Source organism: Denticeps clupeoides, chromosome 6 (assembly GCF_900700375.1).
Source record: "Denticeps clupeoides chromosome 6, fDenClu1.1, whole genome shotgun sequence".
NCBI classification, from domain to species: Eukaryota; Metazoa; Chordata; class Actinopteri; order Clupeiformes; family Denticipitidae; genus Denticeps; species Denticeps clupeoides.
In genome coordinates this window covers 23,731,234-23,792,363 of record NC_041712.1, presented here as the reverse complement: position 1 = coordinate 23,792,363, position 61,130 = coordinate 23,731,234, and the positions used below count along the sequence as shown (strand labels likewise).

The window sequence follows — 61,130 nt, the reverse complement described above, 5'->3', positions numbered from 1 at the left end:
TTCCTTAATTCACCGTTTCTAAAACGAACCTCCTCCAAATATTCTAAAAGTGCCGTGTTTGCACATGCATCACGTGTATGGCAGCTCGCGTGGCTGGTCTGTCCTTAACATTTACAGCATTTACCAGACGCCATATCCAGAGTGACTTACAGTCAGTAGTGACGGGGACAGCCCCCCTGGAGACACTCAGGGTTACGTGTCTTGCTCAGGGACATGATGGTGGTAAGTGGGGTTTGAACCTGGCTCTTCTGGTTCATAGACAAGTGTGTTACCTGCCAGGCTACTACCACCCTGTCGTGTTTCAGTCTCCACCACTGCTACCTTCTACAGGGAGCAGAACCATAAATAGTCCTGAAAGCTCCAGCATGTCGGAGCCCGTATCCAGGGCGCCTTACAGTCAGTAGTGATGGGGACAGTCCCCCCCTGGGCACACTCACGGTACAGTGTCTTGCTCAGGGACCCGATGGTAGTAAGTGTCACCGGTCGCTCTGCGCCACAGGGTTCTGATTGGGCCCCGCGAGGACAATCAAGACCCCGTTTTCCCCAGTCAGAGAACGGAGCGAAAGGAGCTAACGACCTCGCCGAGCCCTAACAAGGCCCCCCCTTCCGCTCATTTCCCAGCAGGCATCACGCCACCACGCTCGAGGGAGACCCTGAGGCTCCCGCATGTGAGCACACACGCAAACGTGCAACGTGATGCGCTATTTCCATGTGAAAACGGCAACACACAAGCTGGTGGGTTGTGACCACAACACACACGCATACACACACACACACACACACACACACAGAGCTTTCAGGTGGCTTGAACTCATCACAGTAATGCTAATAAGGCCATGCACAGAGGAGGAAGTAACGTTGCCATGGGAAGGGATGAGGCCGGCACACTGACACGACCACAACGAAGAAAAGAAAAAGGAAATGGAGAGAAGTGGCTGACACGGGGGGTCACACTCATCGCCAGCTCCCATCTCATCAGGCCCACCTCCACCAGCTGGCTTACGGCCATACCAAGGACGAAGGACGCCCGATCTCGTCTGATCTCGGAAGCTAAGGAGGGCTGGGCCTGCTTAGTACTTGGATGGGAGACTGCCTGGGAGCGCCAGGCGCTGTGAGCTTTAACTATTGGGGCAGTGGTGGCCAAGCGGTTAAGGAAGCGGCCCCGTAATCAGAAGGTTGCCGGTTCGAATCCCGACCCACCAAGGTGCCACTGAGGTGCCACTGAGCAAAGCACCGTCCCCGCACCTGTCACGGTGCTCACTTCTCACCAAAGGCGATGGGTTAAAGGCAGAGGACACATTTCGTTGTGTCACCGTGTGCTGTGCTGCAGTGTTTCACAATGGCCGTCACTTTCACTCGCATCAACATCTCCAGCTCGTCCACAGAAAAACTGCACTCGCCCAGGGTCGAGTGAACCGAGTCGGTGTGCGGAGAAAAGCGGCGCGGTGCCGCCATCTGCCGGTACAATCAGGCATCGCCAGTAGGCGGCCACAAAATGGACGCTTCTAAAACCAAATCCCCATCTTGCATTTTTTTCAGAGAGATTATCTATCTATCTATTTTTTTTTTATTATTATTTTTTTTTAATCCAGAGTTTTTTACTCTTAGATGTCATCAATACTCTGGTAACGCATTTTGCACCCTCTGTACATGCTCAAAATCTGGCATAAAATCCACATACGTAGTTTTTCATAAATCACTTAATCAGCTTGAGCCCTTTACAAAACGTTCAATATTTTTCAGAATTCAAACCGCCAGTTTGTTAAATGCCTGTTTAAACGTTTGCGTCATTGATTATTTATTTTTAAAATCCATTAAAAAAATGAATTATTGTCGATATAATAAATGGTAGGGGGTGAGGCAGTGGTCGTAAGTAATCTCGGACATGTCAAAGATCAACAACAAAACTGATTTGATGGCATTAATATTTGTGTGTAGCGTCAGATAATCCCTCTCGACATCCCTTGTGGTCAAATGTTCATGCACCAAAATCTGCCATACATAAATACCGTAGTCAACTTGAGTCCTTTTCAAAATGATCAAATATTCAATTATTTTCAGGATTTTAAGTTCTCTAATAGACAAAATATAACAGCAGTTTACCCCTTTAAAACAAGACATAAAAAAGTGAAGAAAGAACTCTGAATATTAACAAGATAAATAGTCTTTATTTCAATGTCTCTTTCATGTATCACTCTCTACATTATATATATATATATATGAACTTGTAATATATATATAGAATTAATTATTATATATATACAATTACATGTCCATAATTTCTATTAAAAAGGCAATGCAGAGATTCCATTCGTTTCCTCAGTAGTGAGTTTTCAGGCTCCAGACTGTCTGAGATGAGCGGCTGGTGTTGGGAAGAAGGTGCTGCTGACACAGACCGCACTCCTCCTCACCTCTGAGGTGTTTTCTAAAGCAACATCTCCGAAAAGGCGTCTCAGAGCCTTAAACCACACAGAGCCCTTCAATGAGCACACATTAAAATAATAAAAAAAAAACTTCATTACCCAGAATGCATCCCCGGGTGAATCACTCTGTTAACCGGACTTAACGCTTTTCTCAAACCAAATCACTGTCTCTGAAAAAAGATGAATATTATAATTATATAGCATGATTACATTTATTAATTTATTTGACATTTTTTAATTCCTCCTGCTTAAAATAAAGACAAACAATCCCCAGCGACCATAAAAACAAACAGTAACAATGAAAACCTCTATTCTTGAAAAAAACCAACAAAACTAAATAAAAATAAAAGTTTCACTCAGTTCTTTCGCTGTTGGTAAATAGGTTATAGTTAAGTTCTTTTTTTATTATTTAAATATCATATACTGTATAGGTTATTCATTACAGTAACACGGTTCCATGCAATCTTTTAGTTTTCTGTACAGAGTTCAGTAGTTCAGTAATTAACAAGGCTGTACAGTCCCTCACTTCAAGGTGCCACCTTTGCCAGGATGCTAGGTCACGAGGACAGGAAGGGGCCTTCGGGTCACCGGCTATTTACTGGCCTCGATCAAACAGAACACCGCTCATGGTTACAGCAGTGATGTAGTGAGGTTTGGGCGCTTTCTGGTCAGATGGATCATTGAGCAGCGACGCCTCAGAAGTAGCTGTGTGGCGGAGGGCTGAGTTTAAGGTCAAAGTTCAAGGGCGTGTTGTGAGAAAAAAACGTCAGACGGAAATTCTGATGTAGTTTTGTGCGCGCTTCGAAAATGCGAACAAACCCGGAAAAAACACGAATAAATAAGCGGTGTCATAAATAAGTCAACGCCACCGGTGCTCTACTACCTTTGTGGCCATTTGATTAACTCCGGACGCGTAAAAGGTTTACAGTAATAAGAACGTAACTCGGTGCACCATTAAGCACCAGCAAGCGAAGCTCCACGTGTCCCCGTTTCTCACGGAATGGGACGTCTGGCTGCAACTTGGTGACCGCATGGCGCGAGAACGGTGGCCCCTTCACCTCTAACATGCTGGCAAAGAGCGGGAAGCGCGAGGGGGGCGCAGTCTAACCCATATCAACGACAGCAAAACCGCCCGCGTTCATTTACTCAAATACATTAGTACTTATTTAAAAAAAAATAAACAGAACACCCAAAAGGTCATTTGTATCGCAAAAACAAAGCACTGTTTAGTGGCAAGGCTACCCCTGAGACGGGGTCCGAAACATAAAAAAGCTTTTACGTTACGCTCAGTCTTTAAGAGTCCTACATTAACATTCACTACCTGAAAACCAGAGGCGCTCTGAAACGACCACATGAAATGAAGATGGGTTTTTATATATGTATATAAAATGGATTCGGGAGACGGGGTGGCAATTAAAAAAAAAAGAGATATGGAAATACATTCAGGTGAGATTACAGGGTAGCCGATTGGCCGTTTTGCGATTGTGGGTGGAGCCGGTAAAGACTCCTCTTTTCACCTCGTACATTCTCCCTCTCTCTCATGTCATGGACCGAGGTCTGAAGGCTCTACAGGACTCCACCCTGGTGTCCGGGCGTGGGGCTTTAAAGCAGCCAGGTCTCGTCCGTCTGAAGGGACGCGATGCAACTGCGATTTCCTCAGAGCCTCCAGGGGGCGCTGTGTACGTGTAACGCTTCAACAGGGGACCGTCGCAGGGGATGTGGATGGAAGCACTGGCCACCTGACTACTTTAAAAATGGCCGCCTCCGATCTCTACACTCAATGGAAGCAGGAAGGCGTCTCTGATGGACAGGAGAGGACAGAAAAAAAGGAGGAGAGAAATCACGAGGCAAAGCGGTTTTGGTGTAGCGGTCGTAAACTGTAACACACACACACACGGACACACACACACACAGAGCTGTCCAGGTAACACCGGCTATCAGTGTGGATGAGAGCAGTGGTGCAGTCTCCGCCCCCTCCGTCACCCACTGCCACACCCCCCATGGTCCAGTTCTTCCACTACTATATACAGCGAGTGACCCAAAGCCGGAGAGCAAATTAAAACAAAACATACAAATAAAGCAACAAGTTACTGCATAAAACACGGGACAGGCTCTCTCACACACACACACACACACACACACACACGCCCTGGTCATTTCTAGTGGTGGTACAACATGCAGTTGGGTGACGTGTCAGATGGGGCAGGGACGGAGGGGACCAGATGTCTCAGAATTTCAGCTGCCGGCTCTTCATGTAGCGCTCCTCCTCCTCGCCTGCGCAGAGAACAACAAGAAGGCAGGAGCATCAGTCGCAGCAGACGCCCGGCAGACGGCGAGGGACGAGTCGGGAAAAATAAAATACCTTTTCACAGAGGCGAGAGGAGAGATTTAGGCTGCAGGAGAAGACATGGACAGAGAGAGAGAGAGAAAAGAAAAAGTTTGTAAGGCTGCAAAGCATTATGAGACGCAAAGCACTGTGAAATAAAACCGACATTTAAACCCTCTGCTGAAATCACAGGTGAGTACGGAACAGATGGCCGGGTTAAATAAAGTCAGCGGTCTGGTGCGGCGACCCCTGGTGGACCTCCAAATTACCTTCCAGATGGTGTCGGGAGACGTACTTCAGCGCCTCGTCCAGGAGGATGACGGGGAAGGAGATCTTCAGCACCACAATCCACTGGGACCAGCGCAGAGGAGTCACCTGGAAAATGAGCTGGAGAGGGACAGAGATTTAGATTATTGTTTCAATACACTATAATTACGCTGCATTACTTTTAAAAAAAAAGATAATTACATTTAATAAATGTAAAAAATATTTTTTTTTATGTTAAATTGAATAAGTTTCAACTCTTGAGGGGGTCTGTTGTGCAGGAAGCACTAGGGTGGCAGCTGAGTGGCTCAGCTCACAACGAACCCGACTGATTGGCCAACGCTTTCGACAAAATTGAATAAAAGGATTTGATTGGTTGGTGCTCGCGCGGAGTGGATGAGATCCATCACCCTCCACTAGATCACACATACAGAGAACGTGACACCAGAACGGGACAGAAGTGGGGAACGGTGAGGTTGGACAGAGCGTGGTTGGGGGGGTGGTGGGGGGGGGGGGTGACACAGTCAGAGTTGTGACGAACAAAGCGGAGCTCAGGCGCTAAAAGGACGCGCTGGACATTTCTGCACACAAAGTAAGACCAAGACATTTCATTTGATGCAGTTTGATCATCTAAGCGCTCTGATATCAAATTCCAAAAAGTGGACCAAGTCTCTTTTTGACAGCTGCATTTAAAAGCATAAATTCATTAATTAACATGTGTATTTTCTAATAAGGTGGGATTTAAAGCAACTGATTTTACGTGATTAATATTTATACAACAACTGAACGAAGGAGGACAGGGACTGTAGGATGGGCGGGGCTACTTACAGGGAGGGGCTCCACATACAGGATGAGGAAGTGCAGGGAGAGAGAGAGAATTATTGCTCCCAGCAGCCAGATGTTCACCCAGGGGGGCATCCTGATCAACGACTGGTTCTCAGACAGGCTGGAGGAAGGGAGCAGTGTGCGTGAGAGCGATTTGAGACCGAGAGAGGGGAGTGTGACAACCCAAACGTCACCACAACAGAGACACCGGCTGTAACTTTAACCCATTGGGTGACCCACCTGTTGAGAGCGTTGAACATCTCTATGGTGACCAGCACAGAGAGAGCCATGGTGGTGGGGTATCGAGATTCGAACACCTCACAGTCGACGCCCTGGAACATTGGGTTTTCCTCTGTGCACTGCATGAAGTGCCTCTGTAGAGCAAATTAAATTATATTTTTAATAAAGAGTGTTAATCAGGGACACAGTGGTAGCAGTGACATTCATAAAAGTGATGGTGTGGGTCAGATGGAGCCGGATCTAAAAGCCCTAGGGGGTAAGGAAATGTCCCAGTAGGTCCCAAGTAATTTTAATTGTGAAGTGACTGTCACATGTGATACACAGCACACAATGCACACATTGAAATGTGTCCTCTGCATTTAACCCATCACCCTGACAGGCAACCTTCTGATTACGGGGCCGCTTCCTTAAGTGCTAGGCCACCACTGCCCCACCACTGCAGAGCACAATGGATTAGCAGTCCATCGCCTTAACCACTCGGCCACCTCATCAGTAGGTGCCTGTCATGGCTGCCCACTGCTCACTAAGGGTGATGGTTAAATGTAAAGGACACATTTCACCATGTCACTGTGTCACTGAGTTGTGCTGCAATGTTTCACAATGACAATCACTTCACTCAGGGGCAATTGCTGGAAACAACCCCTACGATGAGATAATATAATATCACTCAGATGGAGCTCAGGAGTCAGAGGGAGCAGTGGACAGGAAATGAGCCAAACTCAATCTGACCAAGTACATCTGTGCAGCTGCATGGGAAACCAGCTGCGAGTCTCAGCAGCGCACCCACCAGCTGGTAGAAGGACACCTGAGGACCCTCCTCGTCAAACAGGTACCACCATGTGGCCGCGCCCACTGTCCCCAGGCCCACGTAACCTATGGACACAATTTACAATTACACACCTGTTACTGGGTCCGCAAACAGGAACTATTTTAATGCAGCACATCAAGTGGACAAACATATGGGCGTAAAAGACTTTTGGCCAATTATTCAGCTCAGAATAAACAAACAAGAAAAAAAGAACAAAATTTGATTAAGTTTTGTGTGTTGATTTTTTTAAACAAATGTAAAATATTTCAGATTTTAGAAAAAAAAAAAGATTTTTAAATGTCAATAATAGCAACTGGCATCTTTTTTGGCACCAATGTTTTCTGTGTCGTTTTGTTTTTGGTTAATAACTAGTAATTGCTAAAGAATATATTAGTATCATGTACTCGTATCATCCACTACTACTCTACCACATCGCACCAACAGATCCAAATTAGGGTGGGTGACACAGACTAAAATGTACATGCCAATATTTCAAAAATACCTGCAAGAACTATACGTATGGTAATGTATTATTGATGATAGCAGGCAGCAGCATTTAAAATAAAATGAAACTTTTTATGCTCCCACCTACTCCCATGGAATTTTTTCTTGCCCTGTCTCATGATTAATATCGAGCCAGACACAGGCCTTTGTCCAATTATTTTATATTGTATAAAAAACAGCTCATATCATTTCTAACTGAATCCACCAGTACTACACCATAATGGACTGCATATCTATAAACGTAGATTATAAATATGACCTATAAACCCCAAACCAAAATCTAGTGAATGCACTGTAGATAATAAAAAATAAATATTTTTTGTGATATGATGTAACATGACCATGGCATGAACACACCTCCGATGGCGAGGTATCTGAAGAACAGCCATCCAGAAATCAGAGGCTCTTTGGGGTTACGGGGCGGCTTGTCCATGATGTCCAGGTCAGGGGGGTTGAAGCCCAGCGCCGTAGCCGGAAGGCCGTCGGTCACCAGGTTCACCCACAGTAACTGAACTGGGATCAGGGCCTCGGGCAGGCCAAGGATGGCAGTCAGGAAGATGCTGCAGAGAAGAAGGCGAGGCCATGAGTCTTAAACATCTACCCCGTCCACTTCTCACCCAACAGACCAGCACCCACCAGACCACCTCTCCCACGTTGGAGGAGATCAGGTAGCGGATGAACTGTTTCATGTTGTTGTAGATGGCCCTGCCCTCCTCCACAGCTGCAACGATGGTGGAGAAGTTGTCGTCGGAGAGCACCATCTCAGAGGCAGACTTGGCCACGGCCGTGCCCGAGCCCATGGCGATGCCGATCTCCGCCTTCTTCAGCGCGGGGGCATCGTTCACTCCATCGCCAGTCTAAAGAAACAAGACCAGGTCCTGGGTAACATCACAACTTGAAGGTCACGAGGGCCAGAAGACACTTTTCTGCTCACCATGGCCGTTATCTCGTCAAACGACTGCAGGTAACTGACGATTTTGGATTTGTGCGCCGGCTCCACGCGGGCAAAGCAGCGCGCCCGCTTCACGGCCTCGCGCTGCGCCTCGGGGCTCAGGTCGTCGAACTCCCGCCCCGTGTAGGCCTTGCCGTCCACGTCCTCGTCCTCGCCGAAGATGCCGATGCGCCGGCATATGGCCACGGCCGTGCCTTTGTTGTCGCCGGTGATCATGATGACGCGGATGCCCGCCTCGCTGCAGAGCCGCACCGAGCCGATCACCTCCTTCCGGGGCGGGTCCAGCATCCCCACGCAGCCAACAAACGTGAGGTCCGACTAGCAACGAGCGTGAAGGCGTAATTACTCGTCTACCCAGCGCTTTAAAACCAGCATTACTAGGAACGGGAGGTCAGAGTATACTTCACTGGTCTCACCATTCCATCACGATTATCGATTAATCAACTTCATTACTTCACATAACGTTTTCAAACACGTCAGTGGAATGAGAGTTAAGGCCTCATTCACACAAATGGAAAAACTACAATAAAATGATAGTATTCATAATTTTAATCCTAGTGAACCAGAACTCATTACTTGATGGTAACATGGAAGCTCGTTGTAAGTCGCTCTTGATAAGGGCGCCTGACAAATGCTGTAAATGGAATGTAACCGGCAGTTTTTCTGGCATTTGTGGGGTCAGGTGAGTGTGCACTGAACGTTGCAAGCAAACGACAGTGAAACGCCAATCAAGCGGAGCTACGAAGCGCAGCAAAAACACAGGTGGTGTTCAGAGGGTGCTCATTTCAAACGTCAGTGTGGACGGGGCCATAGACTCATCAAAAGCTCCTCCCAAGTGACACAAATTTGTCCGTGTTCCATAACTTCATTCTGCTTCTCTCGTAAAGGGTCAATTTTGATAGTTTTTGTGAGTTTGCCCTCAGAATCTTCGTAAAGTTTTGTGACTCGCAAATGAAAGCAAACTTACCTGCTCTTTCTACTTGGGTCACACAGGAATGTATTTTCATAGATTTATTTAAAAAAAATTTTTTTTTACAGCAGCTTCTTTTTGCACCGAATTCTATTAATTTACTCTGCATAATATCTGCTTTGTTCACTGTAACCAACCTTCAAAATTGCATAAGGGCATTAATGTATGCTGCATTTTTCACTATGCCAGCATGGATAATTATATAAAATAATGAATGCTTTACACCCGTCTGATATGGCCAGTGGCGTTTTACAGATTTTGATGCTATTTGGAGGAAAACGGCCATCGCCTGACCTCATAATCCGCAAATTTGGACGAGTTCTCCAGGTCCATGGTGTCCTTGCGTGGAGGGGAGTCTCTGGTGGCAAGAGCCAGGCAGCGCAGAGTGTCCCGGCCGGTGCCCCAGTCCCGGATCAGCTCCATCAGCTGCTCTTTCACGGGTTTGGTCAACTCCACCTGTCCAAGAGACCCAAGGTTCACCAAACTACACACGACCATCAGAGCACCAAAAGAACGCCTACAGCGGGGTTCTCCAACTCTGGACCTCCCAGGCTGGTTCTGATTGGTCACATCTGACTGCCAGGAATGGAAAGGAAGGCTGGATAATCAGCAGTGCCTGGACATCGAGGGTACCGGAGCTGAAGAACCCCGGTCCTATTAAGTACGTTAATAAAGTATACCAAAAACACAAAGTGAACCGACCTTGGCGGTGCCGACTCGCACGTACTTGCAGCGCTCAATCACGCTCTCTGGGGCGCCCTGTGGGAACAAGGAGGGACTTTTTAAGAGTTGGGCAACAAACAAAGAAATATCTAATAATAATAATAATTTACAATAAATATATTTAACATGAATTCACTTATCTGGGTTCTGTACCCACTTATTTTAGCATGACTTTATGCTTTTAAATATATCATTTATTATTTCATTTAATTGGTGGCAACATCTTGATCCTCTTAGAACCTTCCAGATTAAATCCCTGGTACCTTGACAAACATCTTGCTCTGGGACTCGTCTTTCTTGGGGGTGCAGTAGACGGACATGGACTTGCGGTCCCGCGAGAACTCGAGGGTGAACTCCTTCTTCATCAGCTGCCTTATAATCTATGGAAAGACAGGTGTAAGGTGACAGGGCAGGAGACAGGGCGGCCGAGAAGACAATGTGCGTCCCATAATGGACGGAAAGACGCACGCAGCGGGGCGGCCTGGGTTTTCCGGCCGGGCCGTCACTCGCAGGTGCTCTCCGCCGTTCATTTCAGACGGGCTTATCTGTGGCCACCTGTCAGCAGCAGGTGTCTGCTGCCAGCTCTTGCTGCCTCTGAAGACTTCCTGGCTTTCATGTCCGTCTGACGGGATCGTCTGCTGACCGGACCTGATGGCGGCCGGTCAACGGTCCCTGCGTCCTCTAAACACGCTCACAAGATGCACTTCGGATGTGCAACATGCACACAATTCTACAAATATTCCATCAGCCACACGAACGCACGTTTTATGCCACTAGGTGTCACATGTAGGTAACGATCCGTCACTGCAGAACACTTGACAGATACCCAGACAGGGAAGGAGGCGACCACTGATGGACCGAGAATCACAGACAAGTCACTCGACACACGCCTCACCTTCCAAACGGAACCAAATGAAAACTAAACTCAACATTTAAAGAGGCGGAGGAGCAGCGGCTGCCCCGAACCTCAGTGGAAAGTTTAGCCGACCCCGGTGAAAATATTTAGACAAGCTGCAAACTTATCATTTCCTCTGGGGGAACTGCTGTCACGTAAAGTGCTTTTAAGTGAGGGGGGCGTCGCTTTCTGGGGTTCAGTGGGGGGAGAAAAAAAAAAAAAAAAAAAAAGGTCATTCACTCCCTCGAGAGCCCAAGGGTCACCGCCAGAGCCGCAGCCCTCGGAGTTGAACTGTATGAACTGTTAATAATCCCTTCGTTCTTTTCATCCATCACGTCCGTCAAACAGCCATCTCTCCATTAATTTCTCCTGGTCCCACCACCCACTCGTCCCTTCACCATGCATTTACATTGGCAGCATTTATCCTTATCCAGAGCGACTTACAGTCAGTCAGTAGTTACAGGGACTGTCCCGCCCTAGAGCAACTTAGGGTTAAGTGTCTTGAACCTGGGTCTTCTGGTTCATAGGCGAGTGTTTTACCCACTAGGCTACTACCAACCATGCATGTATTTACCCATCTTTCCGTTTAGCCTGTCTGTTCTATTGCGTCCTTCCAGTCCACCATCTCTCCATTCATCCTACATTTTACATCAAAGCACCTTAAAATCAGTAGTGACTGGGACTGTCCTCCTGGGGACAAAATGGTACTAAGTGGGGTTTGAACCTGGGATTTTGTGGTCTTCTGGTTCAGGCTACTACCACCCTAATCCTGCCACACAGACATGCCTTCATGGTCCATCCGTCCACTTCTCCACCCACACTCACCCCGTTGCAGGTTCCAGCTCGTTCCACCTTGCTGCAGCTTGAGAGGTTGGACTTGAAGACGTTCATCTTCTCCACCAGCGTGGTGAGGGCCGTCTCCGTCGCCTCTCCCACCTTCTCGTAGATACCCTTGGCCTGCGAAGACAGTGTGAAGACAGCCTCAGAAGACTCTCGAGCGCTGACACCAGAGGAACGGCAGCTTCGCCGGCCATTGTTCAAAGAGCGCGGGGGCTGGAACAAGTATCTTAAACAGTGCGTGGGCACCAGCGCATCTTCTGGAGCGCCGCAGCTTACATAAAGGACCAGGCGCCCGTGACTGACGCCCTCCTGGTCCAAGTAGACTCAAGTTTGAAGAGTGCAGTAAACCACTGCACAGAAACGGAAAGAACATCTAGCTGTTGACAGAAAGTGTGTGTGTGTGTGTGTGTGTGTGTGTGTGCTTTGTACAAGAATGTTTATTGCAACCCACGCCTAACACACAAATTACCCGAAATCGAGAACCCAGCCGTCTGAGCGGCGCTTTTCCCGCCACTTTCTTTAATCAGCGTTGAAAGGAAAGTGCGAGTCGGGAATGCCACTCCAGAAATGGCTTTCCACTGGAAACTGTTATGGCAACCTGGCAACCAGGGGGGGGTTTTCGGACCCGGCGGGTCTGCGGGGTCTGGGCGGAGGCCCTCCCTCACCATCCGACTGTGGAAAAAGTCGGAGGGAGGACACACACAAGAACTCCCACCATCCTTTTCACCACAGTGTCCAGTGGAAACTGCAGCTCTGCTTTGATCCTTCACGCAGGATCCCAAGTGTTTGCGAATCCAATAATGGACAATATTTCACATTGGTAGAACGTCAAGGACCACAGAGAATAAGCTACATTTTAAAGGACTTGAGGAACATCGCATCGCCACTCTTGGGAACGTTCTTAGATCTGCCGGGAATAACATGCAACACGACTGCACTGAATTCCATAAAACAGCCTTTAAAAGCAAAAATTCCAAAGTTCAAAGTTTTCAGTTTATATTTTCATTCAAAGATGTTACGCTTGTAATGAAACAGATCGTTAGATTAATAAAATGTGATCGATTTGGAACCAGGATTTTACGATTAATGCAAATATAACCAACCCCCATTAACTCTGTGAACCCCAACTGCCTGCAACCTTTCCTCAACTTAGACCACGAAGCCCCGTCTCTTGTGAGTTCCATGGCAGACGGCAGCTGCTGTCACGTTCTGCGTCACATCGGAGCTGTAGTCCATTTTTCACTCCAGCTAGCAAAATGTCAGACACAAATTTAGAGCCTAACGGTAATTCCGTGAATCAAGCAACCGTGTACGTATCACGTACACTTCTTAATCTCACGAGAGAATAGTGGCAATCAAGTTCCATGCAAAAATTCACCTTCTCCCACAAGAATTCACTGCAAAAAATATAGCAATTTTTATAAGTTGCAACAATCACCCCCATAAGCCAGTGAAATCCTGGAGGAACAGTCCCGCGCACGTGCACGCACACACACAGACAGCCAGGGGAAAGTTCAAGAACAGAAAGAACCTTCTGAACTCATTTCCATTCATTAGCGAATCGCACGACTTACTCCATTAATTGGCTGTCCTGTGCTAAGGAGACCGTCCAGGTGTTCGACTGCATCTGTTGAGGAGGAGCCCAACCCTCCCCTTACAGCCTCTGGAGTCTTCTGGACTTTTCCCAGCGTGAGCACCACTGACCATCTAGACCAGTGGTTCCCGATTTGGGGTCCGCAAGCAGACAATTCCTCTGAATTTATGCTTGGTTTGTGCTCTGACATGAACTATCAGCTGTGGGACCTTATATAGACAGGTGGGTGTCTTTCCAAATCACGTCCAGTCAACTGTTTTTCCACAGGTGGACTCCAATTAGGCTGCAGAAACATCTGAATGATGATCAGGTGAAACAGGAGGCACCAGAGCTCAGTTTTGAGCTTCATTATAAACACTTATGTACATTTTAGTTTTTAATACATCTGCCAAAACCTCAAGTAAAATTTTTCATGTTGTCATTATTGGGTGTTGGGTGTTTCAAGATTCGAGAGAGGTTCATTGTCAGTACAACAGTATACCGTGTATTGAAATGCTGTTTCACACAGACCCCCATAGTGCAATCTTTAAAGAAAAATAAAAAATAAATAAATGTGAAAAAGTCATGCGCTCTGAACACTTTCCGGATGCAGTGTATGTAGACTAGAGCTGTAAACCTGGGTCCGGGTCGGGGTTCGTACTCAGTTTCTATCATTTTATTCGCGCTCGGGTTGGTTCGACTTGGTCAGCAAACACAAACGTCCGGTCTATAGTACCTATCCTTTCTGTATTAGTCGCTGCTCGTAAATTTGTTTCAGTGATGGTAAGTGGTTCACATGTTGTAAATTTGTTTTATTAAACATTCGTTTTTTAAATAAAATGTTAATTCTCGGTTGCTGTCATCATTTGATGCATTTTAATTTTCACAAGAGAGATGCTGAGGAGGTGAATCGGAGGCAAACTCATGGGGTCATGGGTGTATGGAAATGGTGGGTTGGGTCTAATGACTGATTACAGCTCTAATATAGACTCTATATACTATAAAACAAGAAGAAAGGAACAAAAACCTACAACTGCCATTTATTTTTTTGGCAAATCGTTTTAATGTGTGTATGTGGGAAGAAATTGTGGTTGGGTGGGGGGGGTGTATGCCCTGGCTTATCTTGGACACTGGCCGGGGGCTTCAGGGGAAAAAAGGGTTTGGCACCACTGATCTACAAAAACGTCAATTGCAAGGATGGGTCAATATTCGATTGTTCAGCATTGATTATTTCAACATACTGATAATGAAAGATCTCTTACATATACCACGCCACTGGTCTGGTCTGTGTGAACCACAGAATTCATGACTGATGTGTTTCCAGCAGCACGTATACTCATATCTCATATAGCTTTTACTGTGATTAGGAGGAGACCATTGATTGCACAACCCTATCTGTAATTGTTTTTAAATGAGGTTCCGGTGATGTGCACGTATATACGTGTCCATGTGGCCTGTAATGTATAAGATGTGAACTGTGTTACAGTTTATTACACGTATACATTCATATATATGGAGCATACACCAAATGCGGCACATTTTCCCAACAGTGAAGTAAAAAAAGTGAAAGTGAAGTGATTGTCATTGTGAAACACTGCATCACAGCACTCGGGGACAAAACAAAATGTGCCCTCTGTATTTAGCCATCAGCCTTGGTGAGCAGTGGGCAGCCATGACAGGCGGCCGGGGAGCGGTGTGTGGGGGCGGTGCTTTGCTCAGTGGCACCGCAGTGGCACCTTGGCGGGTCAGGATTTGAACCAGTAACAGGTTCTTTACCCACTAGGCCACCACTGCCCTAGTAAAGTGCATGTTTCAGCAAACCAACTTTTAAAGGCTGTCAACCTAAAAAACGATTTAAGAGAAGAAGACGGTCACTCCTCTGATGGCGAGGAGGCGGACAGACATGACTTGGTTCCCATCCAGCGCGCCTCTTCATCTCAGATGACGTATCCGCTTTTTATGGGCTCATGAGAAGAGCTCCGAAATACCGAGGGCTGAGGAGACCCATAACTCACACACACACACACACACACACACACACACACACACACACACACACACACACACAACGTACCTCATTGTAGTCCAGAGATGAGTCGTTGCACATGGAGCACACAGTAGCGAGTTCCAACAGACCGTCAAAGTCCCCACACTGGACAGGGTTATTATCCTTCAGCCTGGGAGAGACAGGATTTAAATGAGAACTTCACGACCATCGATGAAACTCAACTTTTTTACCTTCACGCTGCGGAGTTCTCACAGAATGAGCTGTTTCAATGATGACAGAATATGTCACTCAATAACAGTAACATAATAAGAAGCATAAGCTCTTTTTTTTCTTTGTGAAGCACAGCAAGCACAGCACACGGTGACAGAACCAAATGTGTCAGCTGTATTTAACCATCACACTTGGTGAGCAGTGGGCAGCCATGACAGGCGCCCGGGGAGCAGTCTGAGTGGCACCTTGGCGGTTCAGGGTCCGAACCCGCAACCTTCTGATTACAGGTGCACTGCGTTACCCGCTAGGTTACCGCTCCCAGGTTACAGGTTATTACCCCGCCACCTAACCCAGTCACTAAATCCTTCTTTCAAGGTCTAACATCAAATATGCTGAAAATGAGTTTTCAACTGGATCAATTCATCAAGGTGCAGATTGTTTGGCATCTGTGTGTACGCCGAGGTAACATTTACAGTTTCCTTACAAGGCACTTACACAGCTCATTACACAAGCCCTAAAAAAAAAAAGGAGGAGGAGGCGAGCAAAAGCGATTTCAGCGAAGCCGAGTGGAAACTGGACGAGCTTCACGGCTCCGGGGCGCGGCGAGTCCCTCATAAAACGCTCCTGCTGAAGCAGCGCTGCCAGCACGCCGCGAGGGACCAGTTCATCTCTCGCATTCTCCAACCCGGCGCTGACCTGGACACAGACACTCGTACAGCTGAGAACGGAACTCACACTTGTCCCTCTGGGGCGTACGTGGAGCCCGTGATGGTGAACTCATGGAGGGAACATCTGCTGTCTTCCACTTTGCCCACAATAAACATCTGCAGAGGGAGAGAGAAGGAAACTCTTATTAACATGACATGAAAAAAATTAGGTTTAAGGGTTCCAGATTTATGAGAAAATATTCTAATTATATTCTATAATTAAAATAATTCAGAAATGTCCAGCTTCTGAAATGCATCTTCATTTACATAAATCAAAATAAATAAATAAGTACGTAAAAACGAATGACCTTTTTATCGTATTGTTTTTTGGGATACACCAGTTGCACAAGGAATTAAATCCAACAAGCGACTCTACGGAAATGTAAACTGGTTTAAGGGCTGCAGATTATTGTTATTGGGAATTATTACGTATTAACCACACAAGGGACACAAGGGAAGAAAAGCCACCAAGCCATTAACCAAACCCGGGGCTTCCCTGAGCACTCAGCCAATCAGCATCCACATGATTCAGCCCCATATGAGCAAGCAGCTCCCATTACCCAGAATCCATTTCAGACAAAGTTAAAACCACAGGGCGGGGGGGATTGGAATCTGGAAGGAGGCGAGGAGAGGAAGAGGAGGAGAGCACAGGTGGAGGCTCGGGACATGTGGTCCGAGTGACCGGGGTCACCATTGATCCCCGCGCTGCCGAGGACACCGGGCCGCTGAAAATAATTTACTGAGGAGCACCACTGCTGCTGTAGCAAAAGCACTGGCCATTTATTTTACAACAAAATAAGAAGAATAAAATTGATAAGAAGCAATAGCCGAGCCCATAGAACCATGAGAACCGACACCAGGAACACTGGCCTGGTCTCTCTAGTACCTTGTACATTTTAGATGATGTTCTGCAACAAGGGTCTTTGCATGAGATATGATGGTCTAGACCAGCAGCACGCGGACCACGCCCCGCAGGATCACTTTATATAGATCTATTATTATGGCCTGGCAATATGAAGCGCCGATCAGACTACATATCCCATAATGCAGTGCTTCAGTTGCCTTGGTCTTTACACTGCAGCTAAATCGGTACAGGAGCAGTTTGTGAAGCAGATCGGAATTCTTTTTTCATGCTTCAATGTCACCAAAGCAGAATGCGAACAGAGGGCATTATGGGATCAGTTCATCATATCGATGGGACATAATAATAGATCTATACAGAGTGGCCTCGTGGGATGTGGTCCCACGGCCTGCAAGTTTGACACGTGTGGTCCTGCAGGTTAGAGGAACTGGCCCGGCTTAATATACTGCGGCAGCAGGTGTGTGTCCTTGTTCTTCGGAAGACAGGAACACTGGGAATTTTACCAAACCCAGAAGGCATCAAGAGGAACTGGGACTCTGCATTAAGTTGGAGATGTGAGGTGATGGTGAAGTGGTCAATCTGACCCATTTCCACTTTACATAAAACTGCCGTTACCTCGCTTGGTCTTTCCACATTCGTGGACATAAAAGCTGGGAAAACGACATCGTTTTTGACCTACGTTCAAAGAGACATGTCTACTGATGTGTGTTGATGTAATGACATCAACACTGTGTGGTGAAGGAGAAGCAACATGCTCTCGAAACGATAGTCAGAACTTTGCAGTAAAAGAACATATTTCACTTTCTAAGAAGCTAAAACATGCTGTCGTCTTTATTTCATTTCTGTTGGGAAAATTCGCCCTCAACATGAAAGCTTTGATAACGGCCCCACTTTGAATCGATGTGCAGGGTTGAGCAGTGGGCTCAGCTTGTGCACAAATCGGTCGTTGTCTGCACATCTTGTTCAGGCTCCGGCTCCCTGGTGTTGTTCCTCCACAGAAAAAAAAAATCATATATAGTGACACCTTCTCATTCAACGTGTTTTCTTTATTTTCATGACCATTTTCGTTGGTAGATTCTCACTGAAGGCATCAAAACTATGAATGAACACATGTGGAGTTATGTACTTAACAAAAAGTGGAGACCTGAACTCCACAGTCACCGGACCTGAACCCAATCCAGATGGTTTGGGGTGAGCTGGACCCCAACAAGTGCTAAACACCTCTGGGAACTCCTTCAAGACTGTTGGAGAAGCATTTCAGGTGACGACCTCTTGAAGCTCATGGAGAGAATGCCAAGAGTGTGCAAAGCAGTAATCAGAGCAAAGAAACTAGAATATAAAACATGTTTTCACTCCACATGTGTTCATTCATAGTTTTGATGTCTTCAGTGAGAATCTACCAACGTAAATGGTCATGAAAATAAAGAAAACACATTGAATGTGTCCAGACTTTTGGCCTCTACTGTATTAATACACATTACTTGATTTTTGCTTAGTTACTCCACAGAAATGAAGAGACTCACAGGTAGAGAGTTCCGCTAGCCTCATAAAGACTTAGGAACAAGAAATAGATTCCAACAAGGTTGTAGGCACAGCCTACAAAAAGGAACGGCACGGTCCCACTCCTAGACACATTCCTAATGGAAAACCGCTCCTGCTGACCCCGCCTCCCTCTGGATGAAACTCAATTACGGCAGCTAATTACAGTATTAATGAAGCGGCCGTCCAATCCAACGATTATTCACTTTTGTGTCACAGGGCCTCCTGAGAACCAGCACCGTCCCACTGCTGTTTAACAGAGGCCACGCCTTTTTACGGTGGATCTGCTGTTGAGATCGTCAGCAGCGTGAAGTTCCTGGATGTGCACATTACAGACGAGCTCTCCTGGAGCCTCAACACCACCTCCACCGCCAAGAAAGCCCAGCAACGTCTGCAGAACGTCTGAAGGAGGCCAACCTCCCTCCTCCCATCCTCCCATCGTTCTACCGGGGGACCACTGACACTGTTCTCTGCTGCTACATCACTGTCTGGTACGGGAACTGCACTGTCGCTGACCTCATCCGTCGAGCTCGGAACATAATGAAGGACTCTCACCACCCCTCACACGCCCCGTTCTCCCTCTTACTGTCTGTCAGACGGTTCCGCAGCATCAGAACTGTAGCTGCCAGACACGGCAAGAGCTTCTTCCCCCGAGCAGTCCGAGCTCTCAATGCACCGCCATCACCGGAAGGCCGTTAAACTCGACAACAATACACTTCCAGCCTTATGCACATCTCAACTCATCTTGCACATGTTTGTCTCGTCTTGTGTGTCCTGTTTGAAATATCCAACCTATCCACTTACAAGCGTCCTACATGATGTTGTCCAGTTATGTCCCGTTCGACCTGTTCATTGCACAGAAAAGTTCGACTTTTCTCCTGTAGAGAAATCTGTACAGTATTTAAGCTTTATTTTAGTGTGTATATAGATATATATATTTTTCTTTTATAACTGGACTATGCGGGGGTCTGTGTGAAACACTAATTCAATACACGGTACACTGTGTATACTGTTGTACGGACAATAAACCAATCTTCAATCTTCAAACCTCCCAACCCATGTCATTGTCCTCAGCGATCACATAAGCGCTGCCATGATGCGGCATTTGTTTTATCACACACACACACATGCGCCTTTGGTCACCATGGAAACATGGCATCCCGTGCATCTGCAATAGCATGCGGGGTGTGAGATCGTTAGAAGCGTGGCCATGAGAATTCACACACACACACACACACACACACACACACACACACACACACTGACCATTTATAAGGGCCGGACAGTCAGTTAGTAAATGCTCATAACAGTTAATGGAGCGCAACCACAGCTCCCAAATCTCCAACCAAAATCTCAGCAGCAAGCTTCCACTCTGCACTTTACTTTACCGCACGATACGGTAAATACTCCATTCTGTTGCAGACTGCATGGTGAAGAAGACGAAGATGGTTAATGATGTTCGGCCAACTGATCTTTTAATGTGTGTGGAGTAAAATTTAGGTAGAAGACCACTAGGCTTCTTCTGCTGCCATAAGACATTAGTATTCGTTTATTTCTATACATTCCTTCTTTGCTTTTGGCCTCCATGAATTTTTTATGATTATGGTTAGCCTGGTGTCTAACACACGTGCCTATGAACCAGGAGACCACAGTCACAGGTTCGAACCCCACTGTCAACCATCGTGTCCCTGAGCAAGAGTGTCTCCAAGGGGGGACTGTCCCTGCAACTACTGATTGTAAGGCGCACTGGATAAGCAGTAAATGTGAATGTTCATCTTCTCAGAGTACCTACCTTATGCATCTCACCACAATCAACCAAACGGGGGAAGAACTTTGGGAAGAACGGTGTCCATCCCCGCAGGTCAGGAACAGAGAGAGAGCCCATGACCTGATCACTATGCATACGAGTCCTTCTTCAGAAGGTAAAACCAGGTCACCGCAGGGGTCTGGAAAATCTCCATCAGTAAACGGTCCCTGAGCCAAACGAGGGGAGGAAGGTCCCTCTGAACCAGAGCGTGTTTAGAAGAGGGACGTGGAAATGAGCTCGCAGGTAGGAATGGGGCGGAAAGCGACGTAAGACACCGGGTGGTTATCCTGAGCGGGGGCTACGTTCAGGGGACGTCTGGTGCAGGGCTGAGGACACGGAACGGGTAAATATTTAGCCCCGGCAGACGCGCGCCTTTTCCGGCAACCTCGCGGCGGGAGTCGGGGAGACACGAAGCAGATCAGGAGGAAGGAGATCCTGCTGACAGCAGAACGATTTAACCGTGCCCAGGTACGCACACAGCAAGCTGGTCTGGGCCACCATAGCAGCCTGCGAACGTCACACATGCCAGACACCTTCAGAGAAGAGTCAGACACAGGCTAGTCTCTACACGCCACACACACACACACACACACACACAAACAATACATGGAGAACAGACAAATGCACGAGGCGGCTGGTGGAGGTCTGCCGGTGACAGGAGCGTTCATGTCCAGACATGACTGAGGGGAAGGAGTCACACACAGAGATGGTCTCAGTAACACACACACACAGTTAAAGCACCTCCATATACTACTTTAACACATCCTAGAAGAATCTGAATATAAATATTAATCAAAACATGTCCATATCATATATGCAAACTTTTAGCCAATCGAACAACGGGGGTCTCATTACAGCAAGAAAAAAACTATTCTTCCTTTTAAATACCACAGTTCATGACTCCTGTATATAGAATTGAGTTATTTCGGATATTTTGTCATGAATATTTATTACCATTTCTGGTAGGATCATCTTATCTTGTCAAGATAAGATGCTGCAATGGCGGCTTTAGGCCCTCCTGACCGTACTTCTTGCTTTTTAACTGTAAGGCCGTTTGCACCGCAGCGGATGACGAAGGCCCACGCTCTGTGATGAGGCTGCAGGGTTAGGTGGCAGAAGGGTGTGGTGTGGAAACATTGCAAAACCTGCCAAACGTTCCACCATACACAGGTCATCTGAGGGCAAAATGTGCATTTACATACGGGAACCACACAAGCGCGCATGTGTGTGTGTGTGCGTGTGTGTGCGTGTGTGGACTGTGGCCTTCAACACAATGCACCTGGCGGTGGCATTTGCCACACTTGACATTTAAAACTCTTATCCTCCCTCCCGACTTGGAACTTGCTTTGTTCCCCTCTCTCTCTCTGTTTCTTTAATGTTTCTTCCCCCCATGTTTCATTTAAAATGTAAATCTGTTCCACTTTGTTCAGGGCCAGGCGGACGTCGCCGCCTACTCAAGACGGGACAGAATTCCCGGGGATGGTGAGGTGACTCGTTTCATTCCTGTTCAAATTCCGGAAAACTGCTGGTTATGAAACAATGACGATGCTGGACGGGATCTGGTTGTGCGTCATCGTCGGCTGCAGTTACATGGAGGGATTTATATCCCATTCACGTGGATACAAACGGCCAAGTGCTTTCAGACAAAGCTGCATGCTTATTCTGACGGGCAGTGGTGGCCTAGCGGTTAAGGAAGTGGCCCCGTAATCAGAAGGTTGCCGGTTCACACTGCTCCCCGGGCATCTGTCACGGCTGCCCACTGCTCACCAAGGATGATGGGTTAAATGCCGAGGACAAATTTCACTGTGTGCACCGTGTGCTGTGCTGCTGTGTATCACAATGACAATCACTTCACTTTACTTTACTTTGACTAAAAGGGTCACAATGAGTCTCTCTTGGATTTACAGAAATAAACAGATACAACCTACTATTTTCATTGGTGTGAAATTGATCCTGAAGATGAGAAGATGAAGCTAAATTTTAAAAGGGGAGGGGCTTGTAGGCATGATTGACAGCTCTCACACACCCTACTTTCTCCTTCTGGACTATTTAAACTCCCTCCTGTCCATTTGATAGGGCTGTTGACGGCTGTTTTCTGGTGGCGTTATGACTGGCGGGTGCTTCACTGTTTATCATTTGTCTGGAATTCGGCAGAAGTTGCCGGAAAAAAACATTGCATGCAGCATTTATTTGACGGCAACCGAATGCTGGTGCTGAACGCCCGTGTGGACGCTTTCGATTGTTCCTATGAGCAGGAAATTTGGTCGCCTGACGCCAAGGACGGCAGAAAAGCGCCCGGTTCGGACGTCCGCGTGGACGAGGCCATTGATGGGACGCGATAATCGAGTGGTTGAGAATCGCAATCGAATCGGGAGACCAGCGAAGGTTCACGCCTCTACATTTACATACATTACATTTACGGCATTTGGCAGACGCCCTTATCCAGAGCGACTTACAACGTGCTTTCAAGTTACCATCGATGAAGAGATCAATTCCGGTTCACTAGGACCCCAACTATGAATACATCTATTTTATTCACTCTGTTGTAAATTCTGTACACAAAGTTCGACAACAAGAAAATTACAATTTAATCTAAATATTCTTTAAAGAGGAAGGTCTTGAGCTGCCATACAGTACAACGCACGCCCAGGTGTTCTCTACACCCCTTTTACACAGGCGTGACCGCGCCCACTACCAACACAGACACGGTTATCTGATGGGTGAAGACGCACCACACTGCCAAATAGACCCCTACGTGTTAGAATTAGATTATGCAGAAATCTAAACTAAATCGAGAGAGAGCAGTGAAGACTCATGCCTCTACAACCGACATGATGTGGAGGAAGAACTGTACGAAGGGCATTATTTTGGATGTTCAAGGCTATTGACCGCGGGCGCCGCTACTCCAGTTAATACTCGGCTGAGCCAATAAGACCGTTAGTTTACCACAGCAGGGAGGAGGAGGAGAGATGAGGGACAGCCCGGCTTTCTCCAAAAGGCGAAAAAGTAGATCATAAAAACAGCGCAGCAACGTGCAAATGAATGTTCCTTAAAAGTTGCGTGGATTTTGGGCCTTTCAGTGATGGGACAGTTGTGAAGGAATGTTTTTGCTCTTTTCAATTGATTTCATTCTGTTTTTTGTTTCTTTAATCTGAAAGTAAAGTGAAGTGATTGTCACATGTGATACACAGCAGCACAGCACACGGTGCACACAGTGAAATTTGTCCTCTGCATTTAACCATCACCCTGAGTGAGCAGTGGGCAGCCATGACAGGCGCCCAGGGAATTTGACATTTGAAGGTCCCCTATTATGACCTTATTTTTTTGCTTTTATATCGGTCTTAGTGGTCCCCTAATACTGTATCTTTCCGGAATTCAGATTTGGTGCCGATTTCTTGGAGCCAATCACGCAAGGTGACGGAAATAAAATTTATTATTTTTTTTTTACATCCAGTCGCCGAGCAACTGCAATGCTTCACATATTTTTAATATGTGAAGCATTTTATGCTGTGACTGTAAGTGGAATTACATTTTCATAATCGGGCCCCTCTAATTGAATAGCCCTGGTTCATTTACATTTTGCATTTACAGCATTTACCTGACGCCCTTAGCCAGAGCGACTTACAATCAGTAGTTACAGGGACAGTCTCCCTGGAGCAACTTAGGGTTAAGTGTCCTGCTCAGGGACACGATGGTAGTAAGTGGGATTTGAACCTGGGTCTTCTGGTTCACAGGCGAGTGTGTTACCCGCTAGGATACTACCACCCCAAACTGTGCGAATAAAGATACTATTCAGAAGTTGGATATTTCTTTATTGTGGATCCTTTTTTGATTGACCGTATGAAACATTATAAATGAGATTAGTAAAAACGGTAAAACTCACCCTGCACACGGACATCTGGTTGGTGGTCAGGGTTCCCGTCTTGTCGGAGCAGATGACGGAGGTGCAGCCCAGCGTCTCCACGGAGGGCAAAGAGCGGACGATGGCGTTCTTCTTGGCCATGCGGCGCGTGCCCAGCGCCAGGCAGGTGGTGATGACTGCGGGGAGACCCTCGGGGATGGCGGCCACCGCCAGGGCCACGGCGATCTTGAAGTAGTAGATGGCGCCGCGAACCCAGGAGCCGCCGTGGACGGGGTCGGCGAAGTGGCCGATGTTGATGACCCACACCGCCACGCAGACGAGGGAGATGACCTTGGACAGCTGCTGGCCAAACTCGTCCAGTTTCTGCTGCAGCGGCGTCTTCTCCTGCTCCGTGGCCGCCATCTGGTTCCGGATCTTTCCGATCTCCGTGGAGACGCCAGTGGAGACCACCAGGCCGATGGCGCGTCCGGCAGCAATGTTGGTGCCCTGCGGTTAAGGCATATGTCACATGTTTCACAGCAACACCCAGAGGTAAACATACAGTCATCATACGGCGGAGTCTGCGGCGGAACATTCTCCAGCGCTGACTGCTCGCCATATGCCACCTATTCAGAGCCTGGCACTGCCGTGTGTGTGTGTGTGTGTGTGTGTGTGTGTGAGAGAGAGAGACGCCATCAGGTGCTTGTTTAGGAAAATCTTAATCTCCACACCTCCTGCGACTGAGGTCCCCTTGATCGAGGTACCGTCCCCACGCGCTGCTCACCAAGGGTGACGGTTAAAAGCAGAGGACACATTTCCTTGTGTCACCGTGTGCTGTGCTGCAACGTATCACAATGGCGAAAACGGAAACCTTCTTTCACATGGAATAGCTCTCCAGAAAGTGACATGAAGGGGGACTAGCCAGCTTGCTAACAGGCTCGCTACAAACAAGGAAATTTGGACAGAATTCTTAGCGCAAAATGTCTGTTTTTCATGTACGCATACATGAGATTTACTAATATAAAAGACGATAAGTAAAGGGATTTAAATACAAACGTGGGAGAGGATTTAGCTGAACGTCCCAACACGAACCTCAGAAGAAAACGGAGCGGCGCACAGTGATGCACCCAGATGTTGGAGCAGCGCCCATTCACTTTGTACAGTTACGCTGGAATCTGTGAACTTTCCTTTTTGGACACGCGTGAATGCTGCACTCCGAGGCTTTCTGAGGGACAACACTCACCGAAAACAGCATGTTCTTCTTGTCTTGATTGACCGCTCTGGGGTCCGGCACCGGGTCCGTGTGTTTGATTACAGATACGGACTCCCCTGGTGAACAGAAGGAGAGCAGGAGAGTATTAAAAAAAACCCGGAGAGAACATCGCAGAAACCCCAATCACGTCACGCGTGTTGACTTTATCATGACCAAATCATGTTATGAATAAAAATGAACTAAACGGGCAGAACAGAAGTAGCCGCTACCTGTGAGGATGGACTGGTCCACTCGAAGCGTCGTAGACTTAATCGATGTGATCCGGATATCGGCTGGCACCTTGTCGCCCACTGAACACGAACGGTGATAATAAAGATGGAGAAAGGAACAAAGTGGAAGAAACTTAGACGGATTAGGCCCCCCCCCCCCCCAAGCTATAAGTTGGACAAAAAAAAAAATTGTCGCGCCTTCTCCAGCGAGACGTTAAGCACAGTGTTGATCACGGGAACATTGGATCGAAAGGCAGCGTGAAAAAACAAAGCCTGGGGCTGCCCGGCCGAAGCCGCACAGAGACCCCTAACGTCTCTCCAGAGTCAAATAGCACGCACAGTCTACAGCCGGGTCGATACGGCGATGATGGAGTCGCCGTTGCCTCGAAAGCGGTCAATATCTGAGCAGCAAGCAACCTGGGAGATTTTCACAGGGCTTCTGACATCGGTATCATCTGCTCAAATCTGGTTTTAACGTCCTCATGAGGACTCGCATCGTCCTAAACTGCACAGTCAGGAGCCTCTGAACTAATCGACGTGGACCATTCTGCACGGATGCAGCACAGAATTTGTATAATAGGTGGACAGAAGATCCACTTTTATACATTTTTGTTTTTATAAATTTTATATCTTTACCAGTTTGTGAACAACATCAGCATTTCTAACCAATGCATTTCCCTCTACCGGCTGCATATTAAGTAAGGCCGCTGATCTAGGGTCAGCCATTTTTATGCTAATGCTGCAGGAAACCCACCCAAACTGCAACCAGTTAGGAGTGATACGAAGAGAAGACCATTGGACGTTGCTACATGTGGGAGAAATGGAGACCCTGACGGCCTTTCCTGCAGCGTACCGGTCATTTTCCGCCTCGGAGAACAAGTAGGAAAGTATCCCTGGATACGAGAATCACAAATGTGACTCTGAATAAGTGAACGCCCACACTATCTAACGCTCACCGCCCCGCACGGAATTGGCCCACAGAACACAGAGGCTCCTGGAAAGAGGATGTGGAGGGTACGGTACACGGCAGCATCCCAACTTTCCATCTTTCCAAGGCCTGCGCCCGGCCGTTGGCACTTAGCAAGGTCAGAAGCAGCAGAACGTTGATCCCCAATCCACTTCCCAGAGCTGCCTTTTCTCACTGCGTTCTTCCAGTAAAGGAAAGGGGGGTCCTTAAAGATCTCAAAAGGTTCAGGATGATAAATTCAGCGAGCGTCCCCAGAACATTCCATGCATGCCGGGTTTATTGAATCAGGATTGTGGCAAGAAATTCATTCATCAACGCGGTCTGAAACTTCAACTGGCAGCATGCAACACTTTAAAATTCTATTTTTTTTACCTTGTTCTATCTGATGGATGTTACAGTTGGAGGTTGTGATGCCAGGATGGTTTTAGGGTGGTTTTCCTTTTTGAGATTTTGATCATCTGCACTGCAGATGGTGAAGATTAAATTCAACTCACGTTCACGTTCATGATAAAAATGGCAGAAATTTGCATCTTTTGTGTGTGTATTTGCTTTGTTTTAAATGGAGACACGCTGCTGCTGAGACGCAGGAATATCGGAGAAATTTATGCATGCAGCACCACGTGACGTGATTTCACTTCATGAAGCTACCGGAGGAGCGAAATGGTTGACAACGAAGCAGAGAAGGGTAATGACAACCATGGTTTTATATGTCAATAAACTAATAATTAAATAAGGTGTCTTCAGTTTCAGTCTGGCCATATCAGAAAAAAATGTGATAAAAATCCCTAAAAAAATATTATTATTCGCTATGGAAAATTATAACGGGAAAATGGGAAGTTCACTACTGCAGATATTTATCTCACATATTTCCTGATTTATTTAATTTTTTCATTTTTAATAATTTAATTTTTTAACTATTTAGATTATATCTCTTTGGGACGATATAATGCTGTTCTATAAACGAAGTGACTTCTCTTCAGGCCTCTGTTCACTGGACCACTTGCACTGCTCTTGTACTCCACGCTTTCCACCTTCCATCGTGCACAGACCACCAACGGGCTTCCTGTCGCCAGCGCACCAGCTACATCCCGCCTGCCGTGACAGATTTGCAACGAGAACATCCACCCATTTATAGCTGCAAGGACCTTCTCTTCCACGTCCTCATTACTGGATGTGCTGAAAGCCGCCGGAGCAGCGGAGAACCCATTCTGCGATGCCGGGCGAATGACGGTCAGACAGTTAAACAAAGGTTTACGTTTCCTCTCAAATGTCAGCGGGTGGCGTTCAACGCAGAATACAGTCGTGGTTTTCTAACTTTTGGCAATGTGGTGGTGTAGATGTCTGGACACTCGGAGACCGACAAGGTTGTCTTTTCCTCCATTCCCAATTCGTGTGCGTGTGTTTCAAAGGGGAAGACCGAACACCGGCCGCTTCCACTCTTTAATTCTATTGGCCATGCGGAAATGAGGGGCGCAGAGGTCAAAGTTCCACTAATTTCACCTGCGGTACACTCACAAGGCCACCGAGTGGCAGTCGTGCTCACCAATCAGATTTTAAAGCCACGCCCACTTACACACCCACAAACTCGTGGCTTGCTAGTTACAGCGCAGTTCCTATTGCGATGTACAGTTATACTACAGTTTCAATACACATAATGTAGTGAATAATCACAAACTAAATCGCAATCGAGACATCTGACAAAATTTTTTTTATTTTTTTCCTCCTTAAACTTGTTCAGGCCTACCCTACTGCGTTCATTGTATAGCAAGGCCATCCTGAACTCTGCAGGGCATCCAAAAGAAGACAGGAAGTGGACCTGAGAGCCAGACCTGGATAAGGGGCGCACCGTTATACTGCACCTCAGTTTCGGCCACATACCGAGATTGTTCTGTATTCGGGGATGCTCGGAATGTCCTACATTACAAAGCTACTGGAAGCCACTTATTTTGACTCTTTAGATGAGAGCGAGTGAAGACGTCTCCACACCTCCTCTACTACGCTGGTTCCCAGGTAGAAAGCGGGCAGGCACACTACCAGAACAAAGGAGGATTTGTTCCCGGCGCACTGGGTCAGGTAATGAGCTCTTAATGTTATTCCTCTTGCACCTTTTAATTTCATTTCCTGCTCCAGGACCTAGTTTAGAGCATAATGCCATTACAACCCATCGGCAGTTAGTGGAAAACGGAAGATCTTTACTTCTTATTGCCAGTCAGGAGCGAAAGGGCAGAGGCTCGCCGGGGTGTTTGTGGAGGTTCAGCCCAAGTCCCACAACCTGGTGGGGCATAGCTAGTACGCGCCGCGCTCATTTCTCCCGGGCCGCTTCCTCCTCGACGTACGAGACGTTAATCTCGCTGGTGTATACACATCACACGGGTTTCTGTTGGACAGCGGTTCACTTCGCCAAAGTGGCCAGTTTAAAAATAGACTTGGGCTGGTTCACATCACGTGACTGGGAGAGAGTGTGTGTGTGTGTTTTCCAGAGCACGAGTAGCTGCCAGGCTTGGAGCCGTGTCCAGGTGCTCCTGGTGGACCTGACAGCATGGAAAAGCACAAGAAAGCAGCCTGGAAATATAAACAGTTGCTAAAAAACACACGGCGTCCTGCAGAAACGCCACGCGCCCGGCCTGCGAAGCGCCCCCACCCCTCACGTGCACGGATGTTTTCATTTCACTACGGCCGTACGCCGGTCCTGGTCTTAATCTCTCCACGGGTCAAAAGGTCAACGAATCAGGCTGTCGGACACCCATCTTACCGGCCACCTCCACAATGTCCCCAGGAACAATGTCACGGGCCTTGATCCTCTGCACGGCCTTGCGGTTCATTCGATACACTTTCCCCATCTCCGGCTCGTACTCCTTCAGGGCTTCGATGGCGTTCTCCGCGTTCCTCTCCTGCACAAGACAAACAAACGACCTGTCATTTTAATCCAAATGGACCAGTTAACATGGCAGAAAAGAATCATCCATGTCGACAAGATCAACTCAAGCGACAGCTCAGGACCTTCCTCTTAAAAGAATATTTAGATGAACTTGTAACTTTCTTATTGTTGAACTTGTGTACAGAATATACAGCAGAGTGAATAAAAAGGTTGTATTCATAGTTGGGGTCCTAATGAACCGGAATTGATCTCTTCATCGATGGTAACTTGAAAGCACGTTGTAAGTCGCTCTGGATGAGGGCGTCTGCCAAATGTCTTAAATATAAATGTAACCCGATGACAAATAAAAGTCGTGAACGCAGAATAACAGTCAATGTCTTCAGGAAGTAAGACTGGAAGGAAGGAAGGAATGTTCATTATCACATCCATCGACACTGTTTATTATGGATGCTGTTACTACATCGATATTTCCACCTTAAAATCACAGACTTCATCCATGTAAACAGTTAGCAGTATCGTACATTGAATCTTGCCAAAAAACACACACACACACACACACACACACGTTTAAAAGCGCCGGGTTTTACCTGCCATACTCCGATCACGGCGTTGGCCACGAGGATCAGCAGGATGACGACAGGCTCCACAAAGGCGGTGGTGGTCTCCTCGCCCTCCTCAAACAGGGCGAGGACCTGCAGAACGCAAACACACACACACACACGGCCTTCAGGCGGAGGGTCCGGGTTCGAGTTGCTGTACACGGCGTGTGCCGTTGATAAGGTCGGCCTGGCGTGGCGATTCCACCGCCGCCGCGGGTTAAAGTGGCGGGGGCCCTGGGCTGTGGATACAGGTGCTGGGCGCTGGAACAAAAAGCCGTTTCATCCCAGCGCCGCGAAGGCGACGGCGGGTCCGATTCGGCAGCAAATGAGAGGAGCGTAATTTAAATGAGAGAAATAGTTCCAAACCCACAGGACAAACCATAATGACCTAGACATGTGGGGTCCCTTTAAAAGCAGAAAATATGTAGTTATTTCATTCATTCGTTCGTTCCCAATACATTAATACAAATTGTGTATTTTTACATACTGATCATCCAACCCAACGACTCCCACATGAGTGGGCATAAGAAAGCTGATCTGACAATGGAGGATATTGCCAAACGTTTCAACATGGATTCACTAAAACCCTTCTGTTTATTTCATCAGATACGTGTCAAAGTCGAGGGGGTTGCCAGACTGTTGCCAGTTTGGGTGATTTAGAAGGACACTTTGCAGCAACAAAGTGGATTATTCGAGTAGAAACACAAACTTGTTCCATTATAAAACAATGAATCGGGTCAATCTCACACAGTAAACGGTCGGTCTATAGTACCTATCCTTTCCATAAGATTCGCTGCTGGTAAATTTGTTTTGGTGATTGGTCTTTCACATGTTGTGAATTAGTTTTATTAAATGTAAATTTTTAATTTTTAATTTTTAATTTGATTTTATTGTCACTATATGCAGGTACAATGAGATTAAAAGCAGCTACTTCAGTCTACACGTGAATGTAGAAAAAAGTGCTTACTAAGTGACGGCAATATATACGTATTCGCAAGAACGAATAGCTGGGTAAGGTTTTATACAGTGTAAAAATTTCGGTCACTGTAATTACCGTGTAAAAGATGCATTTTAAACCCGCTCATTTCCCCGCAGATTTCGTAGTGTACAAAGAAAGCCGGGCTTTTTAAAGCCTGAACGATTCAATGTCAAACCCCAACTTTTTAGACCTGATTACAGCTCTACTGCTCTTCTTTCATTATGGATTCACTGAAAACCTTTCTGTTAAGATACAGAACAGGCCAAAAGTTTGGACACCTTCTCATTCGATGTGTTTTCTTTATTTTCATGACCATTTACGTTGGTAGATTCTCACTGAAGGCATCAAAACTATGAATGAACACATGAGTTATGTACTTAAAGAGTGGAGACCAGGCGTCCACTTCTGGCCTGTACTGTACATGTGCAAAGTCAAGGAGTTGCCAGACTATTGCCAGATTGGGCGGTTTTGAAAGACACTTTAAAGCTCAAAAGTGAACTGGTCGACAATTTATGTATTTTTTTGCAAACAGGCACACAAACGTGTGCCGTTATTGGGGTGTGTACTGGCAATGATCTCACGATACGACATGCATCATGATACATGGGTCACAATATGATTATATCATGATATTTGTGATACTCACATATTGCAATATTCTATAGTACACTGAAAATGTAAAAACAGAGTTGCTATACAAGAGGCTGCGAATCTAATATATCAATCACATTACATTACATTAATAATTCAACCAAAACAACATAACTCTAACACTCTAAAATGGTCAGCAGATAAACCGAAGATAAAATAAAAAAACAGGGAACAGACAGGCCTTTCACTCTGACCTGGATCAGCATCTCCACTTAATAGTAAGTGTTTACTCCCACCTTAAACCCCTTTAAAGGTTAAAAAATCTCCCAAAAGCTATATTAGCAAGTTAGCTTCCGCCAAAAAAAAAAAAATTAAAATACACTTTTTCAGTAAGAGATCTGGGACACGGGATCAATTACCGGAGAACGTGTCCCCGTGGCAAACATGGATGTGGGTCTGTGAAGGCTTCCATTTTCCTTCTTCTGAAACATGCATTGGACCACGTGTCCCGAATGCAAACGAGGTCAGGGAAAAATAAAAAAGCTCCCAGAAAGCCGCAGTGTAGTGCGAGCAGCAAACTCCGGACGTCATTCAGGTCACTGCAGGCCTTTGTTCCACAGCTGCGACGTTCAAAAGTGAATTCATCAAAAGAAGTCCGCACCAACAGCCTCAGGTCATCGCGAGTGAGCTGAAAACCTTTAAATAGTAATAGTTTTTTTTTTTTTTGACATCCCAGCACCATCGACTGTATAAGCCCACGGGACCTGAAATTCCGCATCGGACACCAAGCGTTTGCAGAAGCAGCCATGGGAACCGGCGTGGCCTGAGAACGTTCCCCATTCCTTCACGCGCTTCCTGTACACGCCTTCCCTGCCCTGAAAATGGCAACCAGGAGCCGCTTTCCATTCGGCGGCCTTCAAACAGAGGAAGGGCATCATTGTTTAATGTGACCTTTTAGCAGATAACTCACGCTCACTCCCTGGACTGGATTCAAAAGGAATAAATAAAAAGTCATGCCACTAAAACATTAGAAATTAAATCTAAAAGTTAACATGCAGATAAAAAAAAATCATGCATCGTTTAAAATACTATCTAAATTATCTGCGTTGTTTTGCCTCCAATGCAGCTTCCCTGTTGCCTGGATACCGGCCTCATTGTTCTCCGAAACACGCAAAAAGTCCGGCGTGCCGACTGCCTCTGTTTTAATGTATTCAAAAAAAGGTCCAGCGTGTGGGCCGCTTTCACCGAACCCTCCTCCTGCGCACTCACACACACGCAGGCGTGCGACCACAAACTGAACGACAAGTTCAAAAATAAACAATAAAAAGTATAATTTGAAATAAACTACATCAGTAAAAATGTTTGGCCATTTTGGCTCCGAAAATGTGAATTAAGCTAAGATTTGGGAGTCTGTCCCCGCCCCTGTCCCCAATGATACCTGTGATTTCACCTCCCAACACGGCAAATGCTGGATTTGGTAGTAGCAGCCTAGTGGATAAGACGCTCGCTTATGAACCAGAAGACCACAAAGTCCCAGGTTCGAACCCTACTTACTACCATCGTGTCCCTGAGCAAGACACTTAACCCTGAGTGTCTCCAGGGGGGGGACTGTCCCTGTAACTGCTGATTGTAAGTCGCTCTGGATAAGGGCGTCTGGTAAATGCTATAAATGTAAGGGTTTCCCCAATACTTACAAAAGACACACAGGCTGCCAGCAGGAGGATCCTCACCAGGAGGTCCTCGAACTGCTCCACGACCAGCTCCCATAGCGACTTTCCTGGGAAAAGACGGAAAGGAGGAGACGTCTGAGCCACAATGGAACTCCGATCCTCACATCGAATATTGTAGATGCATTAAGAAAAGAGGTAGTTAGTTTGAAACTTTACATTTTGTACTGACTGACTGTTTCAAGCAAGTGTTCATTCCAGATTTGACCTGCTGACCTCACACCCAGGTTTTACGAATGGAAGTTCAGAATGAAATGACAGATGCACTGGCAGATATGTTTGTTTTAAAGACGTGGCCGGGACGTTCAGGGATTATGCCTGGGATGGAGGGTATTTGAGAAGCTGAATCCAGGCCGGGAGGGCGGGACACCGCAGGAGTATGTACCCGGACTGGGCCTGAGCTAACAGACAGGCATCATAAAGGATGAGGAGTAAGACGGGCGTGGAAAGGTCAATGTTTACCTTCTTCGGCTGGGAGCTCTGTCCGTGACACACCAAGGCGATCCGTGCAGGAATGAGGAACATGTGGGGGAGAGAGAGAGAAAGAGGGGGGGGGGACATTTCATTTAGAGGAGCGTGACGATCAAGAGGTACATCAAACATTTCCATTGAATTTTAACACATCGTACATTTTAATGCACAACAGACACTCAGACACAACCTTTATCCAGGGAGCATGGGATCAGATTAGGGATTACTGCATCACGTCTGGGACATATTAACCATCCACATGTGCGCTGCACATTCCAGAAGCTTCTAACAGAGATGTTCTTGTGCAGAGGACGAGTTGTAGAAAAAAACAACGAAGAGACGTCACATGACACCGGTGCCAGATCAGCATAGAGTGGGAGAGTCAAACAGATGAAAAATGTACACAAAAGCACTGCAAATATACTTTTCCATGGGAGTTCCCTAAATCAACTCCACCTTGTTGGTTTAGTGTGGTGGAAACCACCGGCCAGGATCCACAGGGGACACTAAGAACCCTGCGCCCCGAAACCTTCATCACCTCCACTGCCTTCCTCAATGTGATGGCCGTCGGGGCAGAAGGGGCTTCGCCGCCTTGGGACCTGTTGGACACGGGGTGTCCCACGGACCTGAGGGCCCAGATTCTCCATGAAGAACACAGACTCCATCCTGATTCCTCTGCTTAGAAGAGCGCTGCCAGGAAAATGACTGCACTCTTGTAATTAAATGCATTTTATACACAAACTTATTCCAAGAATCTCAAGAAATCACGCAATTGAAAAAATAATTTGTACTCCAGCAATTCTTTGAACAACAACTACACATTAACAGCTAAACCTCTCCATGTTCAAACTCAAAAAAGGATTTAATTAACTGCAACATACTGAGAAATAAAATGAATAAAATATGTTGAAAAATATGTTCAACATGCTCGTGGGTAAGAAACTATTTTAAGGAAAAGCAGAGCAGGGACCGTTAGTTGCATCGTTTTAGCAAACAGCAATTATCTGGCAACGTTGCCAGGAGGGCTGCAGAACGTCGGGGACGTTGGGGGACGTGTCCTGGGACAGTTTCAATACGTAGCCTAATATAGGCTGTAAAATTCTCCATAAAACTCCCTGTGGTTCACGCGACAGACGTATTCGGTCCATGTCGTATTCTAAACCAATCAGAGTTGGCGAAGGGCGGGGCCAGCCACTGACCGGCCGTGGTCCAGATGGTGCTGTAGGTTTGAAAGTGCACGTGTTGCAATCAGACCCGAGCTCGACAAGAGCCGAACCAGACCCGAACCAGACATTATTGTGGCGGTGGATGACGGCCAACATGACTGTACCAACATGCTTCTTTTATACATATTTTTTAAAACTTAATTTTTCCACTCTAGCCCGAGTAAAATGATTGAAATGAAATGCTGAAAAAGCACAGTGCACCTACATTACATTCAGCTCATCAGGCCGGGACGATAATAGAGTTAAAACCCTTAAAATACTTGCACTATTAATTAGATGTTCTTTTTATTCCATACATCTTGCTTTAATTTAAGCCCAATGATGCACTTTGGGCACAATCATATTTTCAGTAAGATACCTTTAGAATTGTGCTTTAACCAGATTGTTAGTTAATTGATTACAAATCAATATTGCCTATATGCACAGCGATTTAAAAACAAAAGTGAACCTGTAAAAGTGCAAAAGCGTGATGCCGTTGACAATTTGGTGCACCTAAGAAAAAAACGAAATGTGAAAAACCCTAAGTGATCAATTATTTTAGGTTATCCCTACTACAGAGCCTAGATCTTCAGCTGAACATCTACTGTCATAAGGTGCGACCTGAGGAGAGGATCCTGAGAGCTTGAAAGCAGCTAAGGTCACATTAAAACTGGGATCTGAGGCGTGGGGTCAAACCCGGCCAACTTTGTTCCTGCTGCAGCTCACAGGTTTTGGGGTTGTGATCAGGAGAGAATCTTCCAGAAGCAGTCACTTCGTGCTGGAGCGAGTGGAGAATGCAGAGCATGTGGAGAGTGGGATTGGGCCACAGCAAAGACAACTGAGACATGAGAACACACATTCTTCCATGGCCTCATTTTCATGCTTCCATGCAAGAGCTCTGATGTTCTGATTACACAGAGGCCCGTTCCCACGTCTCCAGCTCTCCTGTTACATCCCCCAATTCCTCAAGGACGTCACATCCCAGCGACGTCCCCAGTGACAGGAACTGGCACAAAAATAGAACCGAAAGGGAGAAAAAAAAAATCTGGTTCACAGAAGAGGCAAGAACTTTATTTCCAGTCCGGTCCTGGACATCATGAATCATTTACGCAGTCGCACAGCCAAAGCTGAAGCTCCAGAGAAACAAATGAGAGCAGCTCCGTGGACACGGAGAAGAACATGAACTCACAGGACAAGCCTCGCCTCGCCACTTAGCTGGTGTCTCCCCCACGTCGTCTGCGGGGAAGCGGGGAAGCCCTCGCCTCTGATTGGCCTCTGCGGAAGGGGCTCCGGGCCCGGTCCCCACCCTGGCACCACTCGTCCGGAGCAACACTCGCTCCGGGTCCGATAAAGAGGCCGGCCTTTCACATGTTTCCACAAGCACGGCCGTTTACCACACGAGGGACAAAGGGGACAGCCACATCCATTTTACATTTACGGCATTTACCAGACGCCCTTATCCAGAGCGACTTACAGTCAGTAGTTACAGGGACAGTCCCCCCCTGGAGACACTCAGGGTTAAGTGTCCTGCTCAGGGACACAATGGTAGTAACTACCACCTTTATACATACACAAATCTGATTGGCCTCTGCGGAAACGGGTACTTTTCACTGTATACTTACACTTCACTCATTTGCACAACTTCACCTGTTACTCGTATTTTCTGTTTTAAGTTAAAGACGTAAAAGTTTAATATTTGTTTATGTTTGCAATATTTGCATATTGGTTCATTGTGTACTTGCAATGTTTGCATTTCACTGCATATCGTACCGTGTATGACTGTGTATGTGACAAATAAAAATAATGGAACGGAATACTTCTGCGCGGACTCGACCGAAACCGTAATCTGTAGATGAAAAAGACGGTTCGGAGCTGGCCGCACCATCGCGTCCTCCGACAGGCCCAGTGCTCCACCGGCGGCTGGTGGAAAATTCTTCCTCGCTCGGAGTGCCTGACACAAGCGGCCCGCCCCCTCCGGCTTGCGTAACGGTTTTACGGCCGCCGCCGCCGCACGGGCCCGGAGGGAGGGAGGGAGGGAGGGAGGAGCGAACGGGGTTCCCCGGCCGCACGGTGCCAAGGATTCCCTCGGAGTCATCTGGCCTGTGTCGGCGGAGCCCTGCCCAGACGCATTCCGGCATTCCTCCTCCCTCCACCCTGCCCCGGCCACGCCGCCCCAGCCGCGGGGAAATCCTTCCTGGCCGCGTTCTTGGGGTTCCCCCGTCCCGCCATCTTTCCAGAACCCTCGGCTCCAGAACGACAGGGACAGAATCGCACCGGCCGTTGGCTGGACTTCCTCTCTCCACCGGCCGACCATAAAAACATGAACTTTTCACGGATGTTGCCATGGCTACTCGGCCCGTGGGCACAGTTGGACAGCGCGTCTTGCCGACCGGCCGAGCGGAGGGGACGAGAGGTGACCAGCAGCCAGCCGCAGGGCCCTTGCACGTCCTCGTCCGCCCACACTTACAGAATCGTGCGCACCAGCCGGAAACTCGTCTCCGTTACGATTACGTGTCCTCCGCGTGTGGAGGACAACGGCTCGCGCCGAAACAGCCGTACGAATGTTAACTCGATATATTTTTACGTTTGTACTATTATTACTGGCCTGGCACATTGACATTCATTTCGTTTATGGGACGATCAAACCCCTGAGCCCTGGTACAGGTGACAGCTCTGTCCCCAACAAAACGAAACACGTACAGGTTTCTTACACGTTTTTACTAAGTCATCTCCATGACTTTTCAATTACAGCACACTGTAAATACTTCATTTAAACGACAAGTCCGAGCATGAGTGAAATGGGCCTGTCATTTCCATGTCTTCTTTTATAAGGAGAAACACGTGGCTGCGGAGGTGTGTAGCACCAGTCTTATACGTTGAAAACACGTAGAAAAAACGTTCCTCAAATCTTCATGTTATTCATTCACGTGTCAATCAGGTTTCAATGACTTTTCAAGAACTTTCTATGTTAATTTCGTGTTCCAAAACGAAAACTCTCTTTTTAATGGCCGTAGGAATCCTGCATATCAAATAAACAAAACGGACAAGAAGCTTGACCAAAAGCCAGAGGTGGACTGTAAGCGAATAAACGTAATTCGCTACTCTATTTGAGTAGTTTTTCAGGTATCTTTATTTTCCTTTGGAGAGTCAAACTTCTTCATTTTTACATTATGCCATGGCTTTTTAAGTTGTGAGTTATTACATTACGTCACTTTACGATTGCGTAACGATTTCTTATCTTATAACTTAATAACGTGTCGTTTTTTTTACTCAGTCCGTGGGCTGCCGTTTTTAAGCAGCAGGTAAATGTGTTCTAGGTGCAGGTAATAAGGCTGTTATATGCTGCGCATGTCTGAAACGAAGATGCCGTTCGCTTCAAAACTACAGAGTATACAAGTTGGGGTCCTGAACACGAAGCCACCAAACGCATGTAGACACCTCCAGGCAGCAGAACCGGGGGGGGCGGTTCTCAGGTGATGAGAAGACCATGTGAGGGTCATGGTGGGGGCAGCGGTCAGCAGTGGGGCTCAGGTGCAGTTACTGTGGGGTTACTGGAGGCATCGTACACAAAGGATCATCCCTGTTATGAAATGTTTATGAGAGTTTTACAGGTAGGAACGGGGATTATGAATATTTAATCGAACAAACAACATTTATCAGCAGTTCTCTAAGTTCATTTGATCATATCTGTGATACAATAAAAAAAAAATCATCAAAGTAATATTCACATTCAAAAACTTGCCGCACAAATTATTATTATGCGGTTGTACATTGTGAAATGAAAGCAGAGAGGGAAAAAAAAAAAAAAAACATGACTGTCAAAGGCAACTGAATAATTAGAGCAAATCGTCCTTTAGAATAAACTTCAGCCAGCTGAGACGGAATATCTGGGTTACGAAATTCTACAGAGATCTCGCCGCGTTCTGGAAGAAACAAGAACAGGAGCAGACTTCACCTCACATCTTATATACCGACCTGGCGGCTTCTCATTAATGTTTTTAAAAAAAGGAAGCGGACCCGTGACCGGAAGGTTGCCGTTTAGAATCTTGAACCGCCGAGGCGCCAACGGGGTCCCCCTTGATCAAGGTACCGTCCCCACACGCGATGGCCGATGGCTAAAAGCAGAGGACACGTTTCGCTGTGCAGCAGACAAAAAAAAAAAATATCCCTTTCACTTCGCTTAACAGCCCAGAATGCTCCGTTTATAAGTGGGTGGTAGTAGCCTAGTGGGTAACACACTCGCCTATGAACCAGAAGACCCAGGTTCAAACCCCACTTACTACCATCGTGTCCCTGAGCAAGACACTTAAGAAAGGAACGCCGGTCTATAACTGTCCTACACACACAGCAAAAAGATTTAAAGGCGTTTGATACAGTGGACCGCGTTCGTTCGAATCAAACCGCCAATGCCCACTCATTTGAAACACCGTTACAAGCTGACGTTCATTCGTGTAATTAACAATATTTGACTAAGTCTCCCGCTGCGGCACCGCTGTACTGCCCTACAGCTTGTGACGAATGCTTCGTTGCTTTATTTGCCCTGTTATATGCACCTGGTATATACGGCATATTTTGCATTGAATTGGGGAAAAAAAAAAAAGAAGATGAAAGGACTCCTGGACACTACCCACTCTATTCACCATGAATGTAGTAAAACTGTGTGTGTGTGTGTGTGTGTGTGTGTCACCAATGATTTGAATGGGACCTGTCTGTAAAACTGGATCACTGGAGGCCATATTAGAATTTCAAATACAGGAGGAGAGAGAGGCGGCGTTGTGAGTGTGAGTGTGTGTGTGCGTGTGTGTGTGTGTGTGCGCTTGTGGTGAGTCAACCGTTTGCCACGGGGAGGCGGTGACTTCAGAAGTGGGAGGTGTGAATGGGAGAGAAGTGGCATGTTGGCACACGACGGGCCGCCGCGGGCCCCGTAAAGCCGCGCAGCGGCGGCGGCGAGGGCCCGGGAACCTGGATGCGAGCGCGTGACCCGTCTAATGGATGATTGGACGACGGGGGACGATCGCTGGCAGGAAACGCGGCGCATGAGGCGGCTGACGGGCAGGCCGGTGATGCCTCGGGCTTGTCTGCCGCATCACCTTGCAAAAACACCCGCGCGCCAGGCCACAAAGGGGCCCTTTGTAACGGGGCGGGTGCAGGGGTGGGGCCTCGGTGGCGCGCACAGGTTGGTCTGGAACGCACAAACATCCTCTACCCCGGCGCTTCCGAGCACGGCTGCAAGACAGAGATGAGGCTACTTCCTTCTCAAGTCAGACAAAACGGAGCGCGGCGCGCGTTAGACACGCCCACCCCATACAAACGACAAAAGGCCGACGTTTTATGGCGAGAAAACGATAGAACTACTTTAAACTTCTTGCTTCTGACTTCACATTAGTTGTCGGCCGATGAACAAGACACTTTGCTGGAAGAGGCGCTGGGTTGGGGGGCACAAGTGAATCCGCTGGGACAAAGACAAGGGGCGGTGAGTTCGACGGTACCCGTCCAGAAAGTTGTTTTTTTTGCAATCGTTTTTTAACATTTACATTTACAGCATTTACCAGACGCCCTTATCCAGAGCGACTTACAACCAGTAGTTACAGGGACAGTCCCCCCCTTGGAGACACTCAGGGTTAAGTGTCTTGCTCAGGGACACAATGGTAGTAAGTGGGATTTGAACCTGGGTCTTCTGGTTCATAGGCGAGTGTGTTACCCACTAGGCTACTACCACCCTGTGGTACAAGAGGGCTCTAAATCAAACAAATGAAATCACAAGCAATCAAAATGAAATCCTTAAACTGAAAGCTCGCTTTAGTATTTGACGCCATTACGGAGCGCGGGAAAGAGGCTCAGGCCGTAACGTCCCATCACCGGGAGAAAAGCGAGCGGCAGCCAATCAGATCCATTTATGCAAATGTATCCCAAACGTGCGGGCTATTCCATGGTGTTTATTGCAGGTTTAAGCAGATGATTGACACGACGACAAATGTTGACATGATGAAAAGAGAGTGAAAACGATATTGGTTACTGGCTGTCGGCGGCGCGGTTGTGTGCCGCGGGCGTGACCCCTGACCTCAGCGTGGAATCCCGCCGTCCCTGGATAAACATCGAGGGCAACAGACAGACAGCTGTGGACGGAGAGCCGCGGGGAGCCAGTGTTTATCCAGGGACACGCTCCCCGCGTGCCGACCAAGGAACGTGGACAGGACGGACAGAGGGGACGAGGACGGTTTCGTTCATTTTTACAGTACAGCAGGCTCACGGTTCGACCACGATTTTCTACGAACCACGACGCGTCCTGTTCGTTTTTCGATTGTACTTCACGTGGTGTTCAGAAATACGACACTGAGATGAGAGCTTAGGCCTCTTTCACACGGACGTCGGGACCAGACGTTTATTGGACTTTTGTGGCGTCAGGTGACCGCGGTCCGAACGTCGACCGTTCTTCTGCTCATCGGTGCAAATCCGAGCGTCCCGACTCACATTACGCCGATCAGAGGGCGCTCATTTCCAACTCGGAGCCGGAGCGGCGCTGTAGGGTGGTAGCAGCCTGGCGGGTGACACACTCGTCTATGAACCAGAAGACCCAGGTTCAAACCCCACTTACTACCATCGTGTCCCTGAGCAGGACACTTAACCCTGAGTGTCTCCAGGGGGGGACTGTCCCTGTAACTACTGACTGTAAGTCGCTCTGGATAAGGACGTCTGGTAAATGCTGTAAATGTAAATTCTCAGATCAGGCACTAGTTTTTACCTATAAAAATCACCAAAACAGCGTCATTATTGTAAAAGCGATTATGTTCTGTCCGCGTCTGCGTCGCGACGCATCGATTGTGAGGTTCATTTCCACACGCAGGAGGATGCAGCTATATAATGCGGTGGCAGGCCGGGGAACCAGAAGGCAAATCATATTTATGTCACCTGCCCACAACACGGCCGCCTGTCCCGGAAATGTGAAGGAACACGGAACCGACCACAACTCAGCAACCGTGCAGACGCCTCCTGCTGCTGCAAAGCGCTAAAAACTCGCCTCGGCGAGCGAAAGTTGCGTCTCCGGCTACTGTGCGGACACAAATGTCAGTCGGGGAGGATCGGGAGTTACTCTGGGAGTACGCCGCGCGTTTAAAACCTTTCTAGACGCACCCGGCCGGCCGCTTTCTTCTTTCGTGGGTTTTCCGTTCTTACTTTTACCTTTACAGCATTTACCAGACGCCCTTATCCACTTACAATCAGTAGTTACAGGGACGGTCCCCACCTGGAGACACTCGGGGTTATGTGTCCTGCTCAGGGACACGATGGTAGTAAGTGGGGTTTGAACCTGGGTCTTCTGGTTCACAGGCGAGTGTGTTACCCCACTAGACTACTAAACAGAAAAATGGGAGGGGCTTGTTTCTAAAGGGCAGATGAGGCCAAATCTGCCTCGGAATTCCATTTCAACAAAAAAAAGAAAAGAAAAGAAGAAGAAATTTGATCTGAGCCGGTACCTGTTTTTCGCCCCACGCCGGCCCTTTAAGAGGGAGGTCTGGTCACAAGAAAGTGGGGTTCTCTCTCTCTCTCTCTCTCTCTCTCTGGAAGGTGCTGACATTTGCGTGCATGTTCGCAGTCTTGAGGCGTAACGTTTCTCATTTTTTAGAATATAAAAGCTTTTCAGAGAGGTGCCATGCGGGGAAATTAATCGTGGGGCGGCAACACAAACACGCCCCACCCACCCCGAGCCATTCACCGCAAGGCGCGCACACACACACACACACTCCACACGTGCGTCGAGAACACTCGAAGAACACTCCACTTTGCACACGAATGGTTGTTTTTTTTCTTTTCTTAAATGCTTGTGATCGCAAGTGCACTCGGATCGGGGTTTCTGGCCGTTCGCTACACCCCATGGTGCACAAAAAAAAGGGAATTCCCTCAGGCACTTATCTCTGTAATAAAACAGGCAGGAAGTCGACCGCTCAAACCGAAAGAGACGATATCGCGAGCGAGATGCCGCGCTCTTTTTTCCATGAGGTCATCAAAGGGCCCCGGGTGGCGACGCACGAGCCGCACAAGGCCCTGTTGAGCAGCCAGGCGGGTAGAACACACGCCTGGGGCCCCGAAGACCCGGCTTCGAACCCCACTTACTACCGTCGTGTCCCCGAGCAGGACACTTAACCCTGAGTGTCTCTGTCGCTCTGGATAAGGGCGTACATGTAAGTGTGGCTCCGGGCCCGACTCTTGAAGCCACTCTCCTTGGGTGTCAGGCCGTGGCGACGGAGCGGCCCAGGCTCGCCGCAGGAGCTCGGGTCCAGGGGAAGGGAGGGTGCCGAGAGAGCGCTTGGCGTGCAATGAAAGCGTAACTGGAGAGCGACGGTTTCACAACAGGCCCAGGTTCCCCCGGCGGGGGAAGCGCAGAACTGGTTGCTCAAGTTTGACCCCAGGAGCACAGTCACCGGCGTCTGGTGCAGATCGGACACTTTTATCAGTTCCAACTTGCTGGCGCTCGGTGGGGGTGGCGCAGACGTCTGGAATTTGAACCTTAAACTATGTTTTGGGGGGGGGGGTTGATTTCGGAAAATCATTTGCTGGGAAGGAATTAAAAATGGCATCATAATTTATAAAAAAGAAAAGCAAGACGTGCGGATCGCTCGGATCTCCTGGCGGGCTGAGAGAACATCACCTGCGCGCATTTCTCTTTCTGAACCGAGAAGAGAGGGAGGGAGAGGGGGTTAAAACTCACCGTTGGGTCCGTATCGCTCCAGGTTGCCTCGGACCTGCTCCAGGGTCAGACCCGTGTTCTCGTTCACCCCGAAGTTGGCCAGAACTTCGGACGCGGATTTGGTGTGTGCGTTCTCCATGCTGGCGCGCCGCACGAACGTCCCCGCCGGGCAGGGCGCGGCGGGACTGGCTGGTGGAGGCGGGTCGCCGCGCAGTGCCACCTGGCCGCTCTGCGAGCCGACGGAAAGAGGCGCAGCTGCGGAGCCGCTTCGCTACGCGCTGCACTCGCGGTCGCCGCTTCGGAGCTCCGGCTGATGGGGAGGTGGAAGGTGCGCTGCTCTCCGGCGCCGGGCCCGCCCCTCCGGCGAGCGGGCGTCCGCTATTGGGCGGCGGCCCAAAGACCCGCCTCTCTGCTTAGACTGGGCGTCGTTTATTGGCCGACGTTACCTGGGCCCGCCTCTCCGCGGGGAGTGCGCGTCTGCTATTGGGTGGCGTTACCTGAGCCACGACGATTCATAAATATGCTGGATCATGCTTTATCGTTATACATGCTATGCACGTCAAACATACAAAACGACATACCTGAATAGTGTATATAGTTTTGTTTTCTTCTTAAATCATCCCACTACTTTTATCCCTACAAACCCATGTATCCTATATCAAATGCACAGATGCAGAAATCTGACCAAACAGAGCCTGACTGCTGTACTTCTGCTCCTCTTTCGCGGAATAGTTTCAGGAAGTGGCGCGCGGGCGTCTGTCTGCGTCGTTCCTCGACGTGACGTCATAATGTTTTCACTGGCCGTCACCGCCTCGTGCCTGGCTTGATAATCGTCATAGCCACCAAATGATCGTAATTAGCCAATACGCGTTACTGGAAACAAGATATCCTTCCTGCCTGAATAAATGTCATCCTGGCTGCTCACAGACTCAGTTTTCAATAGAAAGAGGTTGAACTCTGATGAACTGATGGAGGTTCACCTTGTGCGTCTCGCTGCAGTGTTGCATCCCTGCAGTGGAAGCGGCTCTGGGAATCTGCAGGCCAGCTGAAGGAACAACGTGCTCCACTTCTGTCCTGCCTCTCAGCAAGGTTGCTTCACCTCCAACTGCACGCCTATATTTAACCAGCCCCACATTTTACGCGGCGGTGCGGCAGTTGTTGGAGTTGAGAAGAACCCGCTGAAGTTCTCCAGGCTTTCTCCTCCACCTGGCGCTCCCAGCTCATCCCCCGGTCCGGGTCTTTGCCCAAGAACGCAACCAACAGCAAGTTCTAATTATGATAGCTTGTCATTTCCATTTACTTCACGGCTTCGCGAATAGTTCATTCCCACAGATGCAAATTAGGTGCACAAATATACAAACTGCATCACCAAAACAATTCCCTTTTTTTCCACTCTGGCGAAACATAATGAGTCCATTATGACCCTGGCACCACAATTTATTCAAAAACAGAAACCATAAACCATACAACCGCCCCCCCCCCACCCCCCGGGGGGCGTGAAACTGAGGGGAAGGCCGCAGATGCCGAAGCCCTTACGAAAGGGAAATCCTTCGCTCTCTCTCTCTCCCTCGCTCCCTCGTTCTGTTCCCCTGCACAATGGCCGTCTGTCTCGGCCACTGCGCCAGTCACACCAGATTTTCCATACAGTCCCCCCTGCGCCCCAGCGCCATTTGCCTCCACCTCTGTTTTGCATTATGGAAAGGAGCCGAGCTGAGGAAAGTCAACACGTCCCCTGCTTCACCCGTCCCCCGTCTCGCTCCGTGTCCGTCCCAGCTGTGGGCCGTCCACCTCTCCGGGCCCACGCGTGAGCCGGGATGGCGGCGACTTTGACTCGAGGAGACCGTGGAGTGGAGCTCCGCAGCTGCACCTGACACGCACTCCCCCCTCCCCGTTCTTCTGCACAGCAACAGAATGACATCCCCGCCGAAATCACAGACCGTGGACCCCCAGCTCACACACACGCCGCAACGGTGACGCAGCAGTCGTTTCTCAGCGAGGGATTCCACCTCCCTGCCTCACTTTCATCCTGTGAGAGGGGAGGAGACAGAAAATGTCGACAAAGGGAGGACAATCCGTCCAACACTAGAGTCAGACAATGCCCTCAGCAGGCAGAACAGCCCATCCCATTCGCCGAAGACAGCCGTTTCATCTGCACCCCTGCAGCTGGTACTTTCAGGTCTTGTCGGGTCGATTCACGTAGACCTGAAGACAGTTCATCAGGATCTCGGAATCTCAGCGGCCCTCTGCATCCAAAATCGCCTAAAGCAAAGTCACATGGGCGCGAAACGTTTTCAGATGGTCAAAATCAAATGTTCAAATCAGCCAATAAATCAAATTCAAATTTTACTTGCCATATACATAGTCATACACGGTATGATGTGCAGTGAAATGCTTTAGCGACTGCTACAGACCACAGTATTAATGAATGACCAAGTATACAATGAATCAATATGCAAATATTGGAAACATAACCAAATATTACACTTTTATGTCTTTAACATAACACATAAAATATGTGTAACAGGTTTTATGTAAAGGTTTTGTGACAGAGAAAAGTAAAAATTTGGAATAAATTTGTTCATATACATTCATTACCTGTTCATTACCTGGTTGGGCCTGAAAGTTGCCTAAAGCTACCAAATGGCTTTTTAACCAAATGACCGATTCATTCAGCATTTTACGATATTTGAGTCCAAATGCTGGGATTAATTTCTACAGTGTTCATATGTCTATAGAAAAAGGGGAAGACGAGGCCAGGGTAAGACGCGTTGTAAAATCACCCAAATGTGGGGAAAACTGACGTGATCGCCACACCTTCCCCGGGCTTAACTAAGCGGCCCCGTAATCAGAATGTTTTTGGTTCGAATCCTGATCCGCCAAGGTACCACAGAGGTGCCACTGAGCACCGTCCCCACACACTGCTCCCCGGGCGCCTGTCATGGCTGCCCACTGCTCACCAAGGGTTTAATCATTTGAAGTTACAGCGTGTAGAATGGAGGGAGAAAGGGAGAAGATGGACACTATGCTACACCTGGGCGTGTGACATGTCGACAGGAAGTGTCAATCGTGCCCCTTTTAAAAACGTGTTTAAGAAGAGCTGTTAGTCAAAATGGCAGATACATCAAACCAGCTCTGTTCCAGATATTCTGTTGTGTAAAGAGATGCAATAAGCTTGAATAACGATTTTTTAAAGTGAAAGTGAAGTGATTGTCATTATGAAACACTGCTGCACAGCACAGGGTGACAACAAAATGTGTCCTCTGCTTTTAACCATCACCATTGGTGAGCAGTGGGCAGCCATGACAGGCGCCCGGGGAGCAGTGTGTGGGGACGGTGCTTTGCTCAGTGGCACCTCAGTGGCACCTCGGCGGATCAGGATTCGAACCGGCAACCTTCTGATTATGGGGCTGCTTCCATTTTTTGCATTTTTCATTCATATATTCCAGGGTTCAATGCAAATAAATAGGTTTACTTTATAATGTGTGTTTCTAGAACTAAACTATGAGACAATTTAGGACAATTTAATAAATAATTGCAATTTTTTGCGGGACAGTTAATTGGCAACTTCTTGATCATAACAATGTTTTTGTGTATAATAGTGTATGTTAATGCATTTTAATAAAAAAAGAGGTCCGAAACAACACAAGTTACACAGACTCCCGATAGACAGAGGCAGACGGAGAGGCTCATTAAAAATGGTAAAGCAAGATGCCGCTCATTTCCCAGAAGGCCTCGTGTTAATTATCTCAGAGCACGGCGCTTCACATCAGCCATGGGATGAAAACAGAAAGAGTGCCGGAGCATCGGCTCGGCCCGCCGAAGCTGCTGAAGCACTTTTTCACCGGGGAGGGTGGCGCGAGTGGAGTGGAGGGGCCACACGTGTTGAGGTCACGGCCATGGGAGACATTTCGATGAGAGCATAACACAGAGTGTCACGATGGCTGGACGTGGCGAGGAAGCAGGACGCATACGCACGACGTCACGAAACAGGGGTTTAATACATGGTAGACAACACAAGGGAGACATCGCCACACAACGACCTCAAACAGACTCAAACAGGGCAGCTTTATACACGTATACACAGGTGATAACAATCAGGAAACATAATAACACAGGACTAACGTGAATGGACTGGATCATGACACACAGACACATCACTGGGTATAGAGGCTATGGACACTACTAAAGTGCATCTTGCATTGATTACATTTACATTTAGAGCATTTACGCCCTTATCCAGAGCGACTTACTGTCAGCAGTTACAGGGACAGTCCCCCCCTGGAAATACTCAGGGTTAAGTGTCTTGCTCAGGGACACAATGGTAGTAAGTGGGGTTCGAATCTGGGTCTTCTGGTCCATAGACGAGTGTGTTACCCATCATGCAAAAACGAAAGCTAAATAAGAAAGTAGCGGTCCAGGGGGGGACTGTCCCTGTAAATACTGATATTAAGTGGCTCCGGTTAAGGGCGTCTGATAAAATGCTGTAAATGCTGTAAATGAATGTAGCCACACCTGATTTGTCAAGCTGAAATAAGACCAGACCATGTTTGCTGACAGGGATCTGTTTGCATTTTGGGCGGGATTTTTGCCACACAAGTCATTCGTCCTGCTGAAACGTCCTCATGTTATGAGCAAGTTTATAACAGCTTAAATGGCTCAGATGTTCTTTTCTAGAAATGCCATTTCGCCTTCCTCAGTGGACGTTTCAGACCTTCAGACCTTTTGGAGAGGATGTGAAACCCTGCGTGGAAACTCCGGGTCTGTCTGTAATCCTCTGGCATTTCAGGTTATTTACCTCTTTCTCTGTGTCTCTCCACCGGCCGGCCGTGGCCCGCCCAGACCCTCTGCTGGATGGACAATAATGAGGGACAGATGGCGTCCCTCGGCGCGCCTGCCTCCCACCCCTCGTGGCCTGGTTGGTCGGCATAGTAACAGGCGAGTGCGGCCTGGCGCTTTAATGACGATGCCGAGCTGATTACCGTCGAGTTGCCGCTCGTCTTCGGGGATCGTGATCCAGATTGCGGCACAACGTTATTACACAACGAGGGAAATATGGACAGAATCGGGATCGTGAGATTCTCAACTTCCATGCGCCAGAACCAAAGGTCCAAAACTGAGAAGTTATCACATTAAAAACTCAACTCAGCATGCCGTCAACTCAGTTCGTTTTACGGCATTTCTTTCAAACGGCGTTTAGAACCGCAATATTTTCCTTCATTACCACATGGAAGCAGAAACATAGACAAGATATATAAATAATGCAAGGCAGTATATAGTCACAGTATATGAAGTGAAGTGAAAGTGAAGTGATTGTCACTTGTGATACACAGAAGCACAGCACACAGTGCACACAGTGAAATTTGTCCTCTGCATTTAACCCATCACCCTGAGTGAGCAGTGGGCAGCCCTGACAGGTGCCCGGGGAGCAGTGTGTGGGGACGGTGCTTTACTCGGTGGCCGCTTCCTTAACCGCTAGGTTAACCCTTAACCTGTAATCAGAAGGTTGCTGGTTCGAGTCCCAATCCGCCTAGGTGCCACTGAGCAAAGCACCGTCCCCACACACTGCTCCCCAGGCGCCTGTCATGGCTGCCCACTGCTCACCAAGGGTTAAATGCAGAAGACAAATTTCACTGTGTGCACAGTGTGCTGTGCTGCTGTCTATCACAATGACAATCATACAGAACATCAGAGTGATGGAAATTCAAGAGTCTTCCTAGTCGATATCTGAAGGAATCCAGGGTTTCTGCTACCCCGACATTCTCTTTTTTAAATATGTACATTTATTGGTTTTTAGAACATCAACAACAAAAACAGCAATGAAACGAATAGTATGAAGAACACCAACATCTGGAACTTCTTTCTCAGGGTTGCCCCGCTGGTTCTGATGGTGGCCACGGGTACTAAGCCACCTCCTTCGGGCCAGAAATCATTCTGGAAGTTCTGCATTGTCCTTCTCAGGTCAGGTGACCACACCTGCACGCAGTATTGAAGTCCAGGATCCTACTCTCCATTTGGGAGCTCGGCCCAATCTGTTTTCAGGGGTGAGATGCCCCTTGACCTCTTTAATCCCTGTCCTCTATCCACGTGTGAGAGGGAAGGTTAAGACCACAGCACAGCACATGATGGACACTGTGAAATGTGTCCTCTGCATTTAACCCATCACCCTTGGTGAGCGGTGTGCAGCCATGACAGCAGTGTGTGGGGACGGTACCTTCATCAAGGGGACCTCAGTGGCACCTTGATCCTGCAGCCTTTCGATTACTTCCTTACCCGCTAGGTCACCACTGCGGGTAAGAATGCGGGCAGGCCGGCAGTCTCTCTGATATGATGGCACATCTCAGATCAAGTAATAAAAATGCAGAAATACCAAAGGATCATATTATCATATTATCTTCTATTTTTAGTGTGGGAACAGTGTTGAAACAAAGGAAGAACGTTCTTACGAGCGTCTCAGCGACGGATGTGCACTCCCCTCGGGGACAGGTTCCCCGGGGAAATATGGCCCATCGGAATACTCTGAGCGAAGGCCAGAAAACTCATTCTTCGCCGAGTATCTGAAGATCTGCAGTGTTCACTTCCTCCATGTCCAGGAGGGGGGTGTGGGGATCTCACAGCCCAGAGGGGGAGTATGGGTAATGAGGTGGGGCAGCCCCCAGTCAGACAGGAAATGTCAAATAAACAGCCCTGGACAGGAAGCTGACCGGGGACGGCCATTCCTGCGGGGCTTCTCCACGACAGACTCGCCGCACTTTTATCTCTCTCGGCCAAAACTCTCCATGAAAATCAGACAACACACACACACACACACATACCCGCAGTTCACTCCACAGTGTAATGAAATACTCCCACCACAAACCCCATCCCACACACACTGCACAAGCAGTACAAGCTCAGCATCTTGTCTGTGGGTGGGTCGAGACGCACGGCATTGCCAGTCGGCCAAGAGGGGCACTTCATCTCTTTATACCCGACAGATCGTGACATAAAGTGCACGTGTGCAACGTCGACAAACCGAGCTACATGAAGTGCAAAAACATGGGCGTGATTGTGAAACACTGCAGCGCAGCACCCGGTGACAATGAAATGTGTCCTCTGCTTTTAACCATCACCCTTGGTGAGCAGTGGGCGGCCATGACAGGCGCCCGGGGAGCAGTGTGTGGGGACGGTGCTTTGCTCAGTGGCACCTCAGTGGCTCGGGAGTCGAACCGGCAACCTTCTGATTATGGGTCCACCTCCTTAGCCGCCTGGAAACAACACCCTTCTTACTGTAAAATCCTTTTTTTTGTTTTATACATAATTGTATTCTGTTAGACTTTTTCTACAGTGACAAAACATCCAGCCATTTTGAGTAGCAGTGCTTGAACAATGCCGATGCATTTTGGGGCAGTGGTGGCCTAGCGGTTAAGGAAGCGACCCCATAACCAGAAGGTTTCCGGTTCGAAACCACGGTGCTACCGAGGTGCCACTGAGCAAAGCGCCGTCTCCCACACTCCGCCTGTCATGGCTGCCCACTGCTCACCAAGGGTGATGGTTAAATACAGAGGACACACTTCACCGTGTGCTGTGTTGTGCTGTGTATCACAATGACAATCACTTCACTTTCACTTTGGGGGCACCGACTATGAACCATCCAAGTTACTTTGGCAAAAGCACTAAGCCCAAATGAGCCAATGCAACTGAGAAAGATCTTTGAAATTTTGATGGTACTGACTCTTTATATGGGAAAGGGATCTAGTTTTGAAGCACGTGTGAACAGTTTTGGGAGAGATATGAACTTTTGCTTGTGAGCTCTAACGTTGCACCGAGCTGTAAGACCGTTTCACCGAATGATCTTATAGTTTTAAGGATGTCATTTCTGTTTCATGTGAAATTAAAAACTCTAATACCAACTACTTTGTTGCACTTTTTGTCTTCCTCCGGCCTTACCATTTGCCTATATTGCCTATGCCCTGTACTGTCCTGCTTGCCCCATCGTCGTCACCGCTTTCAGGACCATCAGGCCTGTAACATTTTCTTTTGTCTGCAGTTCTTTCCCCGTTTATTGAATAACCCCGTGTCTGTTCCTTTTTTTTTTCCACGCTGTAAAAACAGTCGTATCTGAAGCAGTGAAGAACAGTTAAGTCGGCACAGGCACTGCCGCCCTGCGCCCCCCCCCCGTGTGTCGCACTGTTGCTAATTTGTCTAATTTGCCGTTCACCGTGTACACACTGCGTCATTAGCGAACGCGCCCCGGGGGGGGGTGGCATTGTCGCAGTGCACCTGGGGCACGTGGCCCTTCCAAAATCCCTCACAGAATGCAGTGCCCATCGGGGCCAAGGTACCACCTGGAGACAGAAGGTTTAGATTATACGCTTTAATATTAACTTTGCAGTATCGTCACACACAAATTATGGTGAAAGAGAAACAGTGAAATAAACTTTTCACAGAGAAGTTTCAGAGATGCACAGTTCTCACTCATTTATAACAGAACATTACAGACTTTATTGTCTTTGCACAATCGTACTTAGTGCAAGAGTACAATGACTTGTACATGTGCGTTGTCCTGCCGGCGAGGGAGACTTGGTGCAACTCTGATCCACTGCGGCACTTCTCGGGAAGAGGATGTCTCCCTCTGCAAACAGGATTCCGTACAGCAAAGCAAACGCAGGTCGGCATGCAAAATAACCTCCGTGGCAACGCGAGGCAGGAGGTCACACGACTCCGGCGCTCAAAAACAAATATCCAGCCTCAGCTGTCCAGGCACACAGGCGAGGGGAAGAACAGGGGTGGGACTGTAAAAATCATCAATCACCAGTACACTAGACTTGGAACTTTCACCAAACAGATGTAATGTCGGCTTTTTAAACGTCAGTAGTGTTCATACCGTAGACCAGTGTCCTGCAATGTGCTGGACATCCATTTTAACACCTAGCACAGGACCTGATTTTCTGTTTGTGTCAATGCTCCTGGCCTTATTGCCACAGGCCTCGAGGGTTATTCTGTGTTCCTTTTATGGTCTTTGTGTTTGTAATAAATCCTTTTCTCCCAGTGTCACTCTTGAGCGCCTGATACGAGACAAAAGCTGGTTAAAAATCAGTACTAGCTGGCTAGATATTTGTAAGATAGATAGAGATAGATTATGCATTTGCAAGCTGGCAAGATACTCGTGAGATAACTAGCTAGCAGGCACCCATGGAAAGGGATGTCACATGTCATGCAGAAAAAAGCATGTGATGCACCAGTGGTGGTAAATTCATAACTTCCACTATGGTCTCAAGAAACAGCTACGATTCATACTTAAGATTTGAAGTGCTTTGTTATCACGGGGTGATCCTGAAACCAAAAATAGACCACAATTTCATTATATGTAAAGTGCATTAAACATCATTTGTGAAGGTTTTAGCTTTTCATTTGAGCTATTTCAAACGCCGATTGATGAATTAAAAGTCAGGTCAATAGCAGGTGTTTCTACAAAATAGGTTTCTACGAGACTTTTGTCAGGGACTGTAGATAATTACAAGAAATAATAATTTATTTCAGAGTAGGGAGGATATTTTGGTGCCTTCAAGCAGGAAGGACTTCAGGAAGTAGTTGTGCCTGATTAACACAGGCCTGTCGACTCGATGATTACTGCGCCATTCTGGTCCTTCTGCCCCTCAACACTTTCCTGCTTAGAAAACAAAGGTGTTTAATGACCCTTTAAATCATTGGATTGGATGTAAGGGCAGGAACCTTATTAAAATTAAACAGTAACAAAATAAGACTACTGGTGGATCAGTAGGTGGATACAGAGAATAACAGAGAGAAATGAAAAAATCTAAGTGCAAAATGAAGGGTTTCTTATGTAATGTGTGTGCAGTTTTATGATCTTTGTCATGTTTTCTTGTCTCGCGGGAGGCCGGCTGTGAGATGGTGTCAGTGTGTCCAGGCGAGGGAATCGAAGTGCCTGTGGCCTGAAGCTACACACAGGCACGCGCAGAGGCGTCGCCGAAGAGGAGGACATTAAAAGCATTTCACTGCATATCATACCGTGTATGACTGTGCATGTGACAAATAAAATTTGAATTGGAAACCAATTTATTTGGAGGAGCGGGCGGGTTTTACTCGTCTGTTCTCTTCCTGAACATCTCTAGCTGCCAGGAAGCACAACAGCAGATATAGAGTCAGAAACCACACAGCAAAACAGAATCACAAGTGTCGCTTTCAGCTGTGACACAGTTCCTGTCCTTCTGTGTGGATCTGCAGGACATGTCCCTGTGCTTATGGTGTAGCGCGTGTGTGTGTGTGTGTGTGTGTGTGGGGGCAGTTCTACGCCTCTGATGGCTGTTGTTGATGGAGAGGCTGTGAGTCATCATTCTGCAACACACACACACGCACACACACACACACTCTGGTAATATGTGCATTATGACCGCTGACGGGTAAAGTGAATATCGTTGGTTATCTGACACCTGGCAGTGGGCGTAGTCTGTTAGGCATCACGTAAACATTTTGTGCACATTTTTTGGACAGTATGACAAAATGTAACCTAACTGCACATATGCTTTTGTACATATTTTATATATAATCACTTTAATAAACCCGTTCGAATTCCGATCTGCCAAGGTTCCACTGAGCAAAGCACCATCCCCACACACTGCTCCCCGGGCGCCTGTCATGGCTGCCCACTGCTCACCAAGGGTGATGGTTAAATACAGAGGACCAATTTCTCTGTGTGCACCGTGTGCTGTAAGGTGTAAGGATGTGTACACAAAGTGTAAGTTCAAAAATCTAAATCCAATTGAGCATCTGTGGGATGTTCTGGAAAAGCTGATCACTTTAAATCTGAGAGAAACACTCGGCGTGACCCTGATATCACACTCCCACAACATCAGACCAATCACAAATAAGCAGCTCCTCCCACACATACACACTCTTAACCATTTAAACCACATCCACACACACACACACACACACAAACAAGCTGAGCCTACACAAAACACACTCTCCATGCATAGAGTATGGTTTTTCACATCCTCTTCTAATAGCAGCCCTCAACCACACACACACACATATTTCCAAACAGACCTGAACTTGTACACCCCCACAAACACAATGCGAACATATACACACACAGAGTCACACACACTCCTGGTCCTGGGCCCTTTTACTGTCCCCCGCTTACCTGCCAGGTCGGTTTGGGGGGGAGTTCGGCCTGAGTGCATCATCGGTGGATGCATGAATTATCTGATTGCATAAATGCCTGGTGATTCACAGCACGCACTTTTAAAAAGCTTCAATAGAAAATAAAAAATACCACAATTCACATTAAAATAACACAAAAACTGTGTGGTAAAATGAGCATTGCGTACACACACACACACACACACACACACACGCTTATTGTTATTACTGCAGCATATGTTTACTTTTTTCCCAGTGAGAGAGAGCACTCCATGCACGATATATATAATAACAGAAAACTCTAAACTCTGTATTTTTATATTGATATATTTTATTAACATATAAACACGTGGGATAAGAATCCATTTTATATACAATCATGACTATTTGTTTAAGGACATTGATTGATTGATATATTTTTTTACATTTACAGCTTTTGGCAGAGCAACTTACATAAGTGCTTTAAATATCCATGATTGAAATCCCTTGTTTGGTTCACTAGGACCTGATCTGTAGGTACCGTTCACATAACAACTCAGAACCAAAACCATTTTTCCCCCTAAATAAATATTGAAAGTCTACACAGGAGCTCTTTTAGTCCTAATATCTTGTAAACATCAAGGTTTTTAGCATGCGCTTGAAGATCTCGCCTGTTCAGACGTCTTTTTGGAAGTTCATTCCAGCACCTAGGAGCCAAGACAGAGAAGTCTAGATAAATGCTTTCCTGGTACCTTGAGTACTTTGAGAGATGATCGGTACCAGTTGATCAGTGCTGGAGTATCTGAGAGATTGAGGTGCAGAGCGAGGAGTGGTGAGGGATCTGAGGTAGGAGGCTTTGTAGGCCAGCATCAGTATTTCGAACCTGATGCGGGCAGCTACAGGAAGCCAGTGGAGTGGCGTCGGAGAATTTGGGAGGCTTGAAAACAAGTCGTGCTGCAATGTTCTGGATCAGATGGAGACGTCAAGTAATGCAAAGAGGAAGACCAGCCAGGAGTTGTCCAGTTTGAAGATGACCAGAGTATTTGAGTAGCCTGAGTTAACAGAAATGGACGAATCCTCCTAATGATTTAGAGAAGAAATCAACATGATCGAGAGAGATTGGTGGGAGAGGGAATTGTCCACAGTTACCCCAAGGTTGCATGCAGTGGCAGAGGGAGAGATTGGAGAATTGTCCAGGGAGATTTTGAACTGAGCAGTTCAGTTTTTCTGGAGTTGAGTTTCAAATGATGTAACTAGGATGAGATGTCAGACAGGCAAAAATATATTTTGGTGGACACCGATTTTGGTTGGATGTCATCTGCATAGCACTGATAGGATAACCCATGCAAAGATATGACCTCACCAAGAGGTTTGGTGTAAAAGGAGAACAGGAGAGGGTCAAGAAGTGAGCCCTGGGGAACCCCAGCCGAGAGATTGTGAGGTACAGATGTGGTCCCCTTCCATGTCACCAGGTAAGATCTATCCTCCAGATAGGAAGCTATCTGCTTCCTAACGATTGGTACTGATGACAATTTTCATTATCTAGCAGCAAGTAGTTTATCTGTAACAGAGAGAAGATTCTCTTTTTTAAAAATGTTATTGGGAGAAAATATTCATATCTAATATTCAGTTCACGGAGGGGTCGGGATGTGGGGTATGTTCTGGTGGATCTTTATGTTTGGGTTTACATGCTCCATATTTCAAAGGCAGAGGAATCAATCAGTTCGCTTAATTTAACACAAATAAATGAACATACTGTTGGTGCGGATCCTCCAATTGGTCCAGGAGCTGAAAGAAAATTTTTTTTAATCTTTTGTGAATTTTTGTGACTTTTACTGATTTTTTTTAGGAGCATTTTAGCTGCTGAAGTTTATGGGCAGTAAAACTGCTTAGACTGAGAATTCTGCCTATGTGCTGTCACCTCTATATGGGCTACACGCTGCCACTGCAGCATCTCTGGAGGCCATGGCGCCATTTTTGAGGCTTTAAATAAAGCGCTGCCCTGATTACGTTACTGTAGGGGCAGCTTCACTAATGCACCAAAGAGCCATGGCCGCTACGTCACTCGCTGTACCGAGAAGTGGTCCGACACTGAATAACGGAGGGGGGCAGCGATCTTTGAGGATCTGGGACCCGAGGTGGGCTCCTTCGCTCTCTCGAATCGATATTCGGGAGAGAGGCGAAACGAGTGACAGCTGGCGAGGTGACGTTTGGACAGGGCTGTGTGGCCTCGGAGGCTGAGGGCTGATAGCACCATGCATTTGCATTGCAAAGGAGCCCAGGGCCCGCCAGCGATGCAAATCTGATGCAGATCTGATGGGAGATGGACGTTGGGACGGCCGAACGCGGCTGAACCTCAGCCAGCAGCCGGCCCCCGAACGATGCTGATACTGCCAGACTAGAACATGGAGGAATGCTGGGAAATGTATTTCATAAAACTAAGTCTCAAAAACGGCAAGATGTGGATGTTGCTGTAGGTCTAGCATCCGATAAACAACAGAGGCTGAGGAATGGCATCCTTCATTTCCGGCCAGATTGTATGCTGATTCTGTGTGTGTGTGTGTGGGTGTGTGACCATGGTTTATGTTATGATTTACCACCATCGGTGGCATGGCCGTGCTTTGGTCGGCGTGGCAGGCTCGTTCTAGGTTCTCCTTTGGGTTGGAACTGGGGGCTTGGCATCACCTCCACGCACAGTGACAAGACACTGACGAGAAAAGGAAAAGAAGTTCCCTTTATAATAACCATGCCTCCGTATTCTAGCGACTTTTACAGGGCGGAGAGGATGCCACAACATTTTCACACACACACACACACACACACACACACACACACACACACACACACCACACACACACACACACACACACACACACACACACACACACACACACAGGGGCTGTTTAACCTCAGCAGTTCAGCCTGTCTTTGGACCATGGGAGAAAAATAGAATCTGTACATATTTTATATTCCTTCCATTTTTAAATAGGCTAATATTTAAAGACTCGTGTGTAAAAAACAACAACACACATCATGTATGAGAATAGTATTGTGTTGCATGGATATTGCAGAATGATACAGAATTTGTGGATGTGTGTAAAAACCGTCTGACTTTTTTCCATTCAAGGACACCGATGCAGAAGGTCAAACCGGACACGCAGCCCCAGTTACTTTAACTGGAATTGTGGTCCCGCCTGGCGTGACTTGGCTCCACGCTGCACCGCTCCATCTCCCCACCTCTGCACTAATACCACGTTTTGCAGGTTCCACTTCTCCGCCCTTCTCTTTCCTATTCGTCCTCGCTCTCCTCCATTCAGCTGCAGTGCATGTCTCTCCACCGCTTCCCATCTCTCTCACACACACACACACACACACACACCCACAGGCACCAACATAAAGCACATATTACACTGCAGTCATCTGTAAAGAGTGATGAAGTGTTCACTCAATTATTTTATAAAATGCAAAAGACACTCTGAAATGAAATGAGGGCCCCTTCAAAGCCATTTTTAAAGCCCAGTTTCCTCCTTCTTCCCCTGGACTCAACCCACCATGCTGGGAAGCTGAGCATACATGGACAGTGCTGGAGGACCGTTGGATGTGGGTGTGGAAGTGCTGGCGCCCCCACCTGAAGATGGTCTATCCTACATCAAGTCTGTTTAGTGTAGCTCTTTGCCTTCCGTCAGAGTTCTGTTGAGCGTAGTTCTGTGTTTCCTGCTGTTCCTTCAGTAAATCTCCTCCTGGATGGCCACTGTCTTCTTTTTTTCCACTTGACTGCCTTTACTTGCACTGGGGGGAGAAGTGCGGTGCCTTACGGGGGTCGTCTATCACACGTTTATGGGATTCTGGCTTTTTTGGTGGCAGGTAATTTTATCCTGCTACGCGTTGTTCCATATTCTGTGCACCCCCCCCCCCCCCCCACACACACACACTCATTCCCTGCTTTATAACCTAGTGCTAAAAGTATCCAAGAAAAGTTCATTTATGACTTTGAAACTTACACTGCAGTGCCATTTGCCCACCAAATACACGTAACTGACAAGTTCAGATAGAACAGTTTCCCCGAGTGACAATTCCAGGCCAAGATCATTCAAGAATGAAACAGAAGGATCCATCTGAGCCCTGGAGACATTTGCTCCTCACCCACCTCGGTCTTCACCCGCCTCGTGGAATGAAGCGTCTCCAGGCCCCATCTGGACTCTCCTTGGAAAACACTAATGAGCCTTTCAGGCCTGCGCCTGAGTTCGGACAACTCCAATTAACATAGAAAGACCAAGAATTGGCATAAACTGGCACAAAGCTCGAGGTGTTGGAATTAAATGCAGCAGCACACCACACGGTGCACACAGTGAAATTTGTCCTCTGCATTTAACCCATCAACCTTGGTGAGCAGTGGGCAGCCATGAATGGCACCTCGGTGGCGCCTTGGTGGATCGGGATTCAACCCGGCAACCTTCTGATTACGGGGCCGCTTCCTTAACCACTAGGCCACCGCTGCCCCATCAACGCATCTCGACGCAGATGTGGACTATTCTGAATTGATTTAGTGCAGACCATAATCAGTTTTGGGTGATTTTCTGGTGGTGATATAAAAATTCTACTTGAAACGTAGTGCGGGTAGTGACTGCGGCCGCCTGGGTAGGAGTTTGGCCTCGTCCACAAAACAAACAGTCTCTGAATGCCACACACGTTTTTGCGGCGCTTTGTAGCTGCGTTCGATTGCCGTTTCACTGTTCAATGGCTGTTTAATGCTTGTTGCTGTTTAACGTTTGCTGGGATTTTCGGAGAAATTAACGCCAATAAATCGTTTCAGGCAGTGTTTCAGTTCTCACTCACCTGATGCTACAAACACCAAAAACTCTGCTGGTTCAGACATCCATGTGAATGAGGCGTTAGCTCTCGTCCCACTGACGTATTTGGAAACATAATGTAATGTAGAAAAATGGATGGGAATTAAGGTTCACATCTCTAACGTCCACCTCCTCGTCAGATAAACGTATTTTAGAGGCAAATAGTTCCACGTTCCGTAGACTGAACCTATCTGACTTGTGCAGACCTGAGCGTTCCTCATCCATTCTGGACTCTTCTCGGAACACGGATCTCTTCGGGGTTTGGGAGGAGCAGCTCTGACTCACTTTCATTCTTCACTCGTCTACCAGCAAGTGCGCAGCCTGGGGCTGCAAATGAGTCGATAAACCTTTTTTTTTTAAACTGCCGAGTGAGAGAGTGACGTGTCTCGCCATTTCTCTTTCATTTGAGCAATTGCTGAATGAAGGGACATTGGAACATTGGTCCTTTGGTGGGACGATGCCCCACTGGTCTTCCACTCAGTAAAGTAAAGTAAAGTGAAGTGATTGTCACATGTGATACACAGCAGCACAGCACACAGTGCACACATTGGAACATTGGTCCTTTGGTGGGACGATGCCCCACTGGTCTTCCACTCAGTAAAGTAAAGTAAAGTGAAGTGATTGTCACATGTGATACACAGCAGCACAGCACACAGTGCACACAGTGTGCGGCCCCGTAATCAGAAGGTTGCCGGTTCGAATCCCGATCCGCCAAGGTGCCACTGAGGTGCCACTGAGCAAAGCACCGTCCCCACACACTGCTCCCCGGGCGCCTGTAATGGCTGCCCACTGCTCACCAAGGGTGAGGGTTAAAAGCAGAGGACACATTTTGTTGTGTCACGGTGTTCTGTGCTGCAGTATTTTTTAAAAATGTACATTTATGCCACAGGTGCTACTGTTACAGTTGGATCTGAATGAATCGGACCAGGACCTACATGCATTTCTCTAAACTGTATTAAAAACTCAGTTTTAACATAGAGATTGTGGCAACAGAAGCTCGGCAGTGTAGCAGAGATCCCTGATGGTGTAGGTAGGGAGGCGAGAAGTTGATGTGAGAACAAATAAAAAAAAAAAAAAAAAAAGGAGCTGAGTAGCTCCGCCTGTTTCCACCAGAGGTCTGTAGGCAACTGTAGGACTTTTTCTCACGCTTCATCCAGCTCACATCTCACAGCCTCCTAACAACAAAGTACCCCCAGCAATAAAAAGCACACAAGAGCCAAGCTCCCGACCAGGGAGAGATGGATCAGAAAGACACATTGA

At 47.5% G+C, this 61,130-nt stretch overlaps 1 protein-coding gene and 1 pseudogene across 2 annotated transcripts; one reads left to right on the top strand and one right to left on the bottom strand.

Moving 5' to 3' along the window:
* Positions 1-997: 997 nt before the first annotated feature.
* Positions 998-1,118, top strand: LOC114793210 (uncharacterized; annotated as a pseudogene).
* Positions 1,119-2,146: 1,028 nt separating this feature from the next.
* Positions 2,147-44,245, bottom strand: atp2a3 (ATPase sarcoplasmic/endoplasmic reticulum Ca2+ transporting 3). 2 transcript variants are annotated; one of them, XM_028982258.1, is made up of 23 exons: positions 43,921-44,245; positions 34,003-34,020; positions 33,508-33,590; positions 30,232-30,336; positions 29,519-29,657; positions 25,800-25,880; positions 25,561-25,646; positions 24,360-24,824; positions 16,297-16,385; positions 15,418-15,520; positions 11,756-11,887; positions 10,299-10,415; positions 10,015-10,071; positions 9,607-9,768; positions 8,325-8,660; positions 8,027-8,247; positions 7,748-7,950; positions 6,866-6,951; positions 6,079-6,212; positions 5,842-5,959; positions 5,019-5,136; positions 4,786-4,816; positions 2,147-4,697 (listed from the first exon to the last, which is right to left on the bottom strand). In XM_028982258.1, the coding sequence occupies exons 1-22, from the start codon at positions 44,036-44,038 to the stop codon at positions 4,812-4,814; spliced, it is 2,976 nt and encodes a 991-aa protein (XP_028838091.1). In that variant the 5' UTR covers positions 44,039-44,245; the 3' UTR covers positions 2,147-4,697; positions 4,786-4,811. The 2 variants fall into 2 exon arrangements, with proteins under 2 accessions (XP_028838091.1, XP_028838090.1); XM_028982257.1 differs by lacking the exon at positions 4,786-4,816.
* Between the last annotated feature and the right edge of the window lie 16,885 nt (positions 44,246-61,130).

Excerpts from the sequence above, each read along its gene's own strand:
- atp2a3 (XM_028982257.1), bottom strand. The coding sequence starts at position 44,038 with ATGGAGAACGCACACACCAAATCCGCGTCCGAAGTTCTGGCCAACTTC. Across the intron at positions 30,337-33,507 it reads TGGCAGCCTGTGTGTCTTTT|GTCCTCGCCCTGTTTGAGGA; the intron begins GTAAGTATTGGG and ends TGCGTTCTGCAG. Across the intron at positions 16,386-24,359 it reads ACCAGATGTCCGTGTGCAGG|ATGTTTATTGTGGGCAAAGT; the intron begins GTGAGTTTTACC and ends CTCCCTCTGCAG.